A 70,810-nucleotide genomic window follows, 5' to 3' on the forward strand; every position below is an offset into this window, starting at 1 on the left:
CTTGTCATTTCTTACGCACAAAAGTTCTGTCTTTTATTTAATTCCCTTCCCGATTATGTCTCACGTCCCAACACATAAAAGAACCGATTACACAACGTAGGAGTCCATTCGTGCCACCCATATCGAACCGACTGTCATCCAAATTCAAAAGTGCCGCGAAACTACCATCGTTTCGACTTGAAAGGTAGGTGGCTCTGCTTGTAGTTTTTGCCAGAGTTGCCAACCGTAAGTATAGGGTAAGTCAACGTTTTCCGTGTCGGCTTGATAGACCCCCCTAGGAACATTACAACACCTAATTCCGTCATTGTCTTCGACATTCAACTGTAGGCTTGAAACCCCAAAACCAGGGGCGGGTTACCCATCTTTCAGGAGCGGGATTACGCTAATCAAAGCTATTCAGTTTAGAATCTATGTGCGATAAATGAGTGGCGATTCAATAATTTCCACATAGGTATCTTGTTTTTAGTTAAATTTGCCTACAAGGTCATCTAATTTTCCTTGTTGCTTTTAACAAAAGGACTTTATTGCACCAAAGATGAGTCACATCCTGTGTATTTCACCCTTTCTTAGAATCTTGGTACCTGCTTACCTGACCCATAATTCCCAAAACTTGTTTTTAACCTATTTATTACCTCTTCAAGTCTATACATGCTATTTTTTGTGATGTTATAATTTTATGTTACGCATTCACATAATTACAAACAATTAATTTTACAACATAATTTGATATTAATTTGACGGCTGGTTTTTTTATTGGTAAGTTCTTTTTTTTCAAAGTTTATTTTTGCAATGTAATTTATTTTGGACTTCAAATTTCCGAGTTTTTACAATCAATAATAAATGCGATCATTATTAAACAAACTTTTCACAATTTCAGTGTTTTATTTTACGTTCCTTCCCTACTGGTGCTTTTTTTTTTAAATTTTTTTAAAAATTTGCCTTTATTTTTAAGTGGGCGGGGTTTCAGCCGAGGCTGCTCTACCAACCCAACCCACTATACATTTACAAATATCCATGTCCGAACCCGGATTCGAATCAGGGACCCTGTACCGCAGTCGAGCTTCCACTGAACTGCGCTACACGGTCCGGCAGGTCAAAGCGTTGTCTACAACTAACGTAAGGAGGTCCTGCCTTAGATGTTTGTGCCACCTTTCAAATTTAAGCGGGATCTTGTTTAGTTTTGGAGTTTTTAAACGTTGCCAGGTTGACTTTATTTCCGTGTTCTTGTAGTGTGAAGTAGAACCGGGGGGTTAAGTACACTATAACACTACACTTGCTTGGGCATATTATACTCCACACGCAAGCGGTAGACAAATTAAATAACATCTGAAAATTATACTTTAAGTTATTTTCTTAATCCAGTAATAATCTGATCGTAGAAGATTTACGCATTTAATTCACACACAGACGCTGACAGCTTCTGCACTTCAATTTACTTTTTAACACATAATTAGATCAATTGGCGGCCGGACGAAGATTCCAGCAGCAGTTTCGATAAAAGCGATGACGACATATGATTTCTCCGAGGCTACGCCGCTCTTGGTGCATAAACAGTAAATGTATTTATGAACAATTGTTCTATCGCGTTGTAGTTTTGCGGGTTTCTTGTTTCTTTGCCATTCGTTGTAGTATTACCTCTTTTTTTTTTTTTTTTTTTTTTTTTTTTTTTTTTTTTTTTTTTAAATTTATTGTGCCTCGACTACTTATGGCCATTGGCACAGTTACAGTAAGATAAGTGTGGCTAACATAATAAGTATAGGACGGTATCTATATACAATTATACAATCTGATGTCTTTCAGAAAATTAATTACTCTGGCAATATTTTCTGGTGTTGCAAGGTCTTCTTTCAGGTCTGTCCCTATCCGCCATTTTAGTCTATTTTCATCATACTTTGGGCATTCGGAGAGAATGTGGTTTACAGTAAGAATGTCGTTGCATTCGCACCGTGGTGGATCGAGACTGTCCAAGATGTGGCCATGCGTGACACCAGTATGACCAATCCTTAATCTGTGTATTATTATGGTATCCTTTCTCGGCATTANTTTTAGTCCCGTAGAAGGTTTCCCTGGCATGGTCTTGTGTGTGCGTTAATATATTTATTTGATCTTGTCATTTCTTACGCACAAAAGTTCTGTCTTTTTATTTAATTCCCTTCCCGATTATGTCTCACGTCCCAACACATAAAAGAACCGATTACACAACGTAGGAGTCCATTCGTGCCACCCATATCGAACCGACTGTCATCCAAATTCAAAAGTGCCGCGAAACTACCATCGTTTCGACTTGAAAGGTAGGTGGCTCTGCTTGTAGTTTTTGCCAGAGTTGCCAACCGTAAGTATAGGGTAAGTCAACGTTTTCCGTGTCGGCTTGATAGACCCCCCTAGGAACATTACAACACCTAATTCCGTCATTGTCTTCGACATTCAACTGTAGGCTTGAAACCCCAAAACCAGGGGCGGGTTACCCATCTTTCAGGAGCGGGATTACGCTAATCGGAGCTATTCAGTTTAGAATCTATGTGCGATAAATGAGTGGCGATTCAATAATTTCCACATAGGTATCTTGTTTTTAGTTAAATTTGCCTACAAGGTCATCTAATTTTCCTTGTTGCTTTTAACAAAAGGACTTTATTGCACCAAAGATGAGTCACATCCTGTGTATTTCACCCTTTCTTAGAATCTTGGTACCTGCTTACCTGACCCATAATTCCCAAAACTTGTTTTTAACCTATTTATTACCTCTTCAAGTCTATACATGCTATTTTTTGTGATGTTATAATTTTATGTTACGCATTCACATAATTACAAACAATTAATTTTACAACATAATTTGATATTAATTTGACGGCTGGTTTTTTTATTGGTAAGTTCTTTTTTTTCAAAGTTTATTTTTGCAATGTAATTTATTTTGGACTTCAAATTTCCGAGTTTTTACAATCAATAATAAATGCGATCATTATTAAACAAACTTTTCACAATTTCAGTGTTTTATTTTACGTTCCTTCCCTACTGGTGCTTTTTTTTTTAAATTTTTTTAAAAATTTGCCTTTATTTTTAAGTGGGCGGGGTTTCAGCCGAGGCTGCTCTACCAACCCAACCCACTATACATTTACAAATATCCATGTCCGAACCCGGATTCGAATCAGGGACCCTGTACCGCAGTCGAGCTTCCACTGAACTGCGCTACACGGTCCGGCAGGTCAAAGCGTTGTCTACAACTAACGTAAGGAGGTCCTGCCTTAGATGTTTGTGCCACCTTTCAAATTTAAGCGGGATCTTGTTTAGTTTTGGAGTTTTTAAACGTTGCCAGGTTGACTTTATTTCCGTGTTCTTGTAGTGTGAAGTAGAACCGGGGGGTTAAGTACACTATAACACTACACTTGCTTGGGCATATTATACTCCACACGCAAGCGGTAGACAAATTAAATAACATCTGAAAATTATACTTTAAGTTATTTTCTTAATCCAATAATAATCTGATCGTAGAAGATTTACGCATTTAATTCACACACAGACGCTGACAGCTTCTGCACTTCAATTTACTTTTTAACACAGAATTAGATCAATTGGCGTCCGGACGAAGATTCCAGCAGCAGTTTCGATAATAGCGATGACGACATATGATTTCCCCGAGGCTACGCCCGCTAACCATTCGGCCCGTCCAACCAGAGGCATCAGGGAATTCTGCAATCGCTCCTTGCGATTTTACTAGGAAGCGGAACCAAACCATTTCCCGTTGAAGCATCTACGACAGTGCATCTAGAACTCTTGGTGCATAAACAGTAAATGTATTTATGAACAATTGTTCTATCGCGTTGTATAGTTTTGCGGGGTTTCTTGTTTCTTTGCCATTCGTTGTAGTATTACCTCTTTTGTAGCTTGCCTTGTTGTGCTTTATAGGGTCGTAGTCAATATACCTATTCCAATGATATAAATTGTATATATTAATGTAATGGACATTTTCTTTAGTGTATCGCAGTTTGCTTTATCTTTATTGTACAGGGTGTTTATATAATATAATTAATCTTCTAGTACACAATAGCCGGATAATTTACATACTTGCGGAGTAACAACTGTAACACATACACATCAAGGCGAGTAGCATATTCGGATGTGGCGCCGTCTGGTGGCGAATTTAACATAAGATGTGGTGAAACAAGTTCATCGACCGTTTATTACTGTATTAATATTTACAAGCTTACTCCAAATAAAACAACAATTATGATTTCGAAAAACACTTTTCGTTCGTCCAGAGTTTCTTGTTGTGTTGTTGGATGCAATAATTCGTACATAAATACGGACTCTTTTGTAACATTCTACAGCTTTCCCAACAGACCATATGAGTTGCAAAGAAGAGAAAATTGGATAAAGAAAGTGAGAAGAGTGTAAGTACCTACACATCTGTTTTGGTATTATTTTACATAGTTTCGTCTCCAGAACGGCCGTTTTTTTTGTAATTTTTCTGTTGTGTGCAATAATCCAATTTGAGGTTATGATCAAGCTATTAAAAGGGATCCCCGCGTTAAATGACTTGTAAAACGGCCCCTTACTCCCGACTTGTGTAGATGGTTTCCTGATAATTTCACCCACCAAAGAATTGAAAGAATATATTTAAAATAGTGTTTCTGGAAACAGTTCTTGTCAGAAATCGTGTTTACGAACTAATTTGCACGTTTGTTATTAGAACTGAAAATGGAAAAACATGGACCTGTTTCATATAATATTTACGTAAGTCTCTATTTAGGAACGAAATTTAATATAATTAAACAATAATGCAACAAGAAAAGAAGCCTGAATTTTTAAAATTCCTGCAAGACAGCTGGCTGAAACGACACTGTAATGTAACGCAACTGACCCAACCCTTTGAATATATATTCAAACCCCAACCTTAATTTCTACGAGTAAACTAATTGATGTACCTATGCGCAGAACGGGATTTTGAAATTTCTTTAGTAGTAAGATTTGTTGCCTATCTGTAAGGGTTCAACATCACAATATGTACTGTGCGAAGTCTGCCAAACGTGTATCCCTTGCAGTTACACATACCTACATCGGACATTTTCCACATACTTTTCTCCATTCTATGGATATAGAAAATCCTACGGAGAATGTGCATGTGTGGGCCCTGTCGAGTTAAATGCGTGCGAAAGTTGGTGGCGCCAGAGAGTCGCGACTCGAGACGAAATTAACTAGAATTACGTTACAATCCTGCTGAAGCTATATACACCGTTATTGAGCCTGATCCGCAGCGGGTTTTGTTTATAGGGACAGAGTCAGTCAACGTAAAAGTTGATGAGGAATGTCAGTTTGGACGTTTCTAGGGGTTATATTGGTTGAGAAGAAGCAAGCTTATTGGTGTAGGAATTGATCTTTATCGTTTCAATCTCCCAGTTTGATGATAACTATTGAGAGGAGAATGAATGTTAAAACAAGGTTTATTTATAAAGTATAATACAAAAATATCTTACATTACTTAAATACAATAATAAAATTAATACTATAACAGCACTCAATTTGCATTAATTATCATGTTTTGTAATAACCATTTGCGTATTTTCCCGGTTGATGTCGTGGGAAATTTATCGACAATCTTTACGCCGCCGCGCAATCTCTCGTAGTCGGCCACCTTTCCGTCGACAAACGCCTGCAGGACCGATCCCGTTACCGATTCCTGCGTCGATTTCAATATGACGACGCCGAGGGGAAGGTGCCCGTTTTCCTCGTCCGGCAGGCCTATGACGGCCGCCTTGCGGACGGACGGGTGCGATTCGAGGGCGCGCTCGAGCACGCTGGGCACGATGTGGTAGTCCTTGTACTTGAACATGTTTTTGATGCGATCGACGACGTAAAAGCAGTGGTCCTCGGTGTAGTAGGCCAGGTCGCCGCTCTTTAGCCAGCCGAAGGAGTCCCAGAGGGAGGAGGGTTGCACTTTGAAGTAGCCGCTCAGCGGGAACGGGGTTTTGATGCGCAGTTCGCCTTTTTTGTTCGGGCCCAGGATTTCTTCGGTTTCGGGATCAACGATCTGTAAGATTATTGAGCAGTATTATTGAGTGTTTTCGAAATAATAAGGGACCAACTTTGAAATTTTTGAAGAGCTTTCTTTTTTGAGACTCTACACACCCCAGCCTTAAAAAATCATTTTAAGCCTTGGAGCTCATTAAGATGCCTCCTTCTCTTTTGAAAATAAAGGGCTCCCCCCCCCCCCGTGCTATATTCTTCCTCAAAACGGTCAGCCCTAAGAACTCGGGTATGGATCGAATCCCCCCCCCCCCCCCGTAAAAAAAGAAATCACTGGTTATTTCCTGACACATATAACAAGTTCTTCAGGGCACTGGGGGGTATTCTACACCCCCCAGATCCCCCGGTGCTACATTCTTCCTCAAAACGTTCAACTTTAAAGATTCTACCATAGTTTTTCATAGAGGATATCAAATCTTCCTAAAAATTATAATACAAGTGCCAAAAGCACTAAATATTTCGGGAAAGGGTGTAAACGGGGTGGGGGAGGTCTGGGAGGGGGGTATGGAATACCTTTTAGCAAACGAGAAAAATCATTTGAACCCTCTATGTCTTTAGAAAGTAGGGGAACAACTTTTCTGAGAGCTTTCTTTTTTGAGAAAGTACTACTACTACTTCAGGCTTCATCTATCCGTCTGTCTGTCCGTGCCGATGGCCCGTATGAATAAAAGTAAGCAAATGCTTATACTTGCAAAATTCAAAGTAAATACTCGTAAGTGCTCCTTCGCACTGGGCAACTTAGCAGCGCTTCTAAGCAGAAGGACAAGACGCAGTGCAGCGCTGCTAAACCATGCTAAACAGACCAGTATGAAGGGGCAGTTACGAGTATTTACTTTGAATTTTGCAAGTATAAGCATTTGCTTACTTTTATTCATACGGGCCATTAACTACTACAGTGTTCAAGATTTTTATTTTGTTCTACCAGAATCACGATAAAAATTTCGAAACCATTATTTATAGCTCAATTTCGTTGGGAAAATTAATTTTAAAAATAGGCTTTTCTTTATCCTGGCGCCATTAATAATTATAAGGATTTATTTGTAAAAACTCGATAGTAGAATGGACCCACTTTTTCGCCATTTTGTATTATATTCGCGGGACCAATCAAAGCCGATTACATTAATTCGTGGTATCCCCCACGTGAGCGAGGATGTTTTCGGGTACTTGTTGTTGATTATTTTTGTGAATTTTGAACAATTTCCTGAAATTTGGACAGGCTTACCTTGTATGACAAACCGGAAACACTCAGACCAACGGACGTTGGGTACTTCTTCTTCAGTTCCCTATCGAGTTTCGTGTTAGGCTTGAACGTCGTTAATCCGCACGGCACCTCGGTCATTCCGTACGAGAGATAGATCTCGGTATCGTAGAATACCTTCTCCAGCTTTTTCAGATGATCATTATTTATGACGTTACCGCCGACCATGATCTTCAGTCCGCTAAGATCGACGTTCCTCGGCCTTTCGTAGGCGCACATGCTGGTGATTTCCGATACGGAAAGGAACATGAAGGTGACCTGGGGGAAAGGCGACGTTATTATTTGAAAAGGTGGCGCTTTAGTTACCTTGTACTTGGTGAAATGCCAGCTTTTTTCGCTGAAGTCGGGGTAGATTAGTCGCGACGTGCCCAGGATGGTTGCCATTCCTAGGAATTTGGTGTAGAGCGTCCAGTAAGGTGTGGAGTAGTGGAGAACGAGGTCCCAACAGAACTGCGTGCTTCTGCAATTGTTGGGCTTAGAGAGATGGGTTGCAGCTAGTGGAGATGCTTACATGAAGTTACGTAATTGGAATTGGAGAGCGTGGTGGTTGTGGCAGATTGTCTTTGGTACACCAGTGGAACCGCTGGTGAAGACAATGTAGGCGGTGTCAAGTAAGCTTTTGGCCGGTATCGGGCGAAAGTCGTTTTCGCCGGGTACTGGTTGTATTAAGGATGAGAAGGGTGTGTGAACATCCGCTTTTCCGATAACAACCAGTTCGCACTTTTGCCCAACAATTTCTAGCGCTCGTTCGACTTTGTCGACCGCTTTGGATTCCACGAACATTATTTTTGGTGCAATTTGGCCTAAGCTGTTCACAAAATCGTTTAAGCTAAATGACACGTCAAGTGCGGAAACTGTTGCGCCCAAGAAGAGGGTGGCATAGGTCGGCATAGCTACAACGTCGTTGTCGATGCTGCATATCGTCACGATGTCCCCCCTTCCAATTCCGCGCTCCTTCATGTTCATCGCGAGCCGAATAGAGTCCCGCAGGAGCTCACCATGGGTTGTACTTTTCCCGGTTACGGCATCAATCTACAGTCGAATTGATGAGTGACTATTGGACACGTTACCCACTTACCTGAGCGATTTTCGCCCTATTCGCGAACATCCTTTTAAAGTACAGGCATCCGAGGCCTTCCACATCGATCGGATGGTCCAGCGCGGGAACGCGGACTATATTCTTATTTCTGGCGCAAGCTTAAAGAGAACTGTTAGACCAGCTTTGGGCCAACGAACATGATGCTTACCAAGTGTCTTGCGAATGGAATCCTTAAACGTTGGCGAGCTCACAACTCCATCATTCAGGATTAGAAGATGTTCGACTTTCAAAAGCGCCTTAACAATCATCAAAGCCCTACGGTACAAAATCATCAAGCTGATGGATCTCTCAGCCCAATTTCCTACCTGTGATACAGATCACTTTCGCAATTCTGAATATGCCTAGGAAGCCAAGCTACCAAAACAAGCTCTCCTTTTCCCGCGGAATGGTCGTCAAAGTACAACATGTAGTAGCACTGATCCGATCGCAACCTCGAGAGCGTACGTTCCACTCCCTCGTGCATGTAACCATAGTCGTCCAAATGGAGTTGCGGACCTTCACGCAGACCGAGAAGAAGATACTTGTACTTTTCACCATTTCGTATGTGCTGGATCGCCTCCTCGCAGTCGGCGTCCATTCTTATATCGACCACTTTGCAAGCCTAAAACGAAAGGTATCAGTTAGTGGGTAGAGTGGAACTTTCCAAGCACATCGTCCATTGGATTTTCCCGCTGGCTAACCACAGCAAATTATACTAATAACACAGCGCGCGAATTTGAAATTTTAATTATGCTTCTAATAAGTGCGGAAGTCGTCATTGATTCAAGATTACTTCGCAATCGTGAAGTGTAGACCGTGAAGTATCTACGTGTTGTTCACAGCCTTGGACGACGCCTAATGTTTCATTTTTTGCTTTGGGAATCTCAACACGAAAATAATCACAGTTTCCAAAATTCTTTGCCAATATCACAGCGTAATCAACATTTTTATAATACACGAATGACGGCAAAGGTAAACTTGGGTTTGCCAGTCACGGACGTTAGTCACGTTGCAACTAAAAACATTCCGCACACTGCTATCTTACTATTGAAATTGAGCCATGAAACTTTATCAGTTTCATTGTGTTTATTTACTTGTCGATTATAACTTTATATGGAAATTCCAAGGCAATGGAGATAGAACACGTCATCCTAATATATCAATTGGTTCTTCGAACCTAATCAACACTATAGCTATTATCATTGAATATCCAACTCCATTGAATATCCAGAGTTGGATATTCAATGCTATTATGAAGGTGACTGTCAGAATAGGGAATTAAAACAACTATAAATTGTGCACAACTCTTGTGCAGATAAAGCGCATTTTTTTTACCGAAATAGCTTTTGTTTTGACATCACCAATGGATATATTTCTTGCAGACGTCTCAATCGCCCTTTGTGAGTACCCTCTTGCGACAATCCGTTCTTGAGGTATAAGGTAATATACCCGATCACGATGTCGAGGAGGGCTATGGTTGCTAGAAATTAATTCCTTTCGTTGAGACCTTTCATGAAAGTACCATGAAGGAAAAAACTAGTTCCACTCCTCCCCCTTCCCCTCTTCCCCGTACTTTGATAAGAGGACAGAAAGAAGGGCAGTAGTTGGTAGAAAACGGTTCCTTTCGTTGAGACTTTTAATTAAAATACAATGAGAGATAAAATTAATTTTTACCCCCCCCCCTCTCAGGCCCCGTCGCTCATTGATTTCAAAAAAGAGTCGCACGGGAAAGTTATAGTTTGTACAAACCAATTTATTTCGATGAGACTTTGAATTAGAATACCATGAAGAGTAGAGGAACATGTGTTTACCCCCCCCCCTTCCATTTTTAAAAGCTTGGCACCATTATTAAGACCATGCGTATGCAAAATCTGAGATCAATTGGTTGTCGTATGTAAAAGTTATGCACGTTTTACTTTCAAAAACAGCATCTAAGGAAATAATTCGTGGGGTGGGTGGGGGGGGGGCATTTTAGACAGCGAGATTTGATGACCGTCTGGCACACCTTCAAGGTATAGGCTACCTACTGCAAAAAATTCCAGGACTCTAGGACGGGATGAGAAGAGAAACACGAGATAAAAAGTGAATGAAATAAAGAAGAGAATTGAAATTGTCAGAAAAAGGAATTTAAGGTAGGAACAAGGATAAAATCGGATTACCAACCGATGTAAATGAGTCTAAAAGGGAAGATAAAACGATCAAGAAATGGACAGATACAAGAACGAAGGGCGAGATACAGTTTATACCTTTAAGCCAGCATTTGACAGAGTAGAAAAAGAAAAAGTATTGGAAGTGTAAGAGACGGCCGCCGTGCCGTTTAAAAAATTTGGTTTGTTAAAGACAGGAAAATTTACACATATACCGCTTCATAGCGAACATGAACAAAAGTATGTCTGGCGATAACAAGAAAAGTATTGGGCAATAACGAGCGCGGTTGCCACGATCACTTCGAACACATGAGTTTCGTTCCGTTCTGTAAAGCCGAGCACGTGACAAAAATGCAGGTTTACCATTCGAGGTGGTTGCGTTCAGAAAATAGGTCCCGTTTCGGAACTTCTAACGGGCGAGAGCAGGTTTTCCCGGGCGATCACGTACAAACACCCGTGGGTCGAAATTTTTAGCTGTGTTGCAACAAATATAATCTCCTCGCATATGTGCGAAAAATTGCGGTCGAAATTCGAGAACCAAAACGTGCAATTTCTTAGTGAAATCTATTCGAATAGTAGTACAAATTAGCAGTTTAACCACCAAATATAAGTGTGCGCGAATTGGCGATTACAGTAAATTATTTACGAGTGGTAAAATATACGCGAAGGAACATTTTCGTGTGATAAGAAAAAAAGCTTTCTCGGATTGAATCCAATCGGGGCACGAACACCGGATTAATCAAACCAGAGCATTAGATTTTGAATTTCAAATTCTAAGAAGAGGTAAAGGGCCAAACTTCCGCAAGGCAAGACGTTTGAAAATATATTTATTACTGAGCTAGCCGTGGGTCAAATAAACATTAATTGCCACATTGAAATTTTTTGCCAGGGCCGTAGAGGTTCAATTTTATTTTGTGCAAATAAGATCTTCGCGCCTTGTACATTTAACTAAGCCGTTACATAAATGTTGGGCGATGGGAAAATAGACTTTTTAGTGTCCGAATATTCGACGCCTTATCACCCGGAGTCATATGTCCTCGCGACTTTTTGTCTTTGTGTCTTATTGTCTCGCGCCTTTTTTTGTCCCTGCGCCTTATTGTCCCGCATTGAAATGACCGCGCCCTGTTGTCCAGCTCCGTGAAATAACCGCCAGGAAACGAGAGAATCGACTATTTCCGAAAAATTATGTTAAGCTTTCGTCTTCTTAGTGCAATTGAGTTGCAACTGTTGGATCTGTATCCTCGTGGCGCTGAAGGATAACCTCTTTTTCTTGTGCTTTCATGAATGTACCGATTCCAATTGGTACAATAAAAAACAGGGCGGATTTGACTACCACACGTGATATAAAAAAGAGACAGGTCAAATGGGGAGAGGGGATTAGTCAGGGAGAAAGAATTAATTATTATTCGCGTTGAGATGGTACCAGAACGTGTATTTTTGAACTACCGTGTATATAGCAATTTGCAACTAACCGTTACAGTGGATAACTATGAAATTTCAACGAAATTAGGTGCGCGATTCGATGTTTCGGTTTCGCGGGTAAATGAGACGTGCGCGCGCGTTTATTCGGGAGAGACTACAGAGGCGTGAAGTACGCAAGACAAGTTTGACGTATATATTATGTGGCGTCTAACTAATTATTATTTGGTGGAAAAAGCGACAATAGTGTTCCACAATAAGATGCTTTTCCAAGCACAGCAACAATTGATCAACGAGTAGGAACAATGTCCAACGCCAATCTAGCAGATTAGAAGAGCTATCTACTTCCACTTCATGTACGAAGACATATTTATTGATGGAGATTGCTGTAAAAAGGATGTAAGATTATATATTTTCGTAATAATTTTGGGATGTGGAAACCGTTTACCTGTGACGTCACAGTTACAATAAATCAGACAATACCTACATTTGACAGTATTTATCGATTTGAAGATATAAGTCAGGTAACGTATCGATAAAAATTTGGCCGTTTATCTGAACACAACTTTCCCAATTTTTCCTCTAAGTTTTGGACCACATTATGTATTTACAGGTGTTTTACTGGAGTTAATAACCTAGGGAGCAATTACAAGTCAATGAGTCAGTAAAAAAAATCAACATCATTACGTCATCAACATGGAGGTAACATTTTCAAACCCATACAATGTGAACGTTTCTGCGTCTTGATAACGAGAAAAATTCGAAAATTAATTCATTCGAGTCTTGTTTTCAAAAAGCAAGCAGGTTTAGTTCGAAAGTAAGATTTTTTCGAATAAATGTCAGTATTAAACGAGCCGCCATTCTGATTTGTGATAGCAAATAAATGTTTTCTTTTTGTGCACCTACGGGTAAATGAACTGAGACATGTTTTATTTGAAAGAATCACCTTTGGAAGTTATTGAAATCGACCATTATTTTTAAAACTCCCGGTAAAAGGACGATCAAAATTCACGGCAGTCACGGACTGATATGTACAGGGCTCAACAGAAAAGCAAATTTTGACAAATATGGAATAACTTGAACACCTTTGATGTTGGGTATGCAGAAATGCGGTATCATATATCATATCAGGTCCCTATTTTCAGTTCGTGAGTCGCGATTTAATTATTAATTTAGCGAGACATAAATAATCATAAAAGTTTGTTTAAACCATTGTCACCTTCTTGACCTAGAATCAATTAACATACTTATACAAATGAAACATTTGTATAGTATGTCACTACCTAATTAGCAGTCTGCTAATAGTTGTAGCAAACTTTGAAACACCTTGTATAGTCATTTTAGTCCATTTTTTAAGAATCAGAAACCTATTCACTTAAAGTTTACTGATTAACAGTTTTTAAACAAATTTATTGTAATATATACGAGTTACCATTGGATACAATAAACAAAACATAATCTCTATGAATAGGTACATGGGCTAATTGCATTTAAACTTGGTCACGTGTGTTTACGAACCCGGTAAATGTAAAGTCTTGTGTAATTTGAGAAAGCCGAGCGTGTAACTCTTGTAAGAGGTCGGAATTTTTTGGTTTTCTTGAAAGCGTGATAATAATTGTGTTTAATTGCACTTTTCCTTAATTTGATCATCGTCCTATTTTCTATGTTTCTGAAGATCCCCATGATGATGGGGTGTGAAATACTGCAACAGAACTAGTTGCGACATCTCAGGCTGTGACTGATCTCCAATCTTAACGGTAGGCTTGGATATCCCGCACGAGGAACAAGTTACAAGGCCCAGGGGTGGGGCGCTGCTAACAAAAACTCTTCGGTTTAGAATCTATGTGCGATATGAGCTGCAATTGCCGATGTATTAACATTTTCATTCTGTACGCTGGGTCATATAACCATTAATATTGAGCGTATAAAGTCGCGGGGGAAGATCTAGTAAAATCATAAATAAAACTGCAACCGGTAAAAAGGTGAAAGACAAATAATTTATGCTTTTTTTGTTGCAAATCGTAAGTTATTAGGGTAATTTTGAACATTTGCATACTTTATTGTTGTAGAAATATATCTTCTGCTAGATGTTAGTACTTGTAACGGGAGTTCGCGTTGCAGTTTAAATGTTTCAGTTCTGTTTGGGTATTTTGTATGCGTAAAGTTTCATGTGTGCTGCTGCATACGAATGGTAGGCGCGAGTCAGTTTTTTTTTAGCGATTGCGTATTCAACTTTGGATTGGTTCCGTCTGAATAGATGCGAGATAATGTAAATTGGTTAGGATGAGGGATTGGGGAAAAAACGACGGCGGTTGTGTTTTAGGTTAGCAGCGGAACCATCCAATTTTCCACTCGCTGCTACCTTTCCAAAGACGAAAATCAGCTGTTAATGGGAGTTCATTGAATTAATTAAGTTCAGTAATACCATTCTTTGATGTGGGATACATTTTTATTTAGCATCAGGTTTTAATTTTCAGAAGGAGATAAAAAACCAACCTTCCGCAAGGTAAGTCATTGGTTACTGAGCTAGCCGTGGTAGTAAATTTTATCACAAAAAATTAATTGTTACAGTTTAACATAAAAATTAAGTTCTACATACAAGGGGGGTTTCTGACCCCTGTAAATGTAACTAAGACGTTACAAATTTCAGCAATTAAAAGGTAGGTAAATATTTATTTACACGGTGTTTTCTATATAGGTCTAGACAGCCTATTTAAATATTGTGCTTGTACTTCGTGCTTGATATTATGTGTGAATGACTAGGGTCACTTTTGTTTCCATGGAAATTTATAATTAATGATTAAGTACATTCATCAGATGTGTCTTGCATCATACTTACATCTTGAGCGGTGTTTCTAATATTCATTTTTACACAGTTGTCTTTTTAAGCCGCAACACTACAAGGTACAAAAACTAAACACTTTATTTTTGAAAGTTAAACAAACTGACCAGAGATGAAGCGTATGTTTTTAAAGGAAGATTTTGGTGAAGTGTATAAGAGATGGTTTATTATTGTAAATAAAAAATGACGTGCAGTTTTGTAACTTTGATTATGTCACACTAATAACAAGAAACGATACAACAAAAAAGATTAAATTAAAATTCAGGCTGAAAATGAAACAACTTGTTTACGTTGAGTCGATTATAAACAATGGCAAGAATTTGGTTATTCAGGGTGTAATCCAAGGCTGAGAAGATAATAAATTAATTTATTGAAATTAAAACATTTCGGAAATTCGTCGGTCAACCACATTCTCGATTTGGTTTTACTTAATTTATTGTTAGTTGTCAATTTAGCGACATATTTGTTTACAATAAATCGGGCAGGTGTTATGATATCATCAACAATGTTAATTAATGAGCCAATTAACGAATGAAATGTCAAGGGAAAAATTACGATTATACAAGAATTCTTGTAATTACAATGATTATTTTTGTGCAGAAGTATAATTAATGTAATTATCTTTCCGCGCCAAAGCCTTGTTGCATTAATGTTAACGAATTGCGCGTAGTTTTGCAATTTGGCACCTTAGAAACCCAGTTGAGCAATGGGGTACCCAAAAAAGGCCCTAGTGCATCCTTAATTACTTATCGCTTACCATTGCATTAAGTCTCTCAGGCCTTGAACTGATTATTGGGAATTAACAACACTTAATGACCTCTTATCAACGATTTGTTTATAAATGGATCAATCACGATAACGTCTTTCGGACACGAAACCAGATCTTACTCCATGATTCTCACGCCGCACATCACCTTTTTATCTGCTTCTATTTTCCTACGCAAATAATCGCAGAAATGGGATTTCCCCAACCTGCGTTCCAACTGGAAATCTTCGTTTTTTCTACGTCAAAACTGGAAAACCAGTCCCTCAACGTAGACGTCCAAGGTTGCGAGTTGAAGAACTCGTAGACAATGGGCGATTGAAAAAAATGGGTATTCCAGTTTGAGTTCAATTGCAAAATTGCAATTACGTGCACCTTTAGATTTACGACGGCATTGTTTTTGATAGGAGGATACTTATGATAACGGTACTTATCAGCTCTCGGAAAGTGTCAGCTAGTGCGATTTACTCAACAGTCCGTGACAAAGGAAGTGGTTCTGGATGGGCCCCGACCAGTTAAGACAGGTGATCTGGACTATATTAATTGCCAAAAGTGATCATTTGGGGGTAGGGTTTTGAAATTTGGAACGCATGAACTTCCATTACCTTAATTCAACTTCAATTAACAAATAAGTAGCCTTATCAGATAAAAACCATTCACTTAATCTGTTTGGACTAATGAAGTGCATTTAAACATTACAAAATAGCCTGACGAGCCTGAACCAACCGCAATGCTTCTACGCTCTTACCTTTACGTAACTAATTGCAAATAATGTGGACAAGACTGTAACGTTGAATTTTTTTCCCACGGTTACCTCAAGTTTACTAATACTTTGTTACAATTTACGTAAATGGACCTACTTCTTTTAAAAACTGGAACAGCTAACCTGTCGCTTCTTAGATGGACATTATTCTTTTAGAAATAAAGAGTTTAACCAACCACAATATTTCTTTCTACAAGCTTATGTGTGCAAAAAGGCATATAGGTATATGTACCTGTCTTATTGTACGTACCTACCATGTATGTACATGTCAAAAAAACTGTCAATAAAAATTAAGCTTCAGTCTTGTACCTACTAACTCGATAATTTACATTCTCCCACAATTGACTCCACAGGTTTCAATTCACGTTCAACTTCTATCTGCGTTACAGTTAACAATGAGGTCATCAATGTAGTCCTCGAAGGGTTCACTTCCAATGAGTACCTACAGATTTTGAATGGGTTTTGTTTGTAGCTGTTTTCACTTTGACTACTCGAACAATTCCATCTTTACCGGGGATCAATTTCATAACACGACCTAAGGGTCAAAATACACGGTCATTTCGAACAAGTACAATTTCATTTAATGCGAGCTTACGAGATGGCTTCTGATTTATTCTACTTATGAGCTGGGACAAATATTCCTTTAGAAAAAGTTGTCGTAACTCATCTCTCAGTTTCTTCATGTACTCCATCGATAATTCAGATTTTCAGAATCCATATCTCCTTCCGGGAACTTAAGTCCACATTGGTTTGACATAAATATGGAGGGAGTTAGGGGTTCTAATTCGTCGTTATCTTCACTAACATACGTTAGCGGTCTCCCGTTGATCACCTCTTCCATAATAAGCAATGAATCCTCTAATTTCTTCCCATTGAGTGTAAACTTTCCAATAGATCATCATATCTTTCAGGATCCGGAATCCGGATGATACGTTCCCTGTGCCGTAACCTTGTCCATGATTTTCTGATAAACTGTGTCAGAAACTGTACTTGTAATCATTGACTTGGCATAGGTAACTATTAGCTTTTCGATAGAGATCGCTTATAACTTTAAAGGTCCTTTTTCTGAGGCATTGAAAGACGGGACGAACGAGTCCAATTTAAGGGTGTTTTTACACTAAAAACATCAAATCTTGAAATTGATGTATCAACCCTTAAATAACACCAATAAAATGTATACACACATAATTCTTTTTTCTTAGAATTAGTCTCGGAAATATTGTTTTAGACTAAGTCGTTTTTCTGGAACTAGTTTTATCCTTCATGGTACTCTAATGAAAGGTCTCAACGAAAGGAATTAATTTCTACCAACCATAGCCCTCCTCCTCGACCTCTTAGCGTTATCGGCTATATTCCCTTATACCTCAAGCATGGATTGTCGGAAGAGGGCGATTGAGAAGAAATATATCCATTGGTGATGTCAAAACAAAAGCTATTTCGGGTAAAAAAATGCGCTTTATCTGCACAAGAGTTGTGCAGAATTTATACTTGTTAGCTCGCTTCTCAGAAATGGTGTTTAGACTAGGGCGTTTTTCTAAGGAATTGGAATCGGAGACGGACGAAATGTTTCTACACGAGTTTCTAAACTAAAAACATTAAATCCTGAAATTGATATATCAACCCTTAATTAACGTCGAGATTAACGTCAATAAAATGTATACACAGTCTTTTGTTTCAAATATAGTGTTTCAGTGTTTCGCGTTTTCTACACTAAAAACATCAAATCTTCTAGGAAAGGAAGACGTATCGCATGTAGAAAAAATGTTATAGAATTACTTAGTTGATTTCAAATGCTTTGTGTTTGTTAGCTTCTTAAAAATAGCAATTTACTTACCCTACAGCTATACGAGCGCAAAATTTTAGAACAAAGAAAATTGGCAATTAATCTTATTTACTTGTAACTAATTTGTAAGCAAGTTCGCAATAGGTAGATATATCTTGGCCATTTAGAAAAAATAATGTTTATTCGGTGTGCTTCTACTTTGAAGAAAACACGAATAATTAAGATCTTTAAATTGTCGATCGGTGAGCTTCTCCACAGAAATGAGCCAATTTAAATAAACCAACTTCTCAATCTCTGAGATAATTCGTTGTTTCGAGGTATACAGCGGTCATGGCCGGCTTCATTTCATTTACCCACGGGCAGTTTTCCGGTAGGTATTTTCCAAAGTTTCTTTTAAAGCGTAGTCACAAAGTAAATATCACAACTTTCATTTGAAGCGGTTTTTTTTAACTAAAATTGATATTTACGGATAATGGAATTTAATTGTTTCTGCTTGTGTTTCCTACAAACAGAATCAATCTAGCTTCTAGTTTTTGAGATACAGAGTGAAAACGAAAAGTTTGGTGTTATCATAACTCACTACCTCGCTTACTACCAATGTAACATTAAAACAAGTTAAAAAGTAATCGTAAACGATTTACATAAAGAGCATTTCCACTTGCATTCATTTCCCATTTGTAAGATGCAACTTCTATTAAAATCGTAAAAATCCGGCCACGTGCTACTTCAATTTCAGTTTATGAGAAGAATTTCATTTCAATGCTTTTCTAAATAAGAAAGTTGGAACTGCGCATGCGCAAACCTAAATTTTAAAACTAATGTTAGATTTTCCTTTATTCCAAGTGCCTATGTATCACATTTCATTTAAATTCTTCCATAAATAAAAAAGTTGGCACTGCGCATGCGCAAAACCAAATTTTGGAACTGGCGTTTGATTTTCCTTTATTCCATGTGCCTATGTATCAAATTTCATTTAAATTCTTCCATAAATAAAACAGTTGGCACTGCGCATGCGCAAAATCAAATTTTGAAATTGGCGTTTGATTTTCCTTTATCCCAAGTAGGGCTGGGCGATTACGGGTTTGAATAATCGATAATCGATTATGAAAAATAATCGATTACACTGATTAATCGATTAATCAAATAGTCGATTAATCAAATAATCGATTAACCAAATAATCGTTTAATCAAATAATCGATTAATCAAATAATCGATTCATCAAATCATCGATTAATCAAATAATCGATTAATCACCTAATCGTTTAATCAAAAGTCGATTGTCACATACAAGGAGTGATAAATATTTGTTTGTATGCATTAATACGTTAATTATTTAATAATAGAAATAAAAAATAATTCCATTACTCTTTTCATCAAATCGTTCATTACTAGGCAGATCGATTAATCAATAATCAACAAAGTGCCCTGGTTCGAATCCGGGTTCGGGCATGGATATTTGCAAATGCATAGTGGGTTGGTTGGTAGAACAGCCTTGGCTGAAACCCTGCCCATTTGAAAATGAAGGTCAAAAATAAAAATAAATAAATAAAAATAAATGATTAGGCAGCTTACTCTCCGATGAGGTGTGCTTTAGTTTCGATGATACAATCTTAATTCATTTTAGCTGCTTAAAGTGACGTTTTAACATCCGCTATAAAATAAAATAATACTTGTGAGCTGTGAGTGCTCCTTTTTGCGTAAACTGATGATCCAGCTAATAATAATCAATTAAAATTTACTTAATAATTGATTAATCAAACAATCGATTAATCAAATAACCGATTAATCAAATAACCGATTAATCAAGTAATCGATTAATCGATTAATTTAATAGAATAATCAAACCCGATTATCGATTATCGTTTGATTATAATCGATTAATCGATTTTTTTGCCCAACGCTAAATTCCCAAGTGCCTATGTATCAAATTTCGTGTAAATTCTTCCATAAATAAAAAAGTTGGCACTGCGCATGCGCAAAACCAAATTTTGAAATTTGCGGTTCATTTTCCTTTATTCCATGTGCCTATGTATCAAATTTCATTTAAATTCTTCCATAAATAAAACAGTTGGCACTGCGCATGCGCAAAACCAAATTTTGAAATTGGCGTTTGATTTTCCTTGATCCCAAGTGCCTATGTATCAAATTTCGTGTAAATTCTTCCATAAATAAAAAAGTTGGCACTGCGCATGCGCAAAACCAAATTTTGAAATTGGCGTTTGATTTTCCTTTATTCCATGTGCCTATGTATCAAATTTCGTTTAAATTCTTCCATAAATAAAAAAGTTGGCACTGCGCATGCGCAAAACCAAATTTTGAAATTGGCGTTTGATTTTCCCTTATCCCAAGTGCCTATGTATCAAATTTCGTTTAAATTCTTCCATAAATAAAAAAGTTGGCACTGCGCATGCGCAAAACCAAATTTTGAAATTGGGGTTTGATTTTCCTTTATTCCAAGTGCCTATGTATCAAATTTCATTCAAATACTTTTATAAGTAAAAAAGTTTGCAATTCGGTTTATAAATGGTCGAAATGCGAAAAGGGCACTGTGAATTTTGAATCGATTCGATTCAACTTTTGGCATTGCGTATTATATGGCTAAAGCTATGCCCATATTGAATTTAATGCAATTCAGTTCATAACTAACGGAGATGTAAAAGCGATCGAACATTTCTAAACAAAGTTATCGTTCACACGGACAGATAGATGGACAGACAGGCAAAGGAACAGACGACGGACAGACCAACAGGCAGACGACAGATAGCAATGCAAAATTATAAAGTGTAACATTATGGAACATGTAAAAAACGGTTTTTTGTTTTTCTTACAATAACTTTTTTTGTAAGCGATACAGAAAAAATCCTTCCTTGGTGCAAGACTCGACACCATAACGAACCAAATAGCGAAAAAAGTAGAACAATAGCTCTTAAGATAAAGAACTAGTAGTGTCTCAAAACGAGCGGACGGACGGACGGACAAGGTGGCCACAATAGCGCATTTTTTTAGCGCATTTCCACATCAGATTTATCCTTAATAATAAAACCGTAGCGATATTTGCTATAACTGTCCTTAAATACCACTAAATAACGTTTTTTCTGAAAAGACTCACAAAAGGATCCACAAACATCGACCGAAATTAGTTCTTTCGGTTGTGAGGCACTTTTTCTGTTGCCAAATGGAAGTCTATGAGCCTTACCATATACGCACGGTTCACAAATTGTATCATAACACTTAACTTTAAGATTAAACTCTTGTTCAAGCTTTTGGTTTGGTTGCGCAATTTAATCGAATTTATAATTATAATTTTAATTTCACTCTTGTAAATAGTGTATTGTTGCTCTATTATTGGAATGTTTTCTGTTTGAGCAATAAAGTATTATTATTATTGTCGGTGTTTCTTGTGAGAACTCAGGTCTAGCCTAGTTAACTAATCGCACGGATTAAAATCAAGTAACGATTAGTGTCCGTGTCTGGTGAAGTTATGTATAGGGTCCTAAAAAAAAATAAATAAATAAAATAAAAGTTCACACACTCACTTTGGAAATCTAGAGATAGTATGTAATTCATACTTACCAACATAGCTATTGATGGGCACAATAGCCAACGCTATCAGGAAAGAGGAAAACAAAAAAATCATTATAATAATTCCTGTAATTTTATTAAATGGAGTTTATTGTGTAAGTGTTTCTTTGGCTTTGCGTTTGTGTTGAATACGAGTGGGTTGTGATAACGTGGTGTGTTTCTGTGAAGAAGGAGTTTTGTTTTTTATTTTTTTTAATATTTTTTATTATTATTATTACTATTTTTACTGACGCCCCGTCTTGAGACAAAATTGGATTAATATTTGCCCTATACAATGATCCAAACTTCTCTCGAATACCACTCAACACTGTGATGCCGTTTACCAAAAACGAGCAAGTGGTTACGGTGAATCTGAATTCACTGTTTAAATCATGCGCAGCCAATGGTGAAAATAAATTTCTCGAAATTTTCGGAACGTACCAAACATCTTTCAATAAAATATGTTGGTTCTTTCCATTGACAATTAAAGAGACCTTGATAGTTACGCTCCCGATAGCAATCAAACGTTCTTCTCCAGCTGCTTTAATTGTGCGCGGATCTTTAAACTCATCAAACGTACAATACCAATCAGAACGACTAGTAGCCCCATTATCCACAAACCAATCCTCTGAATTTGGTTCAGCAGCTAAAACTTCATTATCTATTGAGACTAAAGCGACCTGAGACTCTGCAGCATTACTTTCAGCATTACTACTGCTACTACTACGTTTAGGACGACCATCTGTGATCCATTTTCTACAACTTCTCACCCAGTGACCCTTCTTTTGACAGTAATTACAGGTATCTTCTTTCTTAAGTTTCGATACAAAATTGAAATTGTCGGTACCCCTCTTTGTCTGCTTATTTGACTTAACCAACAAGGCTACTTGTTTATCACTATCATTACTTGAAGGCTGTCTTATATTTCGTTCGAAAATAATAATCTGCATGGTTAATTCGTCGAATGTTTTAACATGATCTTTCGTTAACAGCATCCAACTCGATTTAAAATTCTCAAAACTACTTGGTAAAATATTTAAAATTTTACATACCAATAGTAGATCTGGTAATGGATTTTCATTCTTAGCTTTTAACCCGTTATTCAGCTCGTTCCATAGACTCTTGAGCTTGGCTACGTGTGTGGGAACATACTCGCCCGACGTCCTACCAAATGAAAACAGCTCTGTACAAATCTTGAACAGCTGATCTTTGGATGCTGTTTTAACGCCTCCCATGCATCATGTGCCCGTTCCCGATATCCACCCCACCACGGAGCGGCAGCAACATTGAATTTAAATTTAAATTTTTTCTAAAACAGTATCTTTTCCAATAACTTGCCAATCCAATGATTTGAAGAAGTTACTGCATCCTTGAAAGTTAGTTCCGTTGTCACTCATCACAAGTCTTGGTCTTCCTTCTAATCTTAATAAACTGTGTGGAAGCTCCAATGGAGGCTTCCGTAGACAATGAATTTACAACTTCTAATCTGCCAGCTCGAAACACTGCACAAGTGAATATATGATAATCCATACCTTCTTTTGATTTTTTAGATATAAGGGGCCTGTTGCATCCACTCCAACTACTTCAAATACTTTATTAACTTCTAGTCGTTCCAAGGGAGGGTAACACAGTAACATGTTTAGCACCAACTTTTCTACATTTTACACAGTTGAAAATACCAGATTGTACCGTTCGTCGTGCTTTGATGACCCAATATTTTTCTCTCAATTTAGTCTGTAACGGAAGCTTGTTAAATTTTGCAAGTTTTGTGGATTTCAAAATTATATTCGGGTAGAAATGCGTATCGATGATTCAGATTTCTGTGAAGTTGTAATGTTCATTAAAATTAATAAACATTTTTTTTTCGATGTAATTAAGTTTCAAATATCGTGAAATATAAGATGAGTTATTGGTTTTGGACTTCCTATTTTGGGCGAGTTAACGATTAGTACGTGATTTAAAAAAGGTCACCGGTTAAAAGACGCAATAGATTCTAAGAAAAATATGTAATAAAACAGCGAGGCTAAAAAATTATGAGTTTGTTTATTTCCAGAAACTTGATGGGAGCGTTAATTACGGGCGTTGGTTTACTCGCGATATAAAAACCAAAATGATCAGAAATTTGGGAGCTTTTTGTGTAGATATTCACGCGGAGCGTGGTACCGCCGCGGAAAACGCGGCCACCACTTATAAAGTTTTTTCGTAGATATTCGCACGGACGAGTGTCATCGCGGAAACGGGCCATTTAAGTAAAAAGGCCCAAACCAAATAAAATTTGTTGCGCGTATTAATAAAAAAATCGTATTTTTTAACCAAGAACAAGTTGGTCGTTCTGGAATAGTGAATTGTTCGGAAAATATTAATCATTGAGTAATTGCAGTTTAGTTTAACGTGCGATTGAAAGACTTCCGTTCAGAAATTATACCTAAAGTACGAAAAGCGCGCTAAGAAATTGTTGTTCAATTGGGATTACGCGATTGGATTTAATAGGCGAAGATTGAGAATAATCTAAATCATGCTCCACTACAATACCCACCATCTAAAAAGGGGAAGAATACTACTGTCTAAATTGTAAGTTATTTTTATGAAAAGTTATTTACCTAGAAATTTATTCATATAAAATTTTTATTTTGTCATTTTATAATTGTTTTTGCCGAATGGTTTTATATAGATAGGATAAATATAAGTTAGAAGTTAGAAGAATATTCATTGCTGTAGGTATTTAATTAAGTGTTATATTAAGTAAATTTAAATATTATTCAGATTCAGGATAGATGTAAGTAATTGAGTAATTAAGATTTAATATAAAAATGGAAATCAATTGTGAGTGCAGTGGAATTTGGATTTATTTTATTTTTTTCAATATAATCGGTTTATTTATGTAGATTTATTTTTTATCAATCAGAAACGTGAGACGGTAATAGTAGGGCTATTACAAGTCATCACAATGCCGACTCCAGCGTGGTATAACTTCTTATGTACATCAAAAATCAACTGTTGAACTAATGGGTTTTTTCCATGAAAAATGGCAGGGAACTTGAAATCTTCTTTCTTCCAATAAAACAATCTTAGTTTTAACTCTCATAATCCCAAATTGGTCTACACAAATATCGAGTCGACGTAGGGTTTTCGCAGTACTTGAATCAGATCAAAAAATAGGAAATATATCCTCAGCTTTTAATCCTTTTTTTCACAGAAACAGCCAATCTTGTACCAATTAAGCAGCCTAACAATTCCAAACGTAGAATTGTTATCCTCTTAATCGGGGCAACTCGAGACTTAGCAGAAATCAGTTGCATTGAAACTCTTCCCACATGTTCCACGCGGAGAAATATCACAGCACCATACGCCAAACCACTTGCATCCGTAAAAACGTGAAATGACCATTTACTTCGATCAAATTCACCTCCGGTTACACATCTGGGAATTCTGACTTGACTTAACAAAATATGTAGTTGTTCATACCATTCCGTAAATTTTTTCTCTTCGGTTGGGACAGGTTCCTTCCAATTCAATTTGATAATGAATGTCTTCTGAAGTATGACTTTCACTGGGAGCACAGCTGGACAGACAATATCAATAGCATCAAAAACTTGATGGGCAATAGACAGCATAACTTTCTTTGTGATAATTTCAGGTAAGGTAGGGAGTTTCACATCAACATACAATTCGTCACAAACTCGATCCCACTGCATTCCTAGTACTGAAATCAGATGACTATTCTTGTCTTCCATCTCATCTACATTTGACATCCAAAGTCTCAAGTCCATTCCAGCTTCAGCTAACAATTGAACTGATTTTGTTCGAAAATTAACTCCTCCACGGTATTTTAAGAACTGACACAGTTGTCCACGTATAAATTATACAGCTTCTGGGCTTTGTTTTTCATTCTGAACATTTACCAAATGAAATTCTAACACTGCTCCAATGCTAATGGGACTACAATTCGTACCAAACATGACACGGGTATTCTACTAAGTTTTGTTTAGATTTATCTTTCCACCAAAGAAATCTCATACAATCTCTATCTTGTTCATTCACTTCATCTGGAAAGCTTTACGAATATCAGAAACAAATCCCACTTTCTTTTCTCGAAACAGTAACAACACATCAGGAATCATTTTGATAAAGTTATTTCCTTTCTTGAGACACTCGTTCAATGAAGGTCCTTTTCCAACCTTACATGAGGCATCAAAAACAAGCCTAACCGGGGTAGTAAAACTGCTCATTTTGATCACTGCTCGATGGGCGACATAGTGAACCTTTTCTTTCTTGTCACAGACAATAGGGTTGATTTCTTCGATAAAGTCTTCGTCTTTCCAAAGTTGAAACAATTTAGCATATTCTTCAAACAGTTTATTTTCTTCCAAACGTTTAGTAGCATGATTTAAGCGTAACCTTGCAACTTCAATATTTTTAGGTAGTGGTGAGTGGTCATCTATCCAAGGAAGGGATACAACATATCTCCTATCTGCATTTCTTGTCAAACAGTTGAAGAACTTTTGCTTATCTTCTTGTTCTTGCTGTTTCACAGATATCACATCAGTTTCATCTCGAATTCCAAGTAGATCGAGATCCCAAAGCGGCGAAACCGATGCATCTTGAATAGCCATAGACAGGATACACATTGATAAGTTATTATCATCTCTTTCACCCATCCTCCCACATAACGTCCAACCTAACTTAGTTTCAATTGCTGTGACTTCATTGGAAAGTGTTGTCTTTTTTCCCGTTAGAAGTCTCCCATAAACGTCAGCACCAAGTAAGATTTTAATTGGAGGACATCCATCTCCCACATCTGACAACTTTATTCTTTTCCTGTTCAACTCTTTACCAAATAGAGTTACTTGAAACACGTGGGATAAAGTTGCAGATCTTTTCTTCGTTACGTACTCCCTAATGATACATGAATATTCTTTTCCACCAATCTTGTCCAATGTCACATGATGTATATTGTGAGTAATCACTTCCGTCTGAGTGCCTCCAAAGAGTGAATGAGTAATTTTGTTTGTTCCTTTTACTTCTAGTTCTAGATCTTTAGCATTTGATTTAAAAATGTAGGATCCTTGGGAGCCGTTGTCTAAGAATATTCTCACTGTCTTCTCCTTAGTTCCACATCTTGCTCGAACTATAAGTGTCTGTAGATCTATTTCTTTGCTACAAATCTGATTCACACATCCGGTCATATTTTCGGCAGTGGCAGATGTAGTATAATCTGTAACTTTATTCCCTTTTGATTTATCAGCAAGGTTAGAACACATGACAGGATAATGTTTTCCGCCACAAATGAAACAGTTGAGATTCTTCTTATTCTTGCAAAATTTAGCCGGGTGTCCACTCTTGAAGCATGAAGAACAAACTTGTTTTTCTTTTAGTACATCTCTTTTCTTCTCAAGTGGCCATTTCTTAGCATTACTACATTCTTTGCTTCCATGACTCTTCCCACAAAATAAACAAGATTGATCTCCATCATGACAAGAAGCTAAGGTTGGGGTAGGTTGAGATAATTTGTTTTTAGCTTGAACATTTGCTTTCTTTGGCTTGATCTCCATTCCAAATCCTTTTCGAGCCAAACTAATCTTCTGTTGGATCCCTACTTCCTTATCCAGAAATTCCATGAGCAGGTCTAAGCGGTTCCTCGAAGGTGTATCTTCACTTCCATCATGGACAGCCAAAGAACTACGCTGCCATGTCAAAAGAATCTCTTCTGGTAGACTTGACTCAACTAATGGATAAAGCCATGTGGCAGGATCAGCTTTTTCAAGATTAAGTGTTTTCAGTGCTCGGAAGTGTGATTCTAGCTTAATATGCAACATTTGAAAAGGGATCTTGTCATTTGAATTCACATTGGAAATGACTAACTTTAATAATTCTCTAATGTAAACTTGAAGTAGTAAATCTTCATTCCCGTAGCTTAGTTTAAAAGCCTCAATTACCATAGGATAGTTTTCATTTGACTGGGGATAGCTACTTGCTACCTCATGTGCATCGGTTCCAGGTAAAAGTGACTGAAGTAAATACTGAAACTTATCACTGCCGTGTAAAGAACTATCTTGGTCATTTTTTTCAAATTCAGCCCAATATCCTAACCAACCCTTGAACTCTCCTGAAAATTTCTTCAACTCGATCTTGGGTAATCGAAATGCTCTTGCTCCACCTTCAGATCCAAATGTAATACTGGATGGGGGCAACACGACTAGTAACAAACATTTCTTCAGCTTTAAAATAAGTTGTCATTATTTGCTGTCTCATTTCTATAATAGCTTCATATTCAGTGTCTTGATCCGTTTCGTCAACTCCATCATCCACCATCTGACCTAAAATCTTCTGGTCTAACTCTGCTAAGTTAATATGTTTCTCATTCAGTGTCTTCAGGACAAATTGAATCCTTTCCTTCGAAATTGGTTCCACTTGGAACAGTCTGTTTAACTCAGCTATCCTCATTTAGCTCCATTCCGAAGTGGCCGTCTGGCTCTCCGAAGGGCATCCATGGTATATACGTTTCAAAATTTCGGGGTCACCAAATATTCTGTTAGAAATAAAGAGTTTTACATTTTGTCTGTGGTTTTACCAACCACAATATTTCTTTCTACAAGTTTATGTTTGTAAAAAGGATACAAGACTGAAGCTTAATTTTTATTGACAGTTTTTTTGACATACGAGTACATAGGTATAGGTACTAACTCGATAATTTACAGACATCATCTGGTTTTTCTCCTGACGCGCAGCTAGGACGCCGACTCTTCTCCTAATTTGGGTACCCGGGATTTAACTGCTTGTGCCCTCTCAAAAGATTTAGTCTAGGGTCCTTCAACTTCACGATAGGGGGTACCTACATATTTAGTACACGGACTATGGAAAGTAGGAAAATGCCACGAATTGCTAAATTTAATACAAAATTGATTAACATGTTATTGGTGTATTGACATAATCAGGATTCAGTAGCTCAGATGGTAGTGTAAACGAAATAACTTAAGGTAGAGCTGCTGGAAATGAAAACGTCTAACTCGCTTTCACTATCATATCGTGCAATAGCCATTTACGTATCTTCCCGGTGGACGTTGTGGGAAATTGGTCGATAATTTTCACCCCACCGCGCAACCTTTGATAGTCGTCAACCCTCTCGTCGACAAAGTCCCGCAGAATTGCGCCGGTAATCGATTCCTGCGTCGATTTCAGCGTGACGACGCCCAAGGGGAGGTGACCGTACTCCTCGTCGGGCATGCCGATCACGGCGGCCTTACGGACGGACGGATGGGATTCGAGAGCCCGCTCGAGTACGCTCGGCACGATGTGGTAATCTTTGTATTTGAACATGTTTTTCATGCGATCGACGACGTAGAAGCATCGATCCTCGGTGTAGTACGCCAAGTCGCCGGTTTTTAGCCAACCGTGGGAGTCCCAAAGAGGGGAGGGCTGCACCTGGAAGTAACCGGTTAGAGGGAATGGGGTTTTAACGCGTAGTTCGCCTTTCTGGTTCGGGCCTAGGATTTCTTCGGTTTCGGGATCTACGATCTGGAAGTTTTAAATGTAGGGGGTTAATTTTTGGTCGATTACATACCTTGTACGACAATCCGGGAAGACTTACGCCAACAGACGCGGGATATTTCGCCTTCAACTTTCTGTCGAGTTCTGACTTGGGCTTGAACGTCATCAACCCACATGGCACTTCAGTCATGCCGTAGGATAGAAATATCTGACAATCGTAAAAGATCTTTTCTATTTTCTTGAGATGGTCGTTGGTTACGACGTTTCCGCCGATTATAATGTCCATTCCTCGTAGATCAATGTCTTTTGGCCTTTCGTATGTGCATAAAGTGGAGATTTCAGTCACGGATAGGAATAGCATTGTTACCTAAGGGCATCTCTGACAGTTATGGGGCAGCCGGACTGATTGCTACTCACCTTGTATTTCGCGAAGTGCCAGTAATTCTCGTAGAATGCCCTGTAAATCAGGCGCATTGTGCCCATAAGTGTTGCTACTCCTAGGTATTTCGGGTACAACGTCCAGTATGGGGTGGAATAGTGAAGGATGAGATCCCAGCAAAAGTCAGTGGTGCTAAAATTGTTGGGTCAATATGTGGCGACAACCGTTGTACTCAAACGTTGCAGAAGTGCCACGCAATATATACCTGTCATTTTTTTTCTTGAATGCAAGAGAATACAGGTACGTATCTTTGCTAGTAGTTTCTTGCACATGTTTAATGGAAATACCTTTTCCCGCATGTTGATGATTGTGCATATGCAGAACTTGGAAGCATTTTTAATTATAAATGAGTATCCATAACATTGATTGGGAATTGGATAATTATGCAAATTGTGTAAGAGGTTCCTGTTACAGTACCCCCTCCTAGTTTTTAACAGTCAGGTCGTTTCGGAAACAATAAATACAAAACTGAAACTTTTGTGGAGCAACCAACATTTTTGATTCGTTAATTGATTTTGCTTACAAGCGACAAGCTTCCCTTCGGCGCAAATGTAAGCCCTCCCAGTTTTAAATTTATCAATCTTTCAAGAAATATTCGCCTTACAGGAAAATCATTTCTTACCAGGGTTGTTATCTTTTGTGGTGCAACGAATATTTTTGTTTTGTTAATTGATTTTGTTTACAGGGTCCAAGAGCTACCCTCCCTCCGAAAATGTGACCCCTCCCAGTTTCAAATTTATCAATTTTTTTAAATAAAAATCCGCTCTTACAGAAAAACCATTCCTTACCAGTATTGTGGCTTCTGTGGTGCAAAGAATATTTTTGTTTCGTTAATTGATTTCGTTTACAGGGTCCACAAACTACCCTCCCTCCGCAAATTTGACCCCTCCCAGTTTCAAATTTATCAATTTTTTAAGAAAAACTAACTTTTCCAGGAAAATCATTTCTTATCAAGGTTATAGCTTTTGTGTTGCAACGAATATTTTTGTTTCATTAATTGATTTTGTTTACAGGGTCCACAAGCTACCCTCCGTCCGCAAATTTGACCCTTCCCAGTTTCAAATTTATCAATTTTTTTAAATAAAAACCCGCTCTTACAGAAAAACCATTTCTTACCAGGGTTGTAGCTTTTGTGGTGCAACGAAGATTTTTGTTTCGTTAATTGATATTGTTTACAGGGTCCACAAGCTACCATCCGTCCGCAAATGTGACCCCTCCCAGTTTCAAATTTATCAATTTTTTAAGAAAAACTAACTTTTCCAGGAAAATCATTTCTTACCAGGGTTATAGCTTTTGTGTTGCAACGAATATTTTTGTTTCGTTAATTGATTTTGTTTACAGGGTCCACAAGCTACCCTCCGTCCGCATGTAACCCCTCCCAGTTTTAAATTTATCAATTTTTCTAGAAAAACTCGCCTTTACAGGTAAATCATTTTTTACCAGGGTTGTCGCGTTTGTGGTGTAACGAATATTTTTGTTTCGCTAATTGATTTTGTTTACAGAGTCCACAAGCTACCCTCCGTCCGCAAATGTAACCCCTTCCAGTTTGAAATTTATCAATTTTTCAAGAAAAACCCGCCTTGACAAAAAAATCTTGTTTTACCAGGGTTGTAGCTTTTGTGGTTCAACGAATATTTTTGTTTCGTTAATTGATTTTGTTTACAGGGTCCACAAGCTACCCTCCGTCCGCAAATGTAACCCCTCCCAGTTTTAAATTTATCAATTTTTCTAGAAAAACTCGCCTTTACAGGTAAATCATTTTTTACCAGGGTTGTCGCGTTTGTGGTGTAACGAATATTTTTGTTTCGCTAATTGATTTTGTTTACAGAGTCCACAAGCTACCCTCCGGCCGCAAATGTAACCCCTCCCAGTTTCAAATTTATCAATTTTTCAAGAAACACTCACTTTTCCTGGAAAAAATTTTTTACCAGGGTTGTAGCCTTTGTGGTTCAACGAATATTTTTGTTTCGTTAATTGATTTTGTTTACAGGTCCACAAGCTACCCTCGTCCGCAAATGTAACCCCTTCCCAGTTTGAAATTTATCAATTTTTTAAGAAAAATTCACCTTTCCTGGAAAGTCATTTTTACCAGGGTTGCAGCTTTTGTGGCACAACGAATATTTTTGTTTCGTTAATTGATTTTGTTTACAGGGTCCACAAGCTACCCTCCGTTCGCAAATGTAACCCCTCCTAGTTTCAAATTTATCAATTTTTCAAGAAACAATCGTCTACAGGAAAATCATATTTTACCAGGGTTGTAGCTTTTATGGTGTAACAAATATTTTTGTTTCGTTAATTGATTTCGTTTACAGGGTCCACAAGCTACCCTCCGTCCGCAAATGTGACCTCTCCCAGTTTCAAATTTATCAATTTTTTAAGAAAAATTCGCCTTTACAGGAAAGTCATTTATTACCAGGGTTGCAGCTTTTGTGGCACAACGAATATTTTTGTTTCGTTAATTGATTTTGTTTACAGGGCCCACAAGCTACCCTCCGTCCGCAAATTTGATCCCTCCCAGTTTCAAATTTATCAATTTTTTTAAATAAAAACCCGCTCTTACAGAAAAACCATTTCTTACCAGGGTTGTAGCTTTTGTGGTGCAACGAATATTTTTGTTTCAATAATTGATTTTGTTTACAGGGTCCACAAGCTACCCTCCGTTCGCAAATGTAACCCCTCCTAGTTTCAAATTTATCAATTTTTCAAGAAACAATCGTCTACAGGAAAATCATATTTTACCAGGGTTGTAGCTTTTATGGTGTAACAAATATTTTTGTTTCGTTAATTGATTTCGTTTACAGGGTCCACAAGCTACCCTCCGTCCGCAAATGTAACCCCTCCCAGTTTCAAATGTATCAATTTTTTAAGAAAAACTCGACTTTACAGAAAAATCATTTCTTACCAGGGTTGTAGCTTTTGTGGTGCAACAAATATTTTTGTTTCGTTTATTGATTTCGTTTACAGAGTCCACAAGCTACCCTCCGTCCGCAAATGTGACCCCTCCCAGTTTCAAATGTATCAATTTTTTAAGAAAAACTCGACTTTATAGAAAAATCATTTCTTACCAGGGTTGTAGCTTTTGTGGTGCAACAAATATTTTTGTTTCGTTAGCTGAATTTGCTTAAGGGTTCACAAGCTACCCTCCGTCCGCAAATATGACCCCTCCCAGTTTTAAATTGATCAATTTTGCAAGAAAAACTAGCCTTTACAGGAAAGTCATTTATTGCCAGGGTTGCAGCTTTTGTGGAGCAACGAATATTATTGATTCGTTACTTGATTTTGTTGACAGACTCCACAACTACGCTACATCTTCACTTAAAATGGAGCCACTCCCCTTTCTGAGAAACACCTCTTGTAAGATTTCGAATTAACCTTTGGACAAGCTCTAATAACCATCTCCTAAGGGTCAATAAAAATTCGTGCCGACTAGCAAAGATTTGCACACTCTTTACAGTGTGGCTAATCAGTAACCTCCCCATATACATTACATGGTACTGCTGTAACCTGTTAAATACAATAGAGCGACTTACATGAAGTTAAAGGTTTGGTACTGCATTGTTAAGTGATTATGGCAAAGCGACTTTGGTACCCCAGTCGAACCACTTGTGAAGAATATGTAGGCGTCATCGAGAAGGCTGACGACCGGAACGGGCCTAAACTCGTTTTCACCAAGTACCGGTTGTACTAGGTCGGAGAAGGCTGTGTGAACATTCGTCTCTCCCATAACAACCAGTTCGCACTTCTGCCCAACAATTTCTAGTGCACGTTCAACTTTGTCAACCACTGAAGGTTCCAGAAATAGTACTTTTGGCGCAGTTTGTCTTAAGCTATTGACGTAATCATTTACACCATACCACACGTCAAAGGCACACACCGACGCCCCCAAGAACAGCGTGGCGTAGGTCGGAATAGCCACAACATCGTTGTCACAACTGCACACCGTCACAATGTCTCCTCGCCCAACTCCTCTCTTTCGCAGGTTAATCGCTAGCCGAACGGAATCCCGCAAGAGTTCCCCGTACGTTGCAGTTTTCCCAGTCATTCCGACGATCTGAGCAATTTTCTCTTTATGTTCCACCATCTTTTTGTAGTACAGACAACCGAGACCCTCTTCGTCGATCGGATGGTTTGCTTCGGGAAAGCGAACGATGTTCTTGTTGGTGTCGCAGGCTAAATCAAAAACAGTTAGTGCTCCACTAAGATCGACAGAATTTCTCACCGAGGGTTTTCCGAACCGAGTCCCGAAAATGTTGTGCGCTCACAATTCCGTCGTTCATGATCAGGAGATGTTCCACTTTCAGTATGTACTTAACAATCATCAGTGCCCTATATGGTAATACGATCACCAGTTAGATATCGCGACTTAATCCCTACCTGTAATACAAGTCCGTTTCGTCATTTCGAATTTCCGGCGGAAACCATGCGACCAAGACAAGTTCTCCCTTTTCCGCCGAATGATCGTCGTAGTACAAGATGTAGTGGCATTTATTTCTTTGCAGCTTAGAAAGTGTGGCTTCAATCTCTTCGTGCGCCCGGCAGCATTCGTCCAAATGAAGGGAAGAGCCCTCGCGCAAGGTGAGAAGAATGCACTTGTATTTTCCGCCATTCCGGATCTCTTCAACCGCCTCTTCGCACTCACCATCCAGTGTTATATCGGTCACGTTACAATCCTGAAACGAGATCTGTGTAATGGGCGCATTGCATTTGCAAGGAGGGGGTACCGTAATGTGACCGAGACCCAACTTTGCATGAGGAATTTGTTGTTAACGCGTTGCACAAATAAAAATGTAGACCGTGTCACGATAAGATAACCGATGGAGGTCGAGGGGGCAATAACATTTAACTTCGGTTCTTATATTTGACAAACAAATTCTGTATTCGTTTGGATAATTGGGTAATAAGAATAACAATTTCTGACCAACGAACCAGTCTGAATCAGTGACTTGACAACATGATATACATATGGTACTTACCATGGTTAGTTCCACTTATCTCTGTGCACTAACTGGCCGATAGTACCTACAAGTTAAATAATGTACTGATTTATCTGCTTTGTCGATATCTCATAAATGAGTTGTCGACCGTCTCCCCACTACGAAAATTGTCTTGTCACGCGCGATCCATTGGGTATCGGGATTTCCAAATTATGCCTTCCCTGGTGCAATTTTTTTAGAATGATGATCCACATTTTGTGCTGGGCCGTTGTGCGACAGTGAGATCTTCTAAATGGGGATCTACACTGCGTTACCTAATATCGCTTGGTTTTTCCTAATGGGCTGTTGTTCTTGATTAGAGACGTTGTAAACGTGACGTGTGGTGAAATCCAATTTTATCTCTACTAAATACGTCTCGATGATTTTTTGAAAATCGTCGCGTTTTTGGTATTTGCAAAAGAATCTGCTGAGATGTCGACGTAGTTTGCATCTGAGGCAGTTGAATCTCTTGCAGGGGGGTGCAACGGGCTTCCTTGTATGGTTGGGATGCCACATCAAGGAAAATGCCATACTTCTCCCCTAATATGAATTGAGGAGATGGCTCTACTGGGATAGGCTATCTCTCCATTGCCTCCCCAATAATTTGAGAGTGGCCCACCTCAATACCTTTGCTATACAACCCTTCATTTTTCAGGCGCAAGGATACCAGAGTGGCCTCTCTCACGTGGATATATCTAGTGGAGGTAGACTCAGAAGAGCCTCGTGCAAACAAGACACGAAGGATTGATTCCCGATGTCCAGAAATGGCACCAGAGAAAGCACGGAGAGGTACACTACCACCTAACACAGTTCTTAACAGGACACGGGAAGAACGAAGAATACCTACACAGATTCAAAAGGCGGCGGGACACCTGTGCGGACTGCGGGCATAAAGACACTCCAGGACACGCAGTATTTGAGTGTGAGAGGTGGGAAAGGCGTAGATGGACGCTAAGGAGGGAGTTGGCGGGCCCCATAGAAGAGGATAGTATCATCAAAGAGTAACCATAATTACTCTTTGGTATCATCGACAGCATGTGTGAGTGGCTGGAGGATGATAGACGAGTTCATCACGCATGTAACACGAACGAGAGAGAGGGAAGCCAGGCGAGCACACCCGACAAGCGGAAGAATACCAAAGGTGACGTGATACCCGAGACGTTGGGATTTATTAAGGGTGAAAGGTTCCACCCTGTATATACAACAAACGACGATATATACATTTTTGAGAGTTGGCAACCATACAATTTCTAGGTGGGGAAAAGCTGCCTGCGCCACCTAGAAAGCACGAACGGGGGGGTTACGTTTAGCATCTTGTCTTGAATGACGGTCGCCTGTACGCGTCCCTCCATAACTGTTTGTTGTTATTTTGTGTTATTTAATGCAGGCAGCAATTTTGCATTTCTTTATATAGTATTTGTGTATTGTATGGCGCATTTTATATTTGTTGTGCGTTTCAATCTTTGTTTTTGAAATTTACTTGGTTTAACCGCAATATAGAACCACATGTGTGATACCGTTATGCTATTGTTTGTAATTGTTTACGTTTTTGGTGTAATGTTTGCTTAATTTATGTTTATTGATGTTGATTACTTGGTCTTGTCCCTGAAGTAACAATCATGTAAGTTTTGATAATTTTATTTTAATATGTGGAAATTACCGATTCGTTGGAGGTATGTACTGACTTGTTGTTTGTTACTAACAATTTTCTCCGTGAATGAAGCAGTCACGGGGGTGTTAAAAAAACTGTAGTCAAAACTGTTCACATTGTTCCCAAAAACTTGCTTTTAACCTTCAGTGTTACCAACATTGTGGATATACATTTACTATCTTAGTTAACGACTGCTTAAACTTTTACAAAATATTTTGTTATAGTCCATTTCTTATTATTGTTCCGATATGTAATTAACCCCACTAAATGCAGCGTTAACTTTTTTTACTTCACGCCGTCGATTTAATATAAATAATTCTCTCAAACAAACTGCAACGCGTTATTGTTGACGTGCAGAATAAGAATGAACAAAGTACGGTTCCGAAACGGTTAATCGATTCTAGGTCGTATCGCCTACGTCAAAGAATGCTAATTAAGGTGAATTTCGCTTGTATCCAGTTTTTGTTTACAGCAATGTTTTTTACGCCTACTTGATGCCATGCCATGCAAACGAAATTCACTTCAATAAACATTCTTTAACGTAAGCGATACGACCTAGAATCGATTAACCGTTTCGGAACCTTACCTACTTTGTTCATTCTTATTCTGCACGTCAACAATAGCGCATTGCAGTTTGTTTGAGAGAATTATTTATATTAAATCGACGACGTGAAGTAAAAAAAAGCTGCATTTAGTGGGGTTAATTACATATCGGAATAGTAATAACGGATGGACTATAATTAACTTTTGGATTGTATTAATCAAACTGCGAGGTTTTTCTTACGTCGTACTCTTTTTATGCTTAGCAGTTACTTTTGCGAGAACATTCCTTCCCTACTGTGCTTCAGGTCAAAGCATTTGTCTACAACTAACGTAAGGGGACCCTGCCTTAGATGTTTTATCACGTGCCACTTTTCAAATTTAAGCGGAATCTTGTTTAGTTTTGGACAAGGATGCTAGCATCCTTGGTTTTGGAGGGAATAATCCAATGAATAAATCATTCGGGTGGCCATTTTTAAACGTTGCCGGGTTGGTTTTATTTCCGTGTTCTTGTAGAGTATCAATAGTTATCGATATATCGATAGGTATCGATATATCGATACTTATCGATTAGTATCGATATATCGATAGTTATCGATATATCGATTTTTTTAGCTCTACCTATTGTTATTCGATATATCGATAACTATCGATACCTATCGATAAGTATATCAAAAAAAATTCCCATGCCTAGTCTAGACCACTCGTTGCGTGAAAGTCATGCGCAGTTGCAGCTTCAGGACGGATCTTGCAGCTGTTTTGCTTGGGTTATTAATACAGTGCCCTAACCTATACATTCACATATTTTCTGTGAAATAAAACATGGAATTGTTCGAGGTTTTTCTTCCAAAAGACGTTGGGCATCATTTAACAATTGTTTCTGGGCGTCAGTCATTGCCCTATTCTATTTCTTATTTTAGTATCCATAATGCATAAACAAAACAAAATACAAAACTGACAAATGACAGTTCAATTCTTGTCTGTGATTGGTTAGTTCAGCTAAACTTGAACTTATCTCTATCGTATACGATCATGACGTCACGGCAGCCGGTCACATCATGGAGCATATCGACTAACTTCGGGAATCGATGCCATGGGTGCCATACTCGATCACATCAGGCTTTCTCTATATTCAAGAACATAACTCCAGTGTGAACCGCTCTGTTTTTTTAGCCCGTAGGAAAGGGGCCACAGCTCGGAGGTCGCTTGGTATCCGAATGGCACCGTTAATCCACACTGCACCCCACTGTCACGCAGAACTCAGCACGATCACTGGTTGGCCCGCGGCAACGAATTTTATCGCTAACGCAGTCTGGGTTTTAGCCCCGACGAGCCAATGATAATCGTCTCCACCCACACCGAAGCACGAGTCACTTTAAGATCATTCAGGTGTCTGTATGGGCGCCCCCATATCCACGCCCGATGGGTTCCTCCACCGCACGGGAGTCGCATTCAATTTGCAATAATTTTTGTTCTGTTTCAGATGAAGACATTTTGTATGGATAGTAAGCTTTTATCTTTATTCCGCACTAGGTATTCACTAGGAGAAGGGCCAATTTGTCTTATAAAGAGATTCGACATTTTTCTTTGCACTTTAGTTTTTGTTAAGCGCGGTTTAGACGCTACGATCTTGGCTTCGATAAATCGTAACGATCTGATTGTTCAATTTATCGTTCAATAAATCGAAAGAGTGCGTACTGTTTACATGTAACGATTTCTTGTTCCAATCTCATTGTCGATCACGGTTTAATACAGTTTTAATTTTTTTACTTTTCCACTTGTCTTTTGGTTCTGTCCACTAATATAAATTATACTCGCATTTTATTGCTTACATTGCTTGCTTACAATAGAATCTTAATCTCGATTATGATTTATAAGTAGTCATGTGTCGCTAAATATTTTTTTTGGGTGGCCAAACTTGATCGCCAGTCGCCAAATGTAAAATGTGTGCGCTAGGGACAGTCCAAGTAGCCCAAATGGATACAAAAATGGTTCACGTCGGCAAAATTTGTTACAAATCGTAGCGATAAATGTCTGTTATTGTTTACACGTTCCAATTTATCGCTACGATTCGCAGAAATTGAAGCCGGCCGCCATCAACCATCCAATCCAATTCCAATAAATCGCTACAATCCTCTGTTCACACGCAACGATAAATCGTAACGATACGATCGTTACGATAAATTGTTACAATTTATCGTAGCGTCTAAACCACGCTTTATAAATAATCCGAGACCTCTGGATTTGACAAGACAAACCTTTTGTTTTTTCAAGTTTATATTTTGTAGTTAATTTCTAAATCTGTTACCTACCTACTAATAAGTTAGGTAGGTATATTCTCAAAAAAGATTATACAAATTAAAAATAATGTAACTCCCCCTTTTTGTAGGCGCTTCCTCAAGCTTAAGTGCTTTCTGTCTTTTTCAGTCATACTTTACTGAATTTCGAATGACTTTGTACAACGATGTCTTTCAACAACTGTATTAGCGTGACGCTAGCCACGGCGGCACTATAAATTTGGCAACGCTGATTACACCACAGTTATTATTTTATTAAACATTTTTCAAGGACAAATTTGTTTATATATATCCAACCGCTTTTTAATTGAATTAAAATTTAACGATTTTTGGTCTTAACTCTCGAATAATGATTACTTGAAAAAGATAGTGATAATGCCTACCAGTATTACTTCGTTACTATTACTTTCAATTACATTTCTAACCGGTACCTTCTTCACTCTCCTCCTTTACATCATGGCGCTTTTAAAAACGAGCACTGCTTTCAGGAGAATCCTCCTTACTGATTTACAAAAGCATTAACGGGAGAAATTATCCGATAGCGGCGACTATTAAGATTTCAAGCGGACGAAACGTAACTCTAAAATGCAAAGACATAAACAACGCGAATAATGACGTGGAGTGGAGGCGAAACTCCGGCAGTTTCGAGTAAGTTTCCATCGTTCCCGTTTTATTTAAGTTCTCCCGCAGGTCTGACAGGTACATTCGCAACGATGACGCCTCACGAATCAACTTTATACCGTTTCGACCCGAAGATGCTGACGTATACATTTGCAAGAGTCTTAAGTACAACGTGTCGAAGGCGGTCACAATCACCCTCGATGATAGCTCCTCGACGAAAAGAAGGCTAAAACGAACACAGTACAGAATCGGTAATTTCTCGTGCGTATCTTCCACTCGGTTCGCTCATTCCTGTTTGTAGATGAGGACGGCTACGGTAAAACGGCGTAACCGAATGTAAAGTTCTGCTTAAAGTGCGTCTTGTAGATTTTAATAAAATAAAATTAAACTTTTCCGACATGCTCGGCGATTTCTTTAAAAATGGAAGGAAATTTAAGTACACGGCGCCATCACTTTGGAATGACCAAACGGACGACCGTAAAATAAAATTAAACTTTTCCGACAAGCTCGACGATTTCCTTAAAAATGGAAGGAAATTTAAGTACACGGAGCCATCACTTTGGAATGACCGAACGGACGACCGTTCCGAAATTTGGCCCGGTTACGGTCAACCTGGCTCGAATATGTTCACATCCAATATAGCTTCTAATAATGCTCCGCATCTCGAGTTGGAGTATGAGGAGTTGCTGAAACGAACCGATTATAAAACTGTCGGTATGTGTAACGAAGCGAACGGCCTGTGCGTGTTCATGTCTTGTTTTAGATTCTTCCGGTTGTAAGTACCGCCCGTTTCCTGATAAAATCGCACGATAGACACCGCATTTAAGGTCAGACCTGTATTTGTTGTTTGCCCTGTATGTAGTTGGGTTGGTCCTGATTGCAACCTGATCATGGTATGGAAAAAAATGATTGTGGGTCTGACATAATAAGCTAGAAACGAAACCCAATAAGCATTATATGAGTGAGAGTGAGACATAACTGTTGACATTGACTAGCAATTGATACTAGCCTTCTCAACAGAGGAAGAATGGCATCAGCGCTTTTAGTTTGATGTGTAATTCTCACTTCACACTCATAATGCATATTGATTGGGTTTCTTTCTAGCTCATTAAAAGGCAGACCTGCAATAACCTTTTTCCAAACCTGAATACTCCAGATACTCATACCACCAACAATTGTTATGTGGACGACGTCCTATGGACGTTTTTGAATGGTACTGGCACCTCTTAGTAACGACGCGTGATCTTGTATAATTGAATCTAATTTTTTTAGGTGTAAATGTGGTTATTAATTTGGATTAAGCGCAAATTTCGCTCGTTTTCATTAAATCCGAATTCAATGTTGTTTTTATTTAAAATTATTTACTGTATTATGTATGATAACACTAAAAGCCAGTCTGGAGATAAATAATAAAATTATTTATTTTTCATTTTCCTGTTATATCTGTCATATGAGATATATAAAGCAGTCTATTACGCCCGTGGGCATAATGAGATGATTATGCCCTCACAGGACCTATCAAATATATTGATGGAGTTATACAGGGTGTTACAGACCGCATGTAAAAAAAAATTGAGTGATAGAGTGGATCAAGGCAAGCACTTTTTCCAAATAAACCGATGGTCCAACGAGTTTCGTTTGTGAGCCACCCCCAAACAAGTGGTGAAATGTGGATTTTATATATAGGGTTTACAGTGTAGTTGAATTCCGTAGTTCTAATTTAATAAGCGGAAAACTTAAAACAAAAAACAATTTTTTGGACAGTAAATGTTTATTTAGTGGCTGATTAGAAAAAAAAGAGTGACCATGTACGGTATTAGGGGTTTATTCAAAACGAGATGATTGTGGCGGGCTTTGTGACGTAATAAGCCCGACCAATCAGCTGCTAGAACCATTCAGATGACATACGACTTGGCAATATTGCAGGAGAAAGTCATTTATGTAACTTGCGTCCAAGGTTGTTTTATTAGAAAATAACCTTGACCTGCGTCATCTGTCGCAGGCACTTGTCGTTCCCTTTCGCGTTAGATACATGCCTCTAAAAACGTCAAATCCGACAAACGTCAGACCCTCGCGCAAGGTTGCCGGCTCACTTCTACGTGATTGGTTGTAGGTTTGTGACGTTTTAGACTGAAGCATTTCAAATTCGGACTAAAACACACCTTTTCAATAATTTATTGTGGGTTTATTTTACTCGCAAATAAAAATTGAGGACACACAGGTCTTTTTATTTTTATTGTGTTTTGTAGATCAGAAATAAAAAATGAAGCCGAGATGCCCCTATTTGGGGGTGCGAAAAAAATTCTGATTTTGACGAAATTTGGTATCTGGGGGTTTTTGAACATGAAAATTACGTATCTGGAATTAGTGTTTGGAAATTCGAAAAAAAAAGTTCTACTGCAATTCTTGGCCGGACAACGAACATGGAGAGAGTTCCACGAAATTTGTTGTGTACAGGGTGGCCAACTAAGAAAGCGAGGTATTGTATCTGAGAATATACCCACCGCAGAGGCTTGCGGTAAAAAAATTTATTACTAAAACGGCCACGAGATAAACCTGAAAAATATTTTTAAGTTTCTGAAATGACCGCTAGGGGGCGTAGGTAACTGCAATTTGGAATCTAAAAAACTGATGTTTCTGTGAATTCCGCTATATTAACCTAACAAAAAAATGTCCGGTCTTTGAAGTCGACGATAATCTGAACAATTTTTGTTTGGCAATTTTTCCTGTATCTCTAGAAATGAAGGGGGGGGGGGTAAGAACTATCTCGAAACGGCGCCGATTTTTCGGGTTAGTTCAAAGAGCTCTTTTTCACTACAAATATTATTTTTGAATTTGTTCACATATCGCCGCCGCTTTTTTTTCGACATTTCCGAGAAATGGTAATTTTCTCAAAAAAATTAAATGCAGTGGTTCGATTTTTTTCTCATGAAAAAGTAGCTAAATGATGCCTAAACAAACTCGCGAAAACAGCATCTCGATATCTTGAGATATATATATTTATATCGTGATGGCCAGCATTTCGGGCATTTATACGGCGGCATTAAAAGTTTCCTTTTTTAAATCGATCCACCTTAGGGCCACAAAATATATAATAAAAATAATTCCGGAAAAATTCGCTTAAAAAAATAAAATTTTGAGGGTATAAAAGTTTCTTTGGCCTAAATTTTAGGTTAGGAACTTGATATCGACATGGGGTTTTTGCGAGCTTGTTTAGGCATCATTTACCTACTTTTTCATGAAAAAAAAATCAAACCAACGCATTTATTTTTTTTGAGAAAATTAACCATTTCTGTCGGAATGTCGAAAAAAGCCCTTAAGCGGCGATATGTGAAACTAACAAAACTTCAAATATTATATTTGTAGCCGAAGAATAACTCTTTTCAATTAACCCGAGTTTGTTAAAATCGGCTCAGTCGTTTCGAAGATACAGGGTGTTCTTTACGGAAACTTTTGAATCCCCCCCCACCACCTCATTTTTAGAGATACAGGAAAAACAAAAAAGGTTCAAATCAGAGCTGGCCAAACCGTCGATCGCGATCAGATCGCGGCGATCTTCCGAGTCGATCATCTCATCAGCCCAAGCGACCAAAACCCTACCATTTTGATAAAGAGTAGGAAGAAAACTTTTTTTACCACCCACACATTAATAAGTACCTATTGCATTGGGGTAAAAAGTGACCCCCCACTTTTTTGACGGAAACACACGTTTTGGGGCACCAGGAATCCGAATCAAACAAAATCTCGATAATGTTGGTATATCTGTGTCGGTCCGTCTGTACTCTCATTTCCGGCTAAACGGCTGAATCGATTGGGACCAAATTTGGTACACTTATTCTTAGATATAAAAGGGCAGAACCGCGAATACGCAGGTGTGCGGGTGGTATAGCAAATTTTTTACAATGTTTAAGGATACATTGGTGTGCTTCTTCTTCTTCTTCCTCTTCCAGATTTTGTTTGATTCGCATTTCTGGTGCTTCAAAGCGAGTATTTCCATCAAAACGGTGGGGAAGGAGGCATTTTTAACCCCAATGCACTATATCCCTTTACTAATGTGCGGGTGGTAAAAAGGTAGGTAATCTGAAGAGACATTTTTTGAGTGTATATAAAAAATATGCAACTTTCCATCACAATCAGAAATAAGTGCCCACCAACATCAGAAATACGACGGACTAAAGTAAAATGAAAACTCAATTACACATCATCCTAACAACAAAAACCTTTTTTCATAGTAGAAGTAGCTGGTAGATCGCGAAGGATCTTACTTGTGCAGAGTAGATCAAACGATACAAAGGTTTGGGCACCTCTGGTTCAGATTATCGTCAACTTCAAAGACCGGACATTTTTTTGTTAGGTTAATATAGCGGAATTCACAGAAAAATCATTTTTTTAGATTCCAGATTGCAGTTACGCCCCCTAGCGGCCATTGCAGAAACTTAAAAATATTTTCCAGGTTATTATCGTGGCCGTTTTAGTAATAAATTTTTTTACCGCAAGCCGCTACGATGGACAGGTTCCCAGATACAGCACCTCGCATTCTTATTTGGCCACCCTGTACATACTTGATGAGTTAAGGAACAAAATTTATCGACAAAAAATCACATTTCAAACAAAAGTTATACTGATGTGAAAATTGGGTTTTCGGGTTACAAAGTGTCCCCCGCCTATTAGTGAGTGATACCCGAAAACCCATCTTTGTAACTCTTATGGTTGCTGAGAAAAAAATTAAAGACGAAATCCAAATTTCACCACTTCTTCGAAACACGTTGGACCATCGGTTTATTTGGAAAAAGTGCTTGTCTTGATCCCCCCTATCACCAAATTTTTTTGCATGCGGTCATGTAACACCCTGTATTATGTAATAAAAAAGGATGCTACTTGATTTATATGAAGCATTTTAATGTTTGGCAAACGATAATCATTACATTTGTATATTGGAAATGCATTATTTGGAAAGATGAAAAATAAAATTTTGTATGCAACTCGGGCATTACTCGATCCCCGGGTTTGTCCCTTTCGGTATAACTATCGTCTTAATGCCCTTGATGCATAAATAACTATTATTGATCTCTGACAAGGCCATTGCACCGTATTTACATGCTTGATTCGTTTAAATAAATTAGTATCTAATGCTTGAACGTATTCTAGCCGTTTCCGGTACCAACGAATACGGTTTTCTGTATTGTATAGGTAAGTGTGTGCCGACGCTATGGTGCGGCAAGGTAAAGTATATTTCCCAGCAATCATCGGAGGCCTGTTCTTGTTCGGCGGGATAATGTGCATGTGCGTTCGGAACAACCCGAACGTGCGAGCGCGCTTGGAAAGGGTCTCCTCGAACGGTCCGCCGTGTACGCACGCGATGTGCGTTCGTCACCGAGACACGAATCCGTTGGCCGGCTGCATTTTGCCGAATTTGAACGCAACAAATCGCATACCGGCCCCGATAGTGCATACCGACGCCATCGGCGACGTCACCGTGCTCAGCTTTTCCGAGGAGATGATCGACGGGTTTACGGATTATGACGATAATGCCGACGGTCGCTCTGATATTCCGCCATCTTACGCGAATTCGGTCGACGAGGGAAAGACCGATCTTCCGCCTTCGTATGAGGAGGCCCTCAAAATTATGCTTCCATCTGTGTACTGCAATCAGGAAACAGCACCAGCGCGTCCATTAAATTAGGACTTGCTTTTTATGTTTACTGTACATTACGTACTCTCCCATTTATCCCTTTGCACCCCGCATCGAATATGCTCGGAATTGGAAAACATAGAAACGCGTTTTGATCTTAGTACGTAATGTGCCTTAATCCAATCGTTATTTATTTACTTATATGTATGTGAAAAAGTATTATCAATCAAATATAATATATTGTACACAATAAATGCTTGTCTGATTAACTTTCTTCGAAAAACAACCGGAACCGAAATATCCCACCAAGGTTGAAATTGATAAGTTACCTGAATTATATTTTTAAATGCAGACAATACACCGTCTGCTTTATTTATGATGCAAACGTTATAGGTTACACTTTAAACAATATAACCATTCCATGTAATCTTCCTAACTGGAAAAAATCAATTCACAAATTGGATTACAATTTAACGCCAAAGTCTTACACGCACCGATATAAACAATTGTTCAGAGAACGCAACGTAATTCAGTTTATCTTGCATAAAATGTAAACAAACTAATCTGAAACCTGTATCGTGATCAGTGATGAATCGTGACGTCAGAGGTGCAACGCGTCTCGAGAATAATTAATTACGAAATGGAGATTTTAACGGTAGCTCATATTTTTCCTTTTAGAAATTGTGTAGTTTTCGTCTTAATTCTATCGCGTTTATCATTTATGCAATTTAGGTAAGGTGTTACAAGTAAGACACTTCTGGTCGTTTGCGATAAGGAGTTTTATCATGTGAAAATTAATTAACGCACGTGTTTTATTGCTGCTAAGAGATAACGACGCGGGTGTTTACCGTGTTTTCGGGGTAAGTGTTCTCCGCATCTGCGTAGAACGGTTGTATACACAGAGCCATTCTTTCAGTTGTAAGGTGTGTTGCCTAACCATAGGGATTTTACACATAGTTAAGGACACGAGGGCTTTATCAATAATTATAAGGAAATTGTGAAGAGATTTCCAATGTTTCTGTAATAAAGTTGTAAAGCAAACACCCTGTACTTAGTAGCCTCTGTGGTATATCATTAAAATTTAAAGAGGTGCCCCCCGAAACCATAGACCAAAGTGTGTTAATCATTTATTAATTTAATATTAAAAACGTGGATGTAAGGAGTCACAAAACTCGCTTACGCTTTGTTCTAGATACACGAGGCGTAGGAATTTCACTTTCATCCGACGATGATTCTTCAGTCCCATTTACCGCTTGCATCCGTTGAGCATTCCAAGTGCGCTTGCAAGAAGGACACTGGTCGTGTTTGGTCAAGTATCTATCGATGCAATGCCTGTGCATTATGCTCTGGCAGGCGTCACAAGTCGACCCAACAAAGACGGTTTCCGAGCATAACAAACAATCGCTGTAGTAATCCTTGCAGTGAACTTTAAAGTACGGATCGAACTCCGCGACACATCTAGCACCGAGACACATAGACGAACCGTTCTCGACTAAATACCCCTGCGAGGTCCACTTTTCCAGCAACTTTTCGATTGTGTCGGCGTTAATTCTGTTTGCGGTCATGTTGAGATTATAGCACTGCATTTTGTTGATTTGGTGATCGTCGGCCGTGACCAGCTCCTGCAAGACCAGTTGGAAGTATTCCAGTTCCGCCGGTCTGAAGGAGTTTTGAAGCTTGGACACGTCGTCGTTCACTGTGTTCAGCAAAACCAATTTATCATCACCGGTCACTTCGCATTTTAAAAAGTTGATCTTCAGGTCCTGCTTCGAAATCTTATCGTTGATTTCCGCCACGAACTGCTTCAGTTCCTTGCCATCTTTTACGGCTTCTGAAAGCGATAAATAGAAATGTCCTTTAAATGCGAACGTTTACCAATTGAATTGCTAGTGCAAAAGTTGAGAGCTGTTTCGATGGGAATGTAGCTATTGTGCAGAATGTATTGCAGAAAATATCTGTGATTATCGTCGTACATTGTAATTGGGAATCAAGTTGGGAATATACACATAACCTTAAATTTTAAAACTTCAAATGGGAGGGAAGGAATTCAACAACCATAGATCAATTTTTAAGTATATACAGGGAAGGTCGATAGTTTCTTATCTGTGTGCGAAGAGTCTGTGTGACAAAAATTGGCAATTGCGCCTTGTTTTCTATTGGTCCATTTTTTGAGGTGTCACCAGTTTTCGAGTCCAAGATTTCTGTCATTCCATTCGTCCTGCCACATGCCTACGGATAGTGGCCTACTATCGCTTTTTGGATCCGTCAGTTAACAGTTTCTTCAAGCTCCTCCTTTTTCATGCCCACTTCACTTTCCCTTAAGGCGTTCACTTTTCCTTGTCTCGACGCTTGTTGCAGCTGTCCCTCACAACTCTTCACGTCTCCTTAAAGGTTTTTTGACGTGTCCGTTACGTCTCCCGCTTTGCACCTCCCTCGACCCCTTCTTCACGGTTCCCTATACATATCTTTAATCCCCTTAACTCTTTGTTTCCGTTCTTCCCCTCTGCCTCATATACAATAACAAAAGCTGCTTCCAGCTCAGCAGCCGCAGTTGTTAATTGCAGCTGCCCGTCGTAGAGTTCCATGTTTCACTTTTCTGGGTTCCACACACCTTCCTTCAATACCTAATCATGTCCCAGTGTGTCTCATTCTTCAGGATCGTCTCGATTAAATTGTGCGGACTCATCAGTTGCGCAACTTCAACTTCTAGCGTGTCCCTGGTGATTTCTTCCCTCGCAGCGGTTGCACCTTCTTAGGCCCTTATTCCCATTTTGATAAAATATACACCGTTCTCACGACAGCCCGTCAGCAGTTGTGTGAGGAGGCACCTGTTGCGATCTACGCTACCGGTTCGGGATCAAAGTCCCTGTCATACCCCTGACCTCCTCCCCTTGCACCACTTATCAGCTCTGCCGTTAATCAACACCTCCGCGGGGTGATAAATGAAATTACAACAATTGGCAGATGTCTCGACACGTCAATATTGTGACAGTGTACTGACGATATCACCACCCTAGTATGCAGAAATGGACGAAGATTTACGAAATATCCAATTAGACCGACCCGGCCGTGGCAAGGTATCCACCAGAACATTTCCTAATTGCGCAAATTATCGCGAAAGCTTTTAGACATCGGAACAGATTAAAAAACATAGTGTTGATCCCCAATACGAAAACAGGCCTGTGGAAAGGGCAGTGCATTTGCTAACGTAAGTACATGTGATTTTCTTTTTCCCTCCCTCAATATGCGGTTGATGTAGTACCCATTTTTTGCATACAATTCGGTTAGAAACCACAGTAATCTTTCATATATTTGCGCTTGCAAATTAAAGTAGCTACGTTTTGCCTTATGTGATTTCATTTGTGGAAAACCTACAATGAAATCATCATCGGGGCAAGGAGGAGGGAAAAGGCAAGGAATAGGGCAGATAAATGGAAGGAACGAACGAGAAACGGAATGGGGAAGAGAATGGAGAAGAACATGGAGGTGAAGACGCATATCCGTCGCTGCTTTCTTCTATTGTAATCGGAAAGAGGTAGAAGGATAGATAAGAGGATAGTACATTGCGCTGATCTGATTGGGTTTCTTTATGGTATGGGGTTAGTGAACACGATATCAGTTACCCACAAGGTGCTATAGGCTATAATTAACGTAGGGGCCCATGGTATTCAAGCAGTCGTTGGGTAATAATAGGTATGAGTGCTGCTAAAATATGAGTCCGTCGTAATGAGACAGACCCATTAAATTAAGGGGTAAAATCTTGTGGTTACGGAACCATTTTTGGACAGCGCAACTTCAATACTCATAGGATACGCCACTGGTACTTGAACTGTTGATGGTTTAGCCACTGGCCATTGGTGTCGCTACTGTTGCAATGATAACATAATTTGTTTACATTTTATTTTATAAACAAAATGAATTCATTTACAATCTTCAAGCCGTTAATCACATAAAAGGCGAAGAAAATGGACAAAGAGTCTCGGTACATCTTCGATTTGAACCTCGACAGCCTAGACTTGTAGGTTATGTTTTGTTTTTTCCCCATTACACATTTCGCCTATTTTTACAGAGTAGGCGATGACATCCAAAAACTCAGCGTTATCCAAAATCTCCCCCAACTTCTGCAAACCGATCCGAACCAGACGTACTCGCGAATAATTCCGAAGATACTGCAGGAGCTACCGAACGCTTCGTGCGAGTTTCACGTTCTCGTCAGCAAGGCGTTTAAGATTCTGATGGAGAAGCAGGCGCCGCCGAATCTGTTCCATACGGTACTGCAGGGCATCGACGTGCGCGACTCGATCGCCGCAAGCGCCTGGATGGACACCCTGATTGCGATTATACCGGTTTTGAGCGAGACGCAAATCAAACAAGAAGTATACCCCGTTTCTGTACCAGTTTGACTGTCTTCTAGATGCTGGATTTTTAGATCATCCGATTGGTGAATCACAAGTCTTTACTCTCGCAGCCGGTGCTGTCACGGATCGCCAGTTGTAAGCTTCTCGGAAAGATTGCCGTTCACAAAGATTTGGACTCCACAGAGTAAGTGAAAATTTATGTCCAAATTTTGATCCCGAGTATTACGGCATTTGATTGGCTCCATGGTAGGTGTGTCTATACTTCGATTGGCTAGTGTCATCCAATCACATACTTAACACCAGGATCAGGTTGAAATTACGGTGCAAGCGGCCCTTAGGGTTTCAAAGTTGCAATTGTTTAGGTACAGCGTTCTGAGAGGCTCAGTACTCAGTATTTCAGGACCAATTGTGAACTTACTTACAAAGTTCTTAGAAGTTGCGGGTTTTATCCTGTTGGGGGTCAACATTTTGTCATTTTTAATGGTTAAAGTCTTGTTTGAAATTACGTTGGTGGCCATTTTTAAATGTTACCGCGTTGATCATGTTTCCGTATTACTGTAGTATGAAGTTAGCTTAGAACCTGGGGGTTTATAATAGTACACTACAATGCATTTGTGGCGTGCTCCAAGCTTTGTTTTGTATGTACATTATGTTTGTTTGGTATACTGTACAGGTATGCTTTCATATTGTTTTATTAAGTATGGTAGCGAATATTCTAGAAATCCCAATAGACATTGAGGCGCCATGTCATTGGCAATAAGAAACGAAAGTGGATGTGACGCATTCCTTCCGGGAAATATGACGTGTTTGTTCGAGAACATTCTAGAATATTCGGAAGCATTTGAGAACTTTCGAGTTTGCTATATAAGTAAATCGAATTGTGCTTCAGCGAGTTCTTACAGCGTTGCCGAAGTGAAGTATTGGTGCCATGTTATAAATTGTGAGTAATGTTATAAATTAATGAATTCTAAGACTGTTATAAATTTATTGATAATTAATTGTAAATAAATAAAGTACTTAATTAAATTTATGGAACAGTATTTATTTGTACTCACGCGGAAGTTTATTATTAGTGTGATGTTGCCCTGTATGTTTGATTAACTGTTTATTCTATGGAGAAAGTTCTGAATGTTCGCCGTATCATGTACATGATCATTTTACAGGTTGTTTTGTTTGGCGTGGCCCCAATTTTTCAATTGGAGTTTTTAAAGCTGTAAATCAATAAGGTTTTGCAGGGTTTTTCTAAACAAATGATCGTGATGAATTTATCTGGCCGAATGTAGCTCAAGGGTAATTTCTACATCTCCAACTTTCAATGGACTTTTGTTCTTTAATGACTTGAAGCGCCTCAGAGTCAGGGCTCAGCTTACATCCGCTTTAATAGGGGTATAGTATTACATTAGTAAACTCATCATGAAATAAAGGCAACGTGGAATTTGCTGGGATTTATTAACACCAGTTCAGGATTGGTAGGAAAAAAATACTAATCAATGAGAATAAACTCATCATGAAATAAAGGCAACGTGGAATTTGCTGGGATTTATTAACACCAGTTCAGGATTGGTAGGAAAAAAATACTAACCAATGAGAATTTAGGCATCGCCATCTTGAAGATAATTTGCCATTTGTGTGAATAAATTTACTCAGTAATAGAAAGTCATTCATTTTCTCCACATTCAAGTGCCATCTCTGATTTAGTTAATTGTTAACTTTGAAATATCTCAATTAAAAATTAAATATCTAACCGATTTTTATTCAGCGTAAAACGGGACGTACTACCTTTAGCCCAAAGTCTATGCCAAGATTGTCATCCGGAGGTCCGTACCGTTATGTGCTCGCAATTGGCGCACGTCGCGCAGGGTCTGGGGACCAGCCTGGTGAAGGGTACGCTGCTCGCGAGTCTCGTCGAGTTGGGCTCCGACGAAAATATGTACGTGCGCGCCGCCTCCGTGTCGTCGATTGTGCAGATATTTCCGTACAGTAGTTTGGGTAAGCGGCGAGGCGAGTGCCGATAGCCGTTGATTAGTCGCTTTCAGATGTGAAAAAGGCGACACTTTTACCTTTACTAAAGCAGCTCTGCGAGAGATCGCTTAAACAGGACGAACTGACGCCGGCGACGCTATCGAAGGAAATTGGGCGAATATTTGAGGGTTTACAGCACGCGTTTACCGCGACGGAAGCCTTGTGGTTTTTGAACTTCTACAAGAAGCTCGCCACGAAAGGTTTGGTTTCGGAAGGCGGCGAGTTGACGGGTGCCGATCCGAATATGGTAGGGACTAGGTCTGTTTCGGTGCTTTATTTTCCGTGTTTTGTAGGAGGTGACCTGTCGACAACATGCGGCCGTTAATTTGCCAATGGTCTCTTCGTTTACCTTCGCAGTATTACCTACACAGACCGACACGCTGTACACTATTTTTACGGGGTTAGCTGCTGATCCGTGCTATATCGTGAGGAGAACTGTTGCTGGATGCTTGAGTGCTGTTATTAATATTTTTGGTAAGAGGTTGAATTTGGAACTAGGAATAATCCCTTCTAATTTATTGCAGGTGTAAATAGCAAAATCCTGAAGAAAGATTTCGTACGATTATTACAAGACGACTCCGAAGAAGTGCTTTCGTCGCTAGTACAGCAATTGGGCGTAACGTTAGAGCTGTTCGCCCAGTACGGTACACTATCGCGACAGACCGCCAGTCCCGACACCGTGGATATCGGACGCGCTATGCTCAAGTGCCAGTTCGAATTAACAAGTGGGAACAATTGGCGTCTATTAATGCACCTTCTACACCAGTTAGAGTATCTGCCAAATTGCATGCCGCCCGATTTCATTCACCAGCACTTTACACCGTTTGTTTTGAATTGCGCAGTACAAGGAGTATGTTTGTTAATTTATTTGCTGCACCTACACTGCATTTTGCTTTTTCATTAATCACCGACCATCTGAAGGCGTGATCATGTCTCTCTTCCCCATGCTCGTCGCAGTATTTGATATGTATAGTCCTAGGGCCCTGCGAAAGCTCGCATTTAAAAATCATCTATGCCACTTTCATGAAAGACGCTATTGGAAAAAATACAAACAATAGCACATTTTACACACACCCTGGAAATTTAGTTACACTACTCGCACGCTACCGTCATCACGTTCAAATTCTCACGCATTAACCTGAACGAATGCTTTTTTAAAGTAGGCCGTTTCACCGCTTTACGTCCACCCTCCTGTAATACATCTCGTTCTAGAGGGCGCGACCGGTCAGAGCGCAGGCGGTACGCACCTTGCTGATATTTTTGCGTTACAACGGAAAAGAAATGCAAAGAAGGTGGCTGCGAGATAACCTCGTCCAGCAGCTGTGCCGTTCCGATTCGTACTACACGAGACTAATTTATATAAGGTTGTGCAAAAGTGCGATCGAAATTTTCAGCGACAAGTACTTTAAGGATTACTTTTTCGATCACCTTCTCGACTTGGCTGGTAAGTGAAATGTTTAGGTAAATTTCGGCTGGTGTAAGTATACTACAGATAGCTTATCCCTTGCTATAAATTGGCCAGAGATATAAAATAAAATAAAATTGGACGCCCATCCCACATGAATCCCCGCCGGAAAACGTACACTTCAACGTTGCCATTTTAGAGAGCGTATGGTTAGTTGCCTAATTGGCAGTAAGCTTGCGTTTATCATTCGGTGGTCGAACGTACTTATTTGTACGTTATAAGTTATAGTTTGTGATCGTACACAAATGTACGTACATCAGACGTACATATTTGTCCCATGTAACAAAAATGTACATACATACAGTAGATAATGTAGCATACTTAAATCTGTGATGAATGATTCAATCCAAAGGTTGCTTCAGGCAAAGATAGTTACTCTTTGCTTCAGGTGACCCGGTTCCTAACATCCGTCTCTGCGTCGCCAATCTATTCGCGTTCTTAAAGCAAATGCTGGTACTACCCGAAGATAAACTGTTAAACGAAAGATTGAACGACGCGATGAGGAAGTACGCCAACGACGAGGAAGACCGCGACGTGATTCAGGTGTTTCAATCGAAAATGAAGGAGATGAAAAACGTGAGTACGGACGCGAAGGACGAGTACAAGAAGGAGCAGAAACGGAGGCGGGAGGAGGAGGACAAGATCAATTCGGGCTCTAAGCCGATGGTCATTGTCGCCGATATTCGGACTCTCTCGCCATCTTCGGCGAATCTACACGGCGACCGTTCGCGAAAGGCGGCGACCGGCGTCTCGTCGAAAACGTCCGTGCAGGGATCGCCAAGGTGTGTAACCGACAAATCTGTACAGCTCATTGAGCGATTCGTTTTGTAGTGACATGACCATATTAGAGCAACACTTCTATATTGACGCAGGAATTAGTTTAAGTACCAAAACTGACAGTGAACAGCCTCGACCAAAAGTTTACCAAATTAAACAGGAGACCTGGACTAACAACGTTACCGACGACGATAAAGTTAACATGAGAAAGCTTCCGAATAAGGAGAACAGGGTTAATAAACGACACTCCAGTATTATATCCGAGACATGTTTCAAAAAACAAGAGAAAGCAAACAATCGACGTAGCTTAAATTTACCATCTAAGACAGTTAGTCGAATACCGATTAGTCAAACAAAACTGAACAGGGCAACTACTGACAACACTTCCAAAACTACAGCATCTGTACCCATCACAGTTAGAACGTCACAGCTACCAGTATTGAAAAGGTAATAATAGTTCAGTTGGTGCGACCGCCATTTCTGGCATAGTGCTTGATTTTTAATTCTGTTACAGACACGTCTCTCCCGAGACCAAGAAGTGAGTCTACGCATATTATATATTTATTTATTTATATATTTTATTTATTTTTGTAAATAAATTGATTTATAAATCCAATTAATTGATATCAAAGCGGTTTTCCAGCGGGCGGATGATGAAAATGAACATAAAAATGGACAAAAATGAGTCTCTTTAAGGCCGGATATAGTCGATGATGCCTTTAGTAGTTTCTGTCTGTCTGACTGATACTGATGACTGTTTCTGTGTATGGAGATTTAGGTCACTGGGCGTCATGGCTGCATTATCAGTCCATTTGCAATTCATTTGTCCACCATGTTGTATTTCTTTGAATGTATTGTAGATAGCAGGCTAGTTTTAGACACTAACCATCAATTTGTCGACATCCACAAAATTTGTGGCACCATTCTTGTAAATAGCGAATTGAAGCGGAATCTTAAGAAAATAAACGTAAAGAACCGAGCGAAACCATCTCCATCGAGCCACCGTATCTAAGCCGAAGACGATCTTCACGGCATTCCGAAGAAAATTAGGAAGATTGCGCAATAACCGAAGAAGATTCCCACTTTCTATTCTGAGCGCGGTCCGTGTGCTTTGAGGGTACATACCAAGAAGTCGCACTGAAGCCTGCCTGTGATTGGCCGAACCAAATACGAATAGTAGCCTGCAGTGGGCGGTCCTAAACGTACTTCAACGTCAACATCAATCGAAGAGACCAAAATTGCGTTCCGACTCCTGGTGCATATAAACAGTAGATCAAAGGTATTTATAAACTATCATATGAGATACCCCAACCTTAGCAACGTCCTGAGAATATGATTGTCGATACGAAGCACCCTATACATCATGTTAGTTACACAAGCTGCCAACCGAAATCTGGTGGGATTATAGAAAAGGGAAAGAGAGCGAAGATGAGACGGATGGAATTTCTTGGAAGACCACATAATGTTTACCATTTCAAACACCTGCAGTCCATTTTTTTCTTAGAAATGCGTGAAATGCAGGGAATGGGCGATTTTCGGGTGGTTTTTAGGGGTATTAGCAGATCAAATTACCCCGTGGCTTGGGTTGGTCAAATAAATAGGATTTAACATGTGTGTTCATGTTCATGGTCTTTTTCTTGTAACCGGCTGAAGTGTACAGTACGGCTTGTCTTGAAATATTTTTATACCTTAATCATTGCTGTATGCTTTTGCTTTGTTATATCAGGTGAGGTATTTGCTTTATTCAATTAATCTATAAATGTGTGTAACTTGAATGTAGATTGTAACTCTTTACTTATGTACTTACTGAATTCAGTCACTTGTACCTTTAATGTGTAACCTTTGTTGGTATTGGCAATCATGTTTCATTGTCGGTAGGGCTGTATCTGTGCTGTACATACTTGCATGTGTACATATTTGTGTATTGTGCTTTTTAGTCACTCTCGATTATTTCATTGCATTTCATTATATGTATTTGCTTATTTGGGGCTGTGAGTAATCAAGAGGGAAGTGTGCTTGTTTAGAGGGGATCGAGTTATTCAAGTTTCTACGGGGCTTGGTGAACCTAACACTTTCACTCGTTCCGAACCCAAGAACTTTAGCCCAGGACTACAGGGTCCCCACTGGTCCTGGGTAATCCTCCCACCCGGCGAGGTATATTTGACATCTCTTAGTTTTGTTCGATGTATGTGTTGTAATACTTGGGGAATGGCTCGATCCCATTTTGGTTACTCATAGCGTGTTTGTAGTAGTTACTCCGGTTTCGAGAGGGATCAAAACTGCTGTACATTGGATGTGGTTCATTATAGGACTACTCCGAATTAGGTTTTCCTGCAGTTTTCCTAATTAGTAAGGTAAATCCTCGAGTAGTATAGAACCACTTAAGACCCTCTGCAGGGGCGCCGCTAAAAACCATTATGTGGGCCACTGTGTAACCGTATTGGAATTAGTTTCAATATAAACATAATCAGCTATTGCTTATTTGGTGTTCCTTACTCAGAAAACGCCCTCAGTGCCTGCTTAGAACTCAGTTACAACACAATGTAGGTGTCCTACATGACAATCACAATCTTAGTGCACTCTGAATGGCCCCCGAGTGACCGATTCTCGCGGGAAACTTAAGCGAGAATATTCAAATAGGCAGCCATGTTAGTTTGGCATTCCCGCTACGACAAAATATGGTCAAATATTCCAGTGTGACTGAAGTTGGCGTTAGCCCGCTAAGATAGTAGGAGGCTAAGATAATTACACATAAGACTTTATCGCGTCGTAGTTTACCCTTTTCCGTAGTTCACCCCGTTGTAGTTATACTGCGTGTTGTAGCATTGTAAAGGCGACTTAAGTCCCTACTGGAGTTTTGAGTTCAAATAAGTGCTTTGTGAGCACCATTTCGATTCGTCTCGACTCGAACCTGAAAAGCGTAACGACGCGCACTTACAGAAGTTCGTTTTGATTTTCGATTTAGTTAGGTATATTATTAATTCCTGAAACGAGAAAGTAAGTTTCTTTCTGTACTCGGCGGTTCTAGAGAGTAAATATTTTCATTTCAGTTAACATAATAAAGATACATTTTCCTTTTTATGCAGTGCAGTTTTGTGAATGAATGAGTTAACCCTGCTCTTACAGTAATGTGCCCAATCCCCATTTCGTTTAACATGTGTTACTTACAGATTAAAGGCGAATTTCTAAGAAAAATAAGAACGTAATAGGTTTTAATAAAGATTATTGATTTATCATTTCTTAATTTCTTCGAGGCCAGAAAAGGACCATCGACTAATTGCTAGCCGGAGCCCAACAACAATTGTTTTATGTAAGAAGAACTACCCCGAAATAAAGTAGCTTGAGGAAGAAACGTTAGGAAGAGGTGAAAAGTAACCAACTGGTTACAGCGTAAGCATAATTCAAATGTCATGAAAGGTAGTAGTTGCTTTTGTATTGAGGAACAAAAGGGACAGGCTGGCAGGAAAGGATCTACGATGGCTGGAATAATTCTGCTTAAGACCCTTTTTTTTTACGAGGATACGAACTTCCTTGCTTTTGTCGGCTTTTTTAGAATCCGAATTCTTCAGGATATATGTGATGCTTTTGTTGTAAAACTCAGCCACCTTCGGCGCCTCCCCTAGAAGCAAACAATTTGACCTTGTCTATTCCATTCTTTTGTATAGTCGCGAAGTATAGCCTTCTTAAAAGTTTCAACCAAGCTTTTTACTTTTTCTTCAGGTGACCCCTCCACTTTGCTGCGCCGCGATGATGAATCTGCTCCTCACTGTGATAACTGCCTCGAGTTTTTTAAAGGTCAGCAACCTCCCTTGGGTCTCTGTGGGTTGTTTATTCTGCTAGCAAACCCCGGGTGGTATATTGCTATCTCCTTCTTCGTTCTATCCTCTTGCTAGGTGCCCATGACAACAATCTCGTTGTCGCACTACAACTCTCGACTGTCTCCTTCGCTCCCTGACTGTTTTCTCCGGCCACCTCATCTGAATAATGTTCAGTATCTCTTCCGTAGTGATGGTTCCCTTCTAACCTCGTTTGTCCTAATATCCCTTTCCCTAATATCCCTTTTACAATTGCGGCACATTCTTTTTGCCTGTTTTTTTTTACTTCGGCGTTGATTCTGGACGTCTCTTTGCTCTTCAATTAGCATTATTACTCGCAAGCTGCAACACCGCCCGCCTTAAACGTTAATTCTTTAATGTCTGTGGTCGAAAGAAAACCATGTTAACCCCCAGGTTCTACGCTAACTTCACACTACAAGAACACGGAAATCAAGTCAACCCGGCAACGTTTAAAAATAGCCACCCCAATGACTATTCCCTCCTAAGATTCCCTCCAAAACTAAACAAGATCCCGCTTAAATTTGAAAAGTGCCACGTGATCAAACATCTAAGGCCGGGCCCCCTTACGTTGGTTGTAGACAACGCTTTGACCTGAAGCACAGGTAGGAAAGGAACGTAAAATAAAACACTCAAATTGTGAAAAGTTTGTTTAATCATGATCGTAATTATTATTGATTGTAAAAGCTCGGAAATTTAGTTGATGTACATTAATATAAACAAAGCAAGCAAAGCCAAAAGGTGTCGTACTCTCGCAAAAGTAACTGCTAAGGGTAAAAAGAGTACGACGTAAGAAAAACCTTGCAGTTTGATTAATACGGTCCAAAAGTTAACTAACAAAATATTTTCTAAAAGTTTAAGCAGTAGTTAACAAAGATAGTAAATGCATATATACAATGTTGTAAACTAAAAGTTAAAAGCAAGTTTTTGGGAACAATGGGTCAGGTAGTAGCAGGTACCTAAATTCTGTGGATATGTGGAAATTATTGAATCGCGACTCATTTAACGCACATAGATTCTAAACTGAAGAGCTTTGATTAGCGTAATCTCGCTCCTGCAAGATGGGTAGTCCGCCCCTGGTTCGGGGTTTCGAACCTACAGTTGGATGTCGAAGACAATCACGGAATTAGGTGTCGTACTTCTATTTTGACTACAGTTTTTACCACCCCCGTGACTACTTCATTCACGGAGAAAATTGTTAGTAACAAACAACAAATCAGTACATACATCAAACGAATCGGTAATTTCCACATATTAAAATAAAATGATCAAAACTTACATGAATGTTACATATATCAGGGACAAGACTAAGTAATCAACATCAATAAATACATAAATTAAGCAAGCATTACACCAAAAACGTAAACAATTACAAACAATAGCATAACGGTATCACACATATGATTCTGTATTGCAGTTAAACCAAGTAAATTTCAAAAAGAAAGATTCAAACACAAAAAAAAGTTGGCATACAAAACACAAATTCGATATAAAGAAATGCAAAAATTACTACCTATATTAAATAACACAAAATAACAACAAACATTTATCGAGCGAGACGCGTTCACGACCGCCATTCAAAACAAGATCATAGAACAACAAACTTAGAATGGAAACTCTAATGTAATGTAAAAATGACGCGCCACCTCGTGTATCTTCTCAGCAGCTTTTGCGTGAATGGCGCCAAATTTAAATATTAAAATGTAAGCTACGTCCGCATTATACTGCATTTCTCCGGATCTGTAACAATAACATTGGATTTGACTAGCTGAAACCTAAAAGGTAAATGAATCCAGCCAGTGAAGTCCAATTTTGTTTGTTAGAGATCCAGATAAATTCAGTTTAATGCCGATGCACCTCAGCAGTCAGGGACTTCAAAGAGTACAGACCACTTGTTTTATAAGTAACAACTCCAATTAATCCAATCAAGGAGTTATATTTAATTTAATATGGATATACAAGATACAAGATCAACTTCATGGAACTCTACTTTATGATGCTCTCAAGATCGTTCTAAAAACAAAATATGTAGCAATTTATTACAATTCAATTAGTGTTACCTGCTAAAGATAATGTGCGTACTGCCACACGCTTTAAACCTCTTCGTGTTCCACGTTCTAAAGCGCAACCAGAAAAATGGCGTTCACAAACCAAAAACTTTTGTGTAAATTTCTTCCAATAAACCAATTCTTAAAAACTTCGGGCTCCATTTTTGGGAAACGTCTTCACAATTTGTCACACAACATTTACGTTTTCGATTTGTATACGCATAATTCATTGTAGTAATGAATAGTAATTATACTTAAAGTACAATAAGTCGTCAATCAAAATTCAAAATTCAACTGTCATAATGGCGACAAGTACTAAAGTCACTAGTTTTAGTAACTTTAACACGCACGCTAACTATGCGCCATCTATTGAATATTCTCCAAACTAATTATATTTGTACTCAGTTGTTCCCGTTTACGTTTCCCTTCTAAGTTTTTTGTTCTGGGAACAAGATGCCAAACGTAACTCCCGTTCGTGCTTTCTAGGTGGCGCAGCTTTTCCCCACCTAGAAATTGCATGGTTGCCAACTCTCAAAAATGTATGTATCGTCGTAAGTTGTATATACAGGGTGGAACCTCTCAACGTTCAGTATTTCTTCCGTAGTGATGGTTCCCCTCTAACTTCGTCTGCTCTAATCTCCATTTTACAATGGCGGCACACTCCCTTTTCCTGTTTATTTTTTTACTTCGGCGTTGGTTCTGCTGGACGTCTCTTGCTCTTCAATTAGCATCATTACTCGCAAGCTGCAACACCGCACACATTAAACGTTATTTCTTTAATGTCTATGGTCGAAACAAAACCGATTTTTTATTATTACAACGCATGCGCATTTTTCAGTCACGTCGTATAATCATTGAATTTATAACTATCGTATTATAGGTGCTAGTTTCGTAGAACGCAGCCATTCTATTAAAAAGTAACGGACATAACCTCCAAAAACTGCAAAATATTTTCAAATACCGAGTCCATGTGTTATTTACTTCCAATAAAGTGTAATTTGTCGAATATTGGCTATAAATGGACGTGATAACACTATCTTCCTCTGACGATGAAAGCTCATCTTACAAACAACCGAGGAAACGAATAAAATTGCAAACACTTCCATCGAAAACAATCTGCCTGGACTCATCAGACGACGAACCGTCGCAGTCCCATCTAGTATCCAAAGAAAACGGCATTACCAAATGTGAACCTGGAGCAGAATGTGACAACTCCATTAATTCGGGTCGTGAAGAAGTAGGCCATGGTATTGCAGAATCGGCGCCAATTCCCTTAGAAAGTACCGAACCTAAAACTGATAGTGCAGACGTAATTGAAGAAAAGCTGACGAGGTTCTTCGATAAGTGCTTCAAGACTGTAACGCGATCGGATCATAAAGAACTTTTTATTCAAGTCATTCCCAAAGTGAAAGCCTACTACGACAAGCTAAAAAGACTGAAGTGTAATTTAAAAGATTTTGAGTGTGTGCTCGATAGGGATACAAACGTCGAATACGATGCCCGGACCGCGTCGTCGAGGTTCGATCAAATCTTCCAATTTCTGAAGGGGAAGATTAACGAATTGGAAAACACGATCGTCATTCAAGGACCGAAAAAGCAGCACCTGAAAAAGCTGGAGAAGGCCCTCAGGTTGGTCAATCGTAGGATAGCGAAGCTCGACAATGCGGAGGTGAACTTCGACGACGAAGAGAACTCTCACTATCTGCAGGCAGCCAAGTACAAAGAGAGGGCGACGAAGATCTTTAGGAAAATTTGCGAGATCCGCAAGGAGGATCCGAACATGGATCGTCCACTGTATACGAAAATTAATTTTACCAAGTCGAAATTTCCGGAATTCAATCGGGTCATTAATAAACGATTTAGGGACTTTCTTCAGTTTCCGACGTATTACGATATGGATCAGTGCCTTCGAAAGTGCGTCGCCGATAAGGGTATGCAAGTTCGCGAGGAGGAACTCAAATCGGAGGTAAAGTTTTGCTTCGAGAAATTGGGGTTGTCTATGAAACAGAAGCGCTCGTTGGACTTGTACGATTCGCACAGTGATTTTATTGCCGGAACCGAGGATCCCGCACAAAATAACGAGGAAGTTACTAACAGATTACGCGAGAACTATAGAAATGGTAGCAAAAGAATGGAGGAGGTGCTCGAGAAATATACGCGGATGCAAGAGAGTGGTGTTAATCCCGATGTTAGTTCAGATAGTGACGATAGTAATATTGATAGCAATTAAGCGAATTTAAACCTTTATACTGAATCGTTACTGTTAATTTTTAACCATTTAATGTATAATTGGGATCCTGTTTGACAGGTGCATTAGGCTATGAAAATTATAAGTATTTAGTAGGGGAGCTAGCACGAAATCCACTGAACGAGAATGATCAAAATTTTAACCGATGGAGTTCCATTTTGCCCTATCAAAGTATGCTAAAATCGATCGTCTGCCGCCTCAGGTCATATGACTTAAGGCGCTGCGGGTACTTCTTGCGGTACCAATTCTGAAAGGTTGTCTTTCGAGAAAATAAGTTATACACCAAATGAAAACGTTGATAATAGCTCTTAAAAAAATATTTAAAAAAATCGCGTACACTTAATAACTCCGTAAAAAACCAATTCTTAGTCGGTTTTTCACGAACTTTCTACAGATATAACTAGGTTACCGTCGGATAAATGAAGCTGATTTTTTTTACAGACTAATGATGGGCACAGCCAATGACTACGAGAGTGTTTCTTTTTTAATTTTTTTCTCTAATTATAAGATATCTTATAATTTTAAGATGATAAGATAATCGTATGATTAGAGAAAAAATTTAAAAACGAAACACCGTTAAGTCATTAGTTGTACCTATCATCAGTCTGTAGAAAAAATCAGCTTCATTCGTCTAATCGTAGAAAGTTCGTGAAAAACCGACTAAGAATTGTTTTTTTACGGAGTTATTAAGTGTACGCGATTTTTTTAAATATTTTTTTAAGAGCTATTATCAACGTTTTCATTTGGTGTATAACTTATTTTCTCGAAAGACAACCTTTCAGAATTGGTACCGCAAGAAGTACCCGCAGCGCCTTAAGTCATATGACCTGAGGCGGCAGACGATCGATTTTAGCATACTTTGATAGGGCAAAATGGAACTCCATCGGTTAAAATTTTGATCATTCTCGTTCAGTGGATTTCGTGCTAGCTCCCCTACTAATTGTACATAATTACTATCAAATGAATACACCATCCAAATTCTATATTTACAAAAATAAAGTTTTTAAATAATATATACTTATACAGTAGACATATGCAGTAGACCCGCGTTTTTGTGAACCTTCACATAGTATTGGTACACGGTGTCCATTTTTCGAGTGCCACTATGGGGATCTCGCTTATCTTTAAGAGTTAGAAAGTTGGTAACATGGCGGCAAAATTGAAACTTAGTTATGAAGAAATCGCAAAAAAACGAAAATTTCTGATTTTTTATGATAAACTAATCGTAGTAGACATTTCTAATTAACGCATTACTCGAACACTTTTTAAGGGATATTTCAAACACGGCACCCTGTTTTTAATAATATTTTCGTACTTCCGGGACTAAAGTAACAACTTCACTCCATTATGACAAGTACTGAAGTGTCACTTTTTGTCCCGCCGGGATTAAATTTAGACAAAAATCCCGGAAGGATGTAATTACTAACAAGGCAATTTCAGTAGGTTGTTCCACATTTTGTATGCGGCACTACTTCTTAAACGCATCGTACTGCTGCTCATGTAGTTTTTTGGATTTCGGTGGTATCAATTCTTTACCTACTTTGGCCGCTTTTTATCAATATCAAATACACCTTTGTCATCCACCACCAAAATTATGACACTAGCAATGACAGTTTCCAAATTATTTTTGTTACCATGGCATAGGGATTGTCATACAACGCAACGTTCCTATGGTAACTTGTTAAGCAGTGATTTTTTGAAAGAACGCGTTCTCTAACTCCATACATATTAAGTGTTTCGGTTTCGGAAGTACGAAAAATATCGTATATACCTTGCGACTGAAGTAGTGGTCTTAATCCCTCAGGTAAATTATGGCCCTCCCTTCGGTCGGGCCATAAACTTTACCTTCGGGATTAAAAGTACTACTTCAGTCCCGCGGTATATAATATACTATTAAGTTGACGGAGAAACAAGGGGGAACTTTAGTTTTTCTCTTATATATATGGTTTTTCTTATGGGCGCCATTTTGAATTATGACATTTTGAGATTACGTCTTTTTTTCTCTTTACGATATATCACACATGGTGGTTCAATATCACATTTTTCCTAAAAATACAATTTTTAATTTTTTGAAAAGGTGCTTTGGAAAAACAAAACGTTCTTTTTGTAAACAAAAGTTTGACAGTTTGATCCATATCTGTCTGGTTCACAGAATACGGCCTTCTCAGAATAGAAACAGCAATGTTACAAATTTGTATTAAAGTCACTAAATATAGAAAGTACCGCAATCCATTGGGCTCGTGTGTTAGAGAGAGAACGCATGATTTTTGCTCAAAAATGGCGGAAGTTACCAGATTCTAGTAACTTTAATGTTAGGGATTGTTCCACCTGTTTGGAGATATCTGTATATATTTTTATAAAACATGACAGTACTATGAAGTTAGGTTATAAAAAATTACAGCTATTCAGATTTTATTTATCAATTTTTTTAAGTTGGCAGCAAATTTGCCCAAAAATGGCGGATGATTGAGGTACTTTCCACTGAAGATTTCTGTGGTACTTTCTATATCAGTGACTTTAATTTGTATCAAAGATCATGATCTTTGTTTGTATGGTATGTTGGCGGACCCTGGTGGGTGTGCTGTGAACTAAAGCATCAAAATCAGAGTCTGGTGACCAGCTTCTAAAGCCATGAAGTCATTTCCCCAATTCGATCTAAATCATAAATATCGATAAAGAATACTCAGTTGTTAAATTAAAGTGTATTTAGATACAATCACATTACATTATTTAACACAGAGAATTTAAATTACATGTTCACAAATTACATATACCTAAAACTCAGAAGTGAGTGGAACTTTCGCTTTGTAGATGTTAACACTATGCAGAAAGATCCTTACATAACGATTTGTCGTACGAAATATTTGGTTTTAATTGCTGTTTGGACTAAATATTTTTGTTAAAAAATATCTTGAGAACTAAATTTTTTGTTCCAAGAAGTAATAAAACCGCTTCAGCAAATTGTCACACAAGTTTTTGATCCTGGTGCTTAGTTATTTGAGAAGCGAGGGTGGAAGTTGTTGAATTATCTAAAACGTATTTTTTATTCATTGTCTAAACGAATATACAATATAAGTACCTATCTACGTCTATATAAATATAAAACTCAAGTCTACACCCTTTTGCGCTGGTAATTTATAAATTCAATACCTTGCATAAATAGGAGAGAAATAACAGCAAATTTCAACCCTCTTCGCGTTTCAAGCACAAAACAATCTGTTTCAAAATATGGGAAACAATGCCTTTTTGATATTTTATCGTTACATTGCGCCACACAACACATTTACGGTCACATAAACTTGTTCATATAGTACGGGAGGTAGCGTCCTATTTTTACGGGTCATTTTCGCACAATTACTTTTTATTCTGCCTGGTAGTTTTTGCTTAGTTAACACTTAAAACAAGCGTCAGCTGGCGCGACAGCGTGGCGTGATGGTATGAGAGGCTAAGAAACACGTAAGAAAAAATTGTTTCTCGGACCATTTTCGCAAAGCTGAAAATGGTATATATGATAGTGTACAATGTAAAAAGAGCATAAATAACTGTCAGCTGATATTTAAATGTGGCAAAACCTGTTAGCTGGGCGTCCAAAGTGTAGCGTAGCGTTAGCGGGCGCTAGCGTGCGCGGCGACTTTGAATTTTGATGACCCAGCTAACACATTTTTCCACGTTGTCGTGTCAGCTAACAAGTGGTTTCCTTTTTTTTGTACCATAAACTGATGAGGTACTCATTTCCATTCATGCTGATGTCATATTATTGGAGAAAAATATGATTGAAAGAGAATACATGAGTAAAATGGTATCACATACTGTATAATAATATTATACATAAATTGAAACATTGTATTTTATAATTTGTAACGTGGTTAAGGACATAGAATAAATCAAAAGAGACAAAACAAACTAAAAAAAGGAAACTAATAGCCCTAACCACGGCTGCGGAGAGATTATGGTACGTTTGTGTAAGATTATTTTAGGCGCTACTAACTTTTATTTTCCTGTTAGGACAAAACGCAACCAATAACACATTTCTTAGACAATTCTTAAAAAATGCGTTACAAGAAAACAGACCGGGTCTGCGGGAGTGTTTGTCTTATTTTCTCCTTAGCTTCCTCGCCCACAAGAAGGCTATTTTTTAATTTTTGGGCACGGCTCCCTAACAGGGAAATAAAAGTTGGTAGCGTCTGAAAGATAATCACACACAGTCATACCTACAGTCTCTCCGTGAGCAGCCGCAGCCGTGGTTAGGGCTATTAGTTTCCTTTTTTTTGGTTTGTTTTGTCTATTTTGATTTATTATACATATGTCCTTAACGCACGTTACAAATTATAAAATACAATGTTTCATGTATAATATTATTATACAGTATGTGATATTATACCATTTTACTCATATGTATTCTCTTTCAATCATATTTTTCTCCAATAATATGACATCAGCATGCATGGAAATGAGTACGTCATCAGTTTATGGCGCAAAAAAAAGGAAACCACTTGCTATCTGACACGACAACGTGGAAAAATGTATAAGCTGGGTCATCAAAATTGAAAGTGGCCGAGCGCGCTAGCGCGCGCTAACACTACGCTACACTTTGGACGCCCAGCTAACAGGTTTTGCCACATTCAAATATCAGCTGACAGTTATTAAGGATCCTCAGATCCTTTATAGTTTTGTATTGTCGTCCGTCCGTCCGTCCGTCCGTCCGTCCGTCCGTCCGTGTGCGCTCTAACTCTTTTTAAAAGTGACCGATTGTGTTGAAATTTGGTGTACGGGTACGTTGGACATTAAGGACGGACGCTATTGATTTTCAGGAAGCTGGTTCAACAGGAACAAAAGTTATAGGACTTCGAGTGAATCGGGAACAGGAAAAACTGCGTACTCAATATAATAGAAATCAACATATTTCATTCCCTAGGTCATGTATCGAGTTCGGACTTTCGCTAGATTATTCCCTATGACTCTTAGAAGTGTAACAATTCAATATAACTCTCTCTGTGGTCTAGGTCAAAAGTTTTAGAGCAAAATGTACCCAAAATTATTCTTTACACATGAATTTAGAGTTGTAAAAGCTTTCAAACGCATTATCTTGATGCTGAAAGAGTTGATAACGTGCACGTTTGATAACCGCATGTGTGTGATTCAAAAATGTTAAATTATTTTTCTGAGGCCACATGGATTTTGATCAAAATATGTCAAAACCGTTATTTATGCACCAAGATGGTTGAGAAAAAGACCAAGAGCATTATTTCAAAGACCAAAACATGAATTTGATCTATTTTTGGCGACCACATGGATTTTGATCAAAACATGTCTAAATCGTTATTTATGCACTAAGATCGTTGGGGAAAATACTAGGGGCATTATCTCAATGCCCAAGACATGAATTTGATGCATTTTGGGCGACCACGTGGATTTTGACCAAAACATGTCAAAATCGTTATTTATGCACCAAGATCGTTGGGAAAAAAACCAAGACTCAATGCCCCAGACATGAATTTGATGCATTTTTGTTAACTATAAAATGTATTTTGTAAGATTAAAATAAATTGTCGTTAAAAGTGATTGTAATACTGAGGATCCTTCGATATTTCGTTGTATCGGTTTATTTATGCTCTTTTTACATTGTACACTATTATATATACCATTTTCAGCTTTGCGAAAATGGTCCGAAAAACAATTTTGTTTTACATCTTTCGCAGTCTCTCGCCATCTTAAGCCACGCTTTTGAACCAGCTGACGCCCCTATCGTTGATAGGTAATGGATCAAAAATCTATAGTAGAAAGATGAACTTTGCGAAAATGGTCCGGTCAAATAGGACGCTACCTCCCGTACTAATATTTTAAATCTTTCAAAAGTCAAAATTGACATGTGTAAAACCACGTGCACGAATAAAATCGACGGTCAAAATATTTCCTGTAACGAGCAAAATTACAGGTTTTGCAAAAAAATATTTGAGTCTGCGATAAATAGTTCTCCGTACAACCACGGGAAACGCTGTAATCGGTGACAATTTAGCGCCATTTATGTTTCTGTTCTGTGAAGGTCTTATTCTGTGGTCTGGTTGCAGCGTTGAAAGAGAAGTAGAAATTCTGATTTTCATCTGAACAGAATTGAACCTTCGTTTTGCAAAAAATTATAATTAAAGTTAGAACAAAATATACATCACAACATGTGTTCAAATTGCCCACCTCCTAGTTCCGAGCACAGTGCCAATCTCCTCCCAAGATTTGCAATGGCTCTTGACACATCCCTTCTTCTAATCTGTGCCTGAGTGCTCACAATTCTATGACGAAGTTCATCAAGGTCGGCTAGCAATGTTTTGTAAATTTCGTTTTTCGTTGTTTCCCACAAAAAATACTCCAAGGGAGACAGGTGAGGTGACCGCGCCGGCCAGCGTACGTCGCCATTATTAGCAATAACATGATTGGGAAACAATTCCGATAAGCATTCCCCAACCCTCCTAGCAACATGGGGCGGTGCGCCATCTTGCTGGAACCACACTGAGTTCAAACGATGAAGAGGAACGTTATTGTCAATAAAATCGGTTAGAAATGTCCTCAGGAAATGGGGGTACCGATCAGCATTTAAAGTGTCATCTTCGTACATTTAAGGACCAATTATTGTATCGGCCAATAATAAACCGACCCATATAGGTACGTTAACGCTAAAACGTATTTGTGGTCGTCGTTCTTGAAATCGATGAGGATTTTCAATTGACCAGTAATGTTCATTGTGGAGATTAAACATTGCTGCATTGGTAAATTTGCACTCATCAGACCATATGATGTCATTTCGGAAATTTGCATTTTCTTGAATCCCTATTAACAAACGTTCAAAAAGCTACCCGTCGTTCATGGTCTCCTGGATGAAGCGTTTGGGAAATATCTTAGACCATAATTACATGGACTGCTAATTGTAACTAAAATATGGTCAAGGACATCGACTGGGTATGTGCGTTTCAGGGTAAACGAGTCTGTCCGAAATTGTCCGTTGAGACACGATTTGAGGCTGTCAACCTATAAATTCACAAACGTCAATTAATTAATTGTATAGATATGGCAAAAAAAGCAAACCTATTCTTATTTGCGGACGTATAGAAGATAATCAAGAGTATTTAAAGCTTCCCGTACTACGCTATTACCATAAAAGCTACGCTTTATACGCGATCCGAGTGGTGTTCATACGACTTTAGTTTACCCTAAGATTCACATACCCACGGCTACAGTGCCCTCTATCCGTGACCACCCATTTTGTATTGAAAGCATAGGGCTAATATGTAGCAGTCCATGTACTATATGGTCTAAGGGAAATATTGCCAGAGGTCGATATTTGTGTTTTTTAAGAATTCTCCAAACAACTTGATGGGATGCCAAATTCAGCTGCGCTGTAACTTCTCATGAGGAGACCATACTGATGGATCTTGCGCCTAACTAATTATTAAATGATGCGTACCGTACAAGGGGGCTTCGATAACAAAGAATTAGGTACTTTCAAGGCCTTGTTTATGCTGGGAATGAAAGAATATAGACACAAAAATAAACGTTTTATTATAAAAAATGTTGTTGTTTCGAAGTCCATTAACAACGAAGGCGATATTGCAATGACGAAGATTGCTCTTTTCTACGATTTTGTCACAACCGAAATCTTCATGATGTGCGGTGTTGACGTTTTACTTCTTAACAATAACGACGGTGCGAACTGCACGGCGACATCTTGATTTGTTCTATGAGTCGATCAAGATCTATATGCGAACAACGAAGGCTAATCGACCATTGATGAACGGCGAATTCTCATCAACGTTATTGAGCCGATAGCTTCTCGGCGAAGAATGGGACGAATCCTGCGCGACGAGTGCATATAGCGATTCTGCGGCTTATGCGCAGACGTAACATAAGTAGGAATATAAACTTACAGGCTACAGCATTGTAACTACAATGCTTACAGGCAAGGCAAAACGATTATGTACAGGGTATTTTCATTAAAGGAAAAACGAAAGGATATTTTATTCTAGTTTGAGGACGCAACATGATGAATAGCGATTATGGTACTTCGTTGTAATCATGTAAAATTTTTACCGCTTGCAAAATTGCCTGCTCATATTCATTGGGTCTATCACCATATTGCTGTCTACATCTTTTAAAAGAACCATATTCGCCCAAGTTTTTATGCAGCAAAGAAAAATACCTCAAACTAGGTTGTTTGCCGCTCTGGATAACGCTGCTAAGTATGTTGCAGCAGCAGCAGCCATGTGCAGGGCATTTCGATGAGAAGTGTAGTAAATCTGGATTATATCTCTTTGATCTGCACTTGAAAAAGGCATTTTCGCAATACAACTAGCATAAACCTAAATGACACTACATGAAATAAGTTCTAAAAAAATTAAAAATTGTATTTTTAGGAACACTGTGATAATGAACCGCCATGTGTGTGTGTGATATATCGTTGTAAAGAGAAAAAAAGCGTAATCCCAAAATGTCAAAATTCAATATGGCGCCCATAAGAAAAACTAAAGTTGCCACGTGTTTCTCCGTCATCTTGAAAGTTATTAAAAACAGGATGCCATATTTGAACTCTCCATTAAAAAGTGTCCGAATAATGTGTTAATTAGAAACGTCTACTACGATTAGTTAAATATAAAAATAAATTAAAAATATAATAAAATAAAATAAAAATAAATTAAAAACGAAAATCACAAATATTCGTTTTTTTGCGATATCTTCAAAACTATTGAGGATACCTATTTCAAATTTCTTTTCAGATTCTTATTCAGCACGAAAATTTGCA

General features: G+C 38.7%; 6 protein-coding genes across 10 annotated transcripts; 3 read left to right on the forward strand and 3 right to left on the reverse strand.

Annotated features, from left to right (window-relative positions):
• Positions 1 to 5,417: 5,417 nt before the first annotated feature.
• LOC116168401 (luciferin 4-monooxygenase-like) lies at positions 5,418 to 15,753 on the reverse strand. 3 transcript variants are annotated; one of them, XM_031484206.1, is made up of 8 exons: positions 15,520 to 15,753; positions 8,681 to 8,976; positions 8,524 to 8,630; positions 8,355 to 8,473; positions 7,788 to 8,308; positions 7,583 to 7,736; positions 7,241 to 7,534; positions 5,418 to 6,022 (listed from the first exon to the last, which is right to left on the reverse strand). In XM_031484206.1, the coding sequence occupies exons 1-8, from the start codon at positions 15,520 to 15,522 to the stop codon at positions 5,510 to 5,512; spliced, it is 2,007 nt and encodes a 668-aa protein (XP_031340066.1). In that variant the 5' UTR covers positions 15,523 to 15,753; the 3' UTR covers positions 5,418 to 5,509. The 3 variants fall into 3 exon arrangements, with proteins under 3 accessions (XP_031340066.1, XP_031340064.1, XP_031340065.1); XM_031484204.1 differs by lacking the exon at positions 15,520 to 15,753 and adding an exon at positions 14,760 to 14,894; XM_031484205.1 differs by lacking the exon at positions 15,520 to 15,753 and adding an exon at positions 9,026 to 9,397.
• Positions 15,754 to 28,514: 12,761 nt separating this feature from the next.
• On the reverse strand, positions 28,515 to 34,783 carry LOC116168380 (luciferin 4-monooxygenase-like). Its single transcript, XM_031484180.1, has 7 exons — positions 34,534 to 34,783; positions 33,935 to 34,230; positions 33,780 to 33,886; positions 33,091 to 33,730; positions 29,539 to 29,692; positions 29,195 to 29,488; positions 28,515 to 29,148 (listed from the first exon to the last, which is right to left on the reverse strand). Exons 1-7 carry the CDS (start codon positions 34,534 to 34,536, stop codon positions 28,636 to 28,638), a joined length of 2,007 nt encoding a protein of 668 aa, XP_031340040.1. The 5' UTR covers positions 34,537 to 34,783; the 3' UTR covers positions 28,515 to 28,635.
• A 4,494-nt stretch (positions 34,784 to 39,277) lies between these two features.
• On the forward strand, positions 39,278 to 45,528 carry LOC116168654. 3 transcript variants are annotated; one of them, XM_031484592.1, is made up of 9 exons: positions 39,278 to 39,448; positions 39,510 to 39,669; positions 39,712 to 39,893; positions 39,944 to 39,958; positions 40,009 to 40,019; positions 40,125 to 40,356; positions 40,406 to 40,417; positions 44,791 to 44,832; positions 44,883 to 45,528. In XM_031484592.1, exons 1-9 carry the CDS (start codon positions 39,397 to 39,399, stop codon positions 45,323 to 45,325), a joined length of 1,149 nt encoding a protein of 382 aa, XP_031340452.1. In that variant the 5' UTR covers positions 39,278 to 39,396; the 3' UTR covers positions 45,326 to 45,528. The 3 variants fall into 3 exon arrangements, with proteins under 3 accessions (XP_031340452.1, XP_031340450.1, XP_031340451.1); XM_031484590.1 differs by having other exon boundaries at positions 40,009 to 40,356; XM_031484591.1 differs by having other exon boundaries at positions 39,721 to 39,893; positions 40,009 to 40,356.
• Positions 45,529 to 46,388: 860 nt separating this feature from the next.
• LOC116168637 (non-structural maintenance of chromosomes element 1 homolog) lies at positions 46,389 to 47,297 on the reverse strand. The gene is made up of 2 exons (XM_031484568.1): positions 47,150 to 47,297; positions 46,389 to 47,105 (listed from the first exon to the last, which is right to left on the reverse strand). Exons 1-2 carry the CDS (start codon positions 47,247 to 47,249, stop codon positions 46,438 to 46,440), a joined length of 768 nt encoding a protein of 255 aa, XP_031340428.1. The 5' UTR covers positions 47,250 to 47,297; the 3' UTR covers positions 46,389 to 46,437.
• A 1,829-nt stretch (positions 47,298 to 49,126) lies between these two features.
• On the forward strand, positions 49,127 to 54,512 carry LOC116168662 (serine/threonine-protein phosphatase 4 regulatory subunit 4-like). Its single transcript, XM_031484600.1, has 11 exons — positions 49,127 to 49,292; positions 49,344 to 49,650; positions 49,704 to 49,816; positions 51,392 to 51,621; positions 51,669 to 51,901; positions 51,948 to 52,128; positions 52,179 to 52,504; positions 52,867 to 53,098; positions 53,508 to 53,901; positions 53,951 to 54,343; positions 54,411 to 54,512. Exons 1-11 carry the CDS (start codon positions 49,240 to 49,242, stop codon positions 54,436 to 54,438), a joined length of 2,490 nt encoding a protein of 829 aa, XP_031340460.1. The 5' UTR covers positions 49,127 to 49,239; the 3' UTR covers positions 54,439 to 54,512.
• A 6,283-nt stretch (positions 54,513 to 60,795) lies between these two features.
• On the forward strand, positions 60,796 to 62,007 carry LOC116168071. Its single transcript, XM_031483724.1, has one exon. It carries the CDS (start codon positions 60,796 to 60,798, stop codon positions 62,005 to 62,007), a length of 1,212 nt encoding a protein of 403 aa, XP_031339584.1.
• The last annotated feature ends 8,803 nt before the right edge of the window (positions 62,008 to 70,810 follow it).

Source organism: Photinus pyralis, unplaced genomic scaffold (genome assembly GCF_008802855.1).
Source record: "Photinus pyralis isolate 1611_PpyrPB1 unplaced genomic scaffold, Ppyr1.3 Ppyr1.4_LG4, whole genome shotgun sequence".
Lineage (NCBI taxonomy): Eukaryota > Metazoa > Arthropoda > Insecta > Coleoptera > Lampyridae > Photinus > Photinus pyralis.

Bases quoted from the DNA above. Each gene is read 5' to 3' on its own strand.
- LOC116168401 (XM_031484204.1), bottom strand. From the start codon at position 14,786: ATGAATATTAGAAACACCGCTCAAGAT. The intron at 8,474-8,523 runs GTAAGCATCATG...GTTCTCTTTAAG, and splicing joins TTCCATTCGCAAGACACTTG to CTTGCGCCAGAAATAAGAAT. The intron at 7,737-7,787 runs GTAAGCATCTCC...CAACAATTGCAG, and splicing joins TTCCAATTACGTAACTTCAT to AAGCACGCAGTTCTGTTGGG.
- LOC116168380 (XM_031484180.1), bottom strand. The intron at 29,693-33,090 runs GTAAGTCGCTCT...CAACAATTTTAG, and splicing joins TACCAAACCTTTAACTTCAT to CACCACTGACTTTTGCTGGG. The intron at 29,489-29,538 runs GTGAGTAGCAAT...AGATGCCCTTAG, and splicing joins GGCACTTCGCGAAATACAAG to GTAACAATGCTATTCCTATC.
- LOC116168654 (XM_031484590.1), top strand. From the start codon at position 39,397: ATGCCTACCAGTATTACTTCGTTACTATTACTTTCAATTACATTTCTA. The intron at 39,449-39,509 runs GTACCTTCTTCA...CACTGCTTTCAG, and splicing joins TTCAATTACATTTCTAACCG to GAGAATCCTCCTTACTGATT. The intron at 39,670-39,711 runs GTAAGTTTCCAT...GTTCTCCCGCAG, and splicing joins CGAAACTCCGGCAGTTTCGA to GTCTGACAGGTACATTCGCA.
- LOC116168637 (XM_031484568.1), bottom strand. From the start codon at position 47,249: ATGTACGACGATAATCACAGATATTTTCTGCAATACATTCTGCACAAT. The intron at 47,106-47,149 runs GTAAACGTTCGC...TATCGCTTTCAG, and splicing joins TTGCACTAGCAATTCAATTG to AAGCCGTAAAAGATGGCAAG.
- LOC116168662 (XM_031484600.1), top strand. From the start codon at position 49,240: ATGGACAAAGAGTCTCGGTACATCTTCGATTTGAACCTCGACAGCCTA. The intron at 51,622-51,668 runs GTAAGCGGCGAG...AGTCGCTTTCAG, and splicing joins ATTTCCGTACAGTAGTTTGG to ATGTGAAAAAGGCGACACTT. The intron at 52,505-52,866 runs GTATGTTTGTTA...ATCTCGTTCTAG, and splicing joins TGAATTGCGCAGTACAAGGA to AGGGCGCGACCGGTCAGAGC.
- LOC116168071 (XM_031483724.1), top strand. From the start codon at position 60,796: ATGGACGTGATAACACTATCTTCCTCTGACGATGAAAGCTCATCTTAC.